The sequence below is a fragment of the Camellia sinensis genome, chromosome 10 (assembly GCF_055761805.1).
Source record: "Camellia sinensis isolate YWXY chromosome 10, ASM5576180v1, whole genome shotgun sequence".
NCBI classification, from domain to species: Eukaryota; Viridiplantae; Streptophyta; class Magnoliopsida; order Ericales; family Theaceae; genus Camellia; species Camellia sinensis.
Window position 1 is genome coordinate 30,489,292 of NC_138970.1, and position 72,089 is coordinate 30,561,380.

General features: G+C 32.9%; 2 protein-coding genes and 1 long non-coding RNA gene across 7 annotated transcripts; 1 reads left to right on the forward strand and 2 right to left on the reverse strand.

The window, feature by feature from the left end:
• The first annotated feature begins 2,498 nt into the window (after positions 1 to 2,498).
• LOC114290036 (uncharacterized) lies at positions 2,499 to 4,240 on the forward strand. The gene is made up of 2 exons (XM_082889932.1): positions 2,499 to 2,828; positions 3,578 to 4,240. Exons 1-2 carry the CDS (start codon positions 2,499 to 2,501, stop codon positions 4,238 to 4,240), a joined length of 993 nt encoding a protein of 330 aa, XP_082746058.1.
• Positions 4,241 to 10,586: 6,346 nt separating this feature from the next.
• LOC114290039 (uncharacterized) lies at positions 10,587 to 17,475 on the reverse strand. Of its 5 annotated transcripts, none has more exons than XR_014341894.1 (5): positions 17,217 to 17,475; positions 17,031 to 17,109; positions 12,055 to 15,462; positions 11,523 to 11,932; positions 10,587 to 10,833 (listed from the first exon to the last, which is right to left on the reverse strand). It is a non-coding gene; the product is annotated as an uncharacterized LOC114290039 (long non-coding RNA). The 5 variants fall into 5 exon arrangements; XR_003638859.2 differs by having other exon boundaries at positions 17,205 to 17,475; XR_003638857.2 differs by having other exon boundaries at positions 17,188 to 17,475.
• Positions 17,476 to 24,541: 7,066 nt separating this feature from the next.
• On the reverse strand, positions 24,542 to 35,016 carry LOC114290040 (uncharacterized). The gene is made up of 3 exons (XM_028233915.2): positions 34,386 to 35,016; positions 32,917 to 34,088; positions 24,542 to 25,776 (listed from the first exon to the last, which is right to left on the reverse strand). Exons 2-3 carry the CDS (start codon positions 32,937 to 32,939, stop codon positions 25,323 to 25,325), a joined length of 477 nt encoding a protein of 158 aa, XP_028089716.1. The 5' UTR covers positions 32,940 to 34,088; positions 34,386 to 35,016; the 3' UTR covers positions 24,542 to 25,322.
• Between the last annotated feature and the right edge of the window lie 37,073 nt (positions 35,017 to 72,089).

Consider the following 72,089-nt stretch of genomic DNA (forward strand, 5'->3'; position numbering starts at 1 on the left):
TTTGTTGCTTTATGTTGTTTTTGTAGAATGATTGTAATATATTTTCCTATAATTTGCTATTATTTGTATGTGTTTTCCAAATTTATTTATTTTTATTTAGCATAGATACATGTGCATTTATAATGTACCATATGAAAAGAATAGGAAAAACGAAACGAAGAAATAAAGACAAACTATGTAATGAAAGAATAAACTAAATAAGATATATTTTTATTTCTTCTTTATTTTTTTTGATAAAAAACAAAATGCATAAAGAAAGAAATAAATACTGATAACATTATTAAAGGTATAAAACAAATAAAATATAAAACAAAATTAAGAGAAACAAAATAAACAAGAAGATATTTCATGTTAAGTACAAAATATTCACATATTTTGCACCAAAGACAAAATATTTTCATTTTAGGCACAAAATGATAATGTAATATCAAAAGCTGCATTGGCCCAACATGCACGACAAGAACATGAAAAAAATGAAAATTCATACTTTCAATGCTCGCAACAAGAACAAGAGGGATTAGAAGAATGTATTCAACCAATACAACTCTTTAGCACCAAATCGTCGCAATCGCGCTTGCCTGGAATGGGAAACAATAACTGAAGATTCTCATTCGGCACAAAAATGAACAATGGTTGCCCATTATTCTACATGTTCGTTTTCTATGCCAAGCACATCTTTACCTCCACAAAGGAATCGGTAAACTACTATGTCTAATCTTGAAATACAGATTCTTACCATTTTGTTTTATAGAATTTTATTTATACACAAATATTCGTAGGTCTACTTCTGTAAATCAATTTCTTCAAGAAGATCTATGTACTGCTGATGAATTAGAAGATATGCCTATGAGTACATCAATTGATGCCCAAGCACACAACAATTCTTGCCGCCATTATCTTGGCAAGATGGATGTATTATGTCCTTATTGTTCAGCCTTACATTGGATGGATGAAAAATTGACCAAATCATCTATAAAGCATCCCTTATTCGAAACTTGCTGTTTGGAAGGGAAGATTAGGCTACCTTTACTTATTACACCTCCTCCATCACTTCAAGCGTTGTATGATGGGAATAATGATCAATCAAAATCCTTTTGAAGTTATACTCGATTGTACAATGCAGCCAATGCTTTTACAAGTCTTGGTGCTACATTGGATCCTAGAGTACTTAGTGGAAGGGTCCTACATCATTAACAATTCATGGGGAATTACGACATCGAACAGGATCACCACAACCACAACCAGGGCAGGATGCGAGTTATACTCAACTGTATATCTATGACCCTGATTCAGCGTTAGAAATTCGTAATCGTAGAAATCCTAATTTGAGAAGGGATGTGCTCAAAACTATTCAGGATAGTTTGTTGCAAGTCAATGCATTTATAGCTACATTTCTCCAGGCTCATGCCATTTTACATCAATTAGACACGGCAGGACACAATCTACATGCTCATCTTCATTACAATTCAACAACTGATCGACATCGGTATAACTTACCAACTGCGAATGAGATTGCGATTGTAATACCAGGTGATGGAACAGAGGTAAGTGGAATGAGAGATATTATCTTACATTTCCAAGGAAATAATGAGTTGATGCAAATTAATAAATGTCACCCAGCATACTTGCCATTACATTATGTTCTATTATTTCCATATGGTGAGCTTGGATGGAAACCTGAGTTGAAATCGTGGAACATTCAATATGATCGACCTTCAACTGATCGACTTACTCAAATGGATTTTTATAGTTATCGTTTGTTTGAACGACCCACAGAGTATTCAACTATTTTGAGAGGTGGGAAACTATTTCAAGAGTTTTTGGTAGATGCTTGGGCCACAACTGAGCAAAATCGATTGACATACTACAAGCTTAATTAAGGAAAACTTCGGGTTGAGCTTTACCAAGAGTTGTCAGATATTGATCCAAATTATGTACGACCTGGTCAAATTGGTCAAAGGTTTGTTTTGCCATCTTCATTTACTAGTAGTCCTAGACATATGTTTGAAATCTTTCAAGACTCAATGGCTATCATGCGATACAACCAACACCCAGATATTTTTCTTACCATGACTGCAAATCCTAATTGGCCAGAAATTACTTCAGCATTATTATCACATCAAAAACCTATTGATCGTCCTGATTTAATTGCCCGTGTTTTTGAGTTGAAGAGAAAATATTTGATGAAGGAGATAAAAACAAATAAAGTGTTTGGAAATAAAGTTGCACATGTTTTTACAATTGAATTTCAAAAATGAGGCCTCCCCCATATGCATGCACTTTTATTTCTTAAGGGTCCAGACAAAATTTGGACATGTGCTCAAGTAGACAAATTGGTCTGTGCAGAATTTTCAGACCAAAAAGATGATCCTATGCTTTTTGAAACTGTCAAATGTTGTATGGTACATGGACCATGTGGTGCTCAAAATCCGCATGTACCATGTATGGAAAATGGTAGATGCAATAAGAGATACACTCGAGCTTTCACAGAAACAACTATGGATAAAAATGGATACTCTATCTATCGTCGTCGCAATAATGGCCAAGTACATACTGTGAGGGGGCAAAAAGTTGATAACAGGGATGTCGTACCATATAATGCATATCTTTTTAAACTTTTCAACTGTCATATAAATGTGGAAGTTTGTGCCAGAATGAGATGTGTCAAGTATATACATAAGTACATTTACAAGGGTTATGATCGTACAATGATGGTGTTGGGATCGATAAATGAGATTCAACAATATCTTGATGCAAGGTATATTGGACCTCTAGAAGCTGCTTGGCGAATATTTGTTCATCCTTTGCATGCAGAGATACCAACAGTTGTACGATTGGCACTTCATTTACCTGGAATACATCGCGTTGTTTTTAACCCAAAGAGTCATTAGAAACAATTCAATCTAAAGCTGGTCAACAAATGTCAACTCTTACTGGCTTCTTTGCATATTGTGCTGCCAGTGAAGATGAATGTCCATTCACTTATTAAGAATTTCCACAGCATTTTGTATGGCTCAAGTCAGAAAAGAGATGGAAATCAAGAGAAAGATGATATGCAATTGGTAAAATGTACTTTGCCAGTCCTAATTGTGGTGAAAGATTTTATCTGCGTTTGTTATTAACTGTTGTCAAAGGACCAAAGTCGTTTCGGTCTTTACGCACGGTCGATAATGTTGTGCATGATACATTTAAATTAGCATGTGTTGCAAGGGGGCTTTTAGAAGATGATGAAGAATGGATACAATGCTTGAAAGAGGCTGCAATTGTGAAAACTGGATACCAATTGAGGAGATTGTTTAGTATTATTCTCACCCAGTGTTCTTCACTAAATCCATGTGCATTATGGAATCAATTCTCAACGCATATATGTGATGATCTTGCACATAAGATTCGTACATTGTTTGCCATTTCTAACCCAACTGAGGCTCAAATTGAAGATTATGGTGTCCATCTTTTGAATCAAATGCTTCATGAATCAGGAAAATGTTTAATTGACTTCCCACCCATGTCATAACCTACTGCAAATTGGAGTGTAGTAGTTGATAATCGATTGATATTCGAACATCAACAACTGCAGAATGAGGCACAACAGGCAGATCCACAAATTACTATCGATTGTCTCAACAATGGACAACGGAATGCTTATAACACAATCACTTCTTCAATTTTTCAAAATAAAGGAATTGTTTTCTTTCTTAATGGGGGTGCTGGAACAGGGAAAACATTTCTGTACAATACGATTGCATTAAAATGTCGCAGCCTTGGGCATATCGTTGTTACTGTGGCTTCATCTGGAATTGCATCATTATTATTGGTAGGAGGTCGCACTACACATTCAATATTTTCCATTCCGTTAGATGTCTTGGAAAATTCACTTTGTGAGTTTACCAAACAATCATTACAAGCTGAGTTGTTTAGAGAAACAAAACTCATAATTTGGGATGAAGTTCCTATGCAATATAGACATTGTGTTGAGGCGGTTGATCGTACATTGAGGGATATTTGTGATAGTGAAAAGCCATTTGGGGGTATTATTGTTGTTCTTGGTGGAGACTTTCAACAAACCTTACTAGTTATACCTAAAGGAATTCGTGAGCAAATTGTGAATGCATCATTAAGACACTCCTTTATATGGAAGCATATACATATCTTAACTTTGGATTTGAATATGCGCTTGAATCATGGAGACCATGAAAATGCTATTTTTGCAAATTTCTTGATGGAGGTAACACTACTTTAACCTTTTTCTTTATTATATAGATTATTTTAAATTAATAAATTGTGTTTACACTCATATTTTTTTAATTAATTTCACTTTTTTTAGATTGGGACTAATCCTTAGGAAATCATCAACCTTCCATCAACAATACACAAATGTCAAGATTTGAATGAATTGCTCTCTACAGCTTACCCACAGTTGAATATGATAGAGACGTCGACCCCAATATTTTTAACTGAACGCACCATTCTATCTACGTGTAACGATGATGTCAGTGACATTAATACTACTGCGTTGAATATCTTTCCAGGGAGATTATATGCTCATTTTGCGGCAGATAAAATGTCTGAAGATAATGAAATTGATCCTACCATTACAAATAGATATCCTAATGAATATTTAAATTCATTGGATCCTCCCGGGCTACCAACTTTTAAGTTAGAGTTGAAAGTGGGTTGTCCTATAATATTGTTAAGAAATATTGCACCGAAAGATGAACTATGTAATGGTACAAGATTGATGGTTACTAGGTGTGACACTCGCATAATTGAAGCTCAAATTTTAATTGGAGAAAAGTTTGGCAATTTGACATTCATACCAAGGATATCTTTGACACCATCTTCTTCAGAAATGCCTTTCCAAATGACAATACGTCAATTTCCAATCTGATTAGCATATGCCTTGACCATTAATAAATCTCAAGGACAATCTGTGAAATTTGTTGGGGTTGATTGCACATACCAGTGTTTAGCCATGGCCAATTATATGTGGCATTGTCCAGATGTACATACTTTGATCGTATAAGTATTCTCCTCCCTAAAGATAGTTTGGATTCTACTACAAATATTGTCTATCCTGAAGTGTTGTTGTAGTGTTTCAAGTTCATTAAATCATGTTTTATCAAAAGGTAATCGTGTAGATTTATTTATATTGATTATATATATATATAGATTTTTTTATAAAATTTCAATCTAATAATAATTGGAAATATGGATTTTTTTAGGATTGGATCGAAAAATTTATGGATCTTAAAAGGAGAAATACAACTAGCTTGCTTCGATGGGGATGTAATAAGGTAATTTCAATCTCAAAGTATTTTGATATGTATATTTCCAACAAATATACCAATCTATATATACATATATATATATATATATATATTTTGTTTTCACAAATTACCAGATTATTGTGCATGTTCCTCATTGGGGATACATACAAGTTGATACAAAGACTTTTTCGAAAGTAATGAGAAGGAAATTTGGGCAAACACATATTTGAAGACATGTTATTAACACATCTTCTGTAAAGCATACATATTCTGGAAAGCTTCAACCCATTTTTTTTATATAAAGTTTTAACTCACTCTTTTGGCGTATGACAATATAATGTTTGTTTTTCTTATGTACTCTGCAACAGTAATACTAACTGGTGTGCATTTTAATTTTAATTTCTTTTAAATTACAGAGTACTGGCTGGTATGCATTATTTGATATTTAATTTTTTTTTATATTTGATTTGTTTGGAATTGTAGAGTGTAGTTTATTAAATATATTTTTATAATTGCATTTTAATCTTAAATTTAAATAGTGTTGCGATTACAATTATATTATAATCCTAACATTATTTACACCGTGCCTTCAGGCACGAGCATACGCTAGTGTATATATAAAACACCTCTTTTTTTATATAACAAATATAAATATATAAATATTTAGATTAATTATATATAATTAAATAATACATTAAATTAATTAAATACCACATTAAATTCTCATGTAGCCACATAATTAATAAAGCCAAAAATAAAATAAAATAAAATAAAATAATAATAATAAATAATAACTTACGAAAAATCAGGGTCGGTACATGGTTGGTCATTTGACCTAACCGATTAGGGCTGAATCATTTTGGGTTTGACCGATTCATTAGTTTAATCGCGGTTTCTCATATTGATTTTATTAATTTTAAACAATAAAAAAAATTTCCATTGGCTAACTTTCATTTAACCATATAAAAATAAAACTCTAATTAATTTATGATTTATTTTATAATCCCACATTGGGAGAAGAAAAAAAAAAGACGCAAAGTTTGTTTCACTATCGATCTATATATTATATAAAGAAAATGGGGTTTTAGGGAGAAGTCTTCTAGGAGCTCCCAATTAAGAAAATTCCCGTTTGCTAGCTTCCATATACCTTTTATTTTACAATTCCACATCGAAAAAAGAAAAGAAAAAAAAAAAAAAAAAAAGAGAGAGAGAGAGAAAAGAAAGTGAATTGTTTCACTTACATAAGTGAATCTTATGCTCTTCTATACTATATATTAAGTAAAAGGGGGTTTTTAACCCCAAGTCTTGTGGGAGCTCCAATCTCCCAATCTAAATTTCTTGATTTTTTTATTTAAAAAAAAAAAAACCTTAGCATTTATTAACTTCTCCCAACCCCCAAGTCTTACCCTCATAATAACACTTTAATGCATTAAGAATAAGCATAAAAAAATTCTTTAAAATCCAACACATATGAATTCCTTGAAAAGTCCCAACAGATATGATTATTATCCCCCATAATAACACTTTAATGCATTAAGAACAAGCATAAAAAAAATTTCTTGAAAAGTCCAACACATATGATTATTATCAAAATATTAAACTTTAATTGAAAAGTCCCACACATATGATTATTATCAAAATAATAAACTTTAATATAATATAAAAAAAAAAGAAATTTAAAAAAAAAGGGAAAAAAATACATTTAAAAATCGCAATTCACATATATAGATAATTGTAAATATATTAAGAAAAATGGAGTTTCTAAACCCCAAGCGTTGTGAGAGCTCAAATCTTTCAATTTTAATTTTCTAAATTTTTTATTTAAAAAAAAAATCAGCGTTTATTGATTTGATCAAAATCCCTTGATCATCATTTATTAACTTTTTCCAATCCACATGCCTGCATTTATTGATTTAGTCAAAATCTTTGATTAGCATTTAAAATCCCCTCATACAAATAATTATAGATACAGCCCGTACATAGTTACTGCAGTAGCCTTTTTAATTTCTCCTGTACACTATGGTTAGTGATAAGATTGTTAAATTATTTTTATAAAAAATTTTAAAAAACATAATTTATATATTAAAAAAAATATAAACATATATAATTATCCCGTGCATAGCACGGGTGATAGGCTAGTATTTATATAAGCAAAAGGAGATTTTTACTGAGAAGCCCTATGATCAATATCTCATACTTATTTTTTTGATTTTCTTAATTTTAAACAATTAAGAAAATCCTCATTGGCTAGCTTCTATTTGACTTTTATTTTGCAATCTCACATAATTTTGATTTTAAAGATAATTTTGTATGAGATTTTGAAACTTTCATAACATTTAACTTTAAATAATTACAATCTCACATCGAGAAAATTTAAAAAAAAAAAAAAGAAAAGAAAAAAAAGGTGAGTTGTTTCACTTATATAAAGAGTTACAATCTCACATCGGGAAAAACAAGAAAAAGTGAGTTGTTTCATTTATATAAAATGAATCTTATAAAGAGAGTTTTATGGGTGAAGCCTTCTAGAAGCTCTAAACCTTCATTATAAAATTATTGAATTTTCTTAATTTTAAACAATTAAGAAAATTCTCATTGGATAGCTTCTATTTACCTTTTATTTTACAATCTCAAATCGGGAGAAAAAAAAAAAAAAGTGAATTATTTCATTTACATAAAGTGAATCTTATGCTCTAATTTATATAAATTATTGAAATTTGTTAATTTTAAACAATTAAAACAATCCACATTGGTTAGCTTCCATTTAACTTTTATTTTACAATCTCACATCGGGAAAAAAAGAACAAAATAAATTGTTTTACCTATATAAAGTGAATCTTATGCTCTCATTTATATAAACAAAGGAAGATTTTTATTGAGAACCCCTATAATCAATACCAATTTTTTTTTTTTTCTTAATTTTAAACAATTAAGAAAATCTCCATTAATTGGTTAGCTTCCATTTAACTTTTATTTTACAATCTCACATAAACATTTTAATTTTAAAAATAATTTTTTATGAGATTTTGAAACTCTCATAATATTTAAATTCCAAATAATTACAATCCCACATCGAGAAAAGAAATAAAAGGTGATTTGTTTCACTTATATATAAATGAATCTTATACTCTCATTTAATATTATAGTATTGTGCATGTTTCAGTTCAAGATAGTTTAAATTTTAAATGTTTTAATTAATTAATTTTGTTGTAAATTGATTAGTCTTTGGACTTAGCCGATTAGGCTGAATCGTTTTCGGTTTGACTGATTCACTAGTTTAACCACAATTTTAGCTGTTTTATCAAAATACATTGCTTAAATTTGTTTGATTTCAAATAAACTAAAATTGTCCTTATTAAAAATTGAACGACTAAGATTGTTTGGTTATAAATGAATTTTCCGTCCAAACAACTGTTAACTTTATTTTACAGTCACACATCAGGAAAATGAGAAAAAAATGAGTTGTTTTACTCTAAAAACCTTATGCTCCCATGTAATATTGTCATGTTGTGTATGTTTCAGTTCAAGACAGTTTAAATTTTAAAATTAAAATAAAATTTAAAAGTTTTAATTAATTAATTTTTAGATAAATTGGTTGGTCCTTTGACCTAGCCGATTGGGTGAATCGTTTTCGGTTTGACTGATTTGCTAGTTCAATTGCGATTTTAGCGGCTTTATTAAAATATATTGGTTAAATTTGTTTTATTCGAAATAAATTAAAGATTGACCTAATTAAAGATTAAACGGCTAAGATTGCTTTATTCGAAATAAACTTCTCACCCAAACAATTGTTAACTTTTAAACAATTAAGAAAATTTTGATTGGCTAGATTTCATCTAACTTTTATTTTATAATCCCACATCGAGAAAAGAAGGAAAAAGTGAATTGTTTCACTTACATAAAGTGAATCTTATACTCACATTTATATAAGCAACATAAGATATTTAGTGAGAAGCTTTATGATCAATATCTCATACTAATTTTTTTGATTTTCTTAATTTTAAACAATTAAGAAAATCCCGATTAGTTAGCTTTCATTTAACTTTTATTTTAAAAAATATAAAAAAATTAAATATAATTATCATATTTTTATTAAATAATATATTATTTTATCCCGTGCATAGCACGGGTGATATGGTAGTCTGATTATATAAGGAAAAGGGGCTTTCTAGTGAAAAGGCTTGTGAGAATTTTAAAGTCTCATCCAAATTTTCTTAATTTATTTAATTTTAAACAATTAAAAAAACTCCATTGGTTAATTTTTATTTGATAATCTCACATCGGAAAAAGAAGAAAAAAATAAGTTGTTTTACTCATACAAAGAAAATTTTATACTCCCATCCCATTTAGCAAGGAGCCTTATGAGAGTTTCAATATCTCATACTAAATTTCTTCATTATCTTAATTTTAAACAATTAAAAAAATAATTAAGAACATCTCCATTGACTAATTTTTATTTGATAATCCCACATCAGGAAAAGAAAAAAAAAATGAGTTGTTTTGCTCATATAGAAGGGAATTTTATACTCCCATCCCATTTAATGAGGAGCCTTGTGAGAGTTTCAATATCTCATACCAATTTTCTTAATTTTAAACAACTAAGAAAATCTCCATCGGCTAACTTTTATTTGATAATCCCATATTAGGGAAAAAAGGGGGAAAATGGTCTTGAATGATGAATTTTTTTGTCTCCAAAGAGCTAATTTCGTCATTATAGATATTTGTGAGGAAATATTTTTCTCACCAGTTTTGTCATTGAATGTTTGTCACTAAAAATTGCCGTGAGGAAAAATAATTTTGTCTCCAATTAAATTACTTTAGCGACGAAATTTTTTGTCGCCAATAAGACAACATTTTATCACCAAAAATCATCATTTTCGTCACCAAATAGTTGCCCAGTACTGTATATATAACTTTAGTTGACAAATAAATTTGTCACACATATTGATCATTAATGAGAAAATAATTTCGTCACAATAACATGCAAAGTTGAAATTTTTCATCTCCAAAAGTCAAACATAGGTGACGAAATATATTTCGTTACAAAAATATATATAAGTGACGAAATTTTTAGTCACGAAATAACAAAATCAATAAAAATTTTCACATATAAGCAACTATAAATTTTATCACAAAAACGACAAATAATCACTTTGTCATAATAACAAGTACATATGATGAAAAAATTCGTCACTAAATTTGTTCCATATTTTATATTTCAATTTAAATTATTATTTTACAAATATCCCTACTCATATCTCAATAACCTTCTTAATGTATTAAGAAATCCACTAGTTATTATACACCACTCCACACAAAAAATTCGCTAAACTATTTATATTATAAACCAAAATATATCCATCAAACAAATTTAATAACGATTCATTAACTATAACAAAGAAGATCACAACAAATCCCAAAATGAACTAAGTATCAGTCCAAAAAAATAAAATCAACACTTGATCTTGAGTTGCAAGTAGAATTAAGTGTCCATCCATAAAATAAATAAAAAAAACTAACACTTGATCTTGATTTGCAAGTATGCTTCCAAAAGTCATCAAAAATCAATCTGCGAAAAAAAAAAAAAAAAAAAAAAAAAAAAAAAAAAAAAAAAAAAAAACTTGACTTTCATATGTACTAAATCACAAATCAACAGCTAATCTAATTGGGGACAAGTTCTTGTAAGTTACATGAACGCCTACGAACCTGCCAATATTGAAAACAATCAAGCAACATGATGACTTTTATTGTCATATAGAATGGTTCAATGAAACTTGGGTCTTTCTTGTACTAACTCCAATTTTTTCCACAAATTTCACTATCTACCATCGGATGTCCCTTTGATACAATTTCACTATCTCACTCACTGTTTCTCCAACTTTGCTTAGAAAGAAATGAGAAATACCGATATGGTTTGATTGTTTTTAATGGGTTTTCAATTTCACAAAATTCGAACTAAGAAAGATCGGCATAAACAATATGAAACTAAGCGTTTCAGTATCTTATGATCATTTTCAACATTTCAATGTTTGTACTAGCAATTTAACAATGTTGCAAAGTTTCTCTTGATTTTAGACCCTTCAGCAAGTGCTGATCTAGCTATGGTGATAATGCAGAAGGGATTGGCACATAGGTTCCTTATTGGTAAAAGGTAGCCTAATTGAGTTCGAAAGTGTAACTTTCTTAAACAGTTGTGCTTTAACTAATATATACTAACCAACATGAGAAAAATGAAAAGATAAAGCAAGATGGACTTACCAAAAAGGCGATCTACGAGTCATGGGATGCCCCCTCCCCTAAATTGTCCGTTGAAACCTTGTTCCTTAAGAAACTCCATGATACTTGACATTATCTCCAAATGCTCCTCACTCAACTCATTCATCTTTGCTATCACATAATTTTGTGCTTGAATTCATGTTTCTATGTTGTAATTTCCTTTTTTTGTGACTGAATTTCCTCCTTTTGCCCTGTATTTTCATCTCCAGACGCCTTACATAGTCACAGTCAGTAGAAGCAGTGGTAGTCCTGACCAAGGATGAAGGCCTCAAACCAAGTCCTTTAACATATCCCGACCTTCACTTGAGCACCTTCACAGATAGCTCCTCTGGAGTAATTGGAACCACACCAGGTTCGGAGCAATGTGCATCCTGGAACTTTATCATATTGTCCTACCATTTTGAAATAAATTGAATAATGAATAAAGATACAACAAAAATTGCAATCATCCCAACACAAAAAGTAAATATAAGTATATAATATTGATTGGTTAGTAAGATGGTACGCAAAACACCTAAGCAACGCCAGCACAAAAGTAGCAGACAGCACAATAGGAGCAGCATAGAAATTGGCAAATAAAGGAGAAGCCTCCAACCTGTTAAAGCACCACATATACAAGCACATGAGGGGCTATTCCTATAAATTACAAGGGTCCAAATACATTATATTTTGTACAATATTTACATAAACTTTTCATCTTCATCATCATGTTTTCTTCAGATGTGCTCTTGGAAGGTAAAAACATTAAGAACTTTCCATCAAGGTGGCAGATGATCTAATTATTTTCATAGAGATTTATCTTCTCTATTAGATTTAACCAAAAAATAGAGGAAACAAAGCTTCTCTTTTAGAATCAAATCTATCATACATTTCATAATATTTTCAACTTTCATTTTTGTTTTTTACAAGTACAACTTTCAGCTGAATCATGTTTTTCCCTTGTGAGAAAGTTGTGCAATATTAAAGCTAGAGAAGTAAAAATAAGAGAAGGATGATTAAGGTCAAATCAACTCTAAGAAAAATAACCAGGTAAATACATCCCTTCTAGACTGAACAGAGATTGGATCAAATCAAATCTGGATCAAGTTTTCAAATAAGAGAAAAATAGAATAAATACTTTATATTTTTTTTAATTAAGTCAGCAATACACATGAGAGAAAAAACAATGATCACTAAAAGCAATTTTGTTCTTGAGCATCACCACCATGCAGCAAAAAACAAGAGCAACAGACATCAAGTTTTTTGGGAGAAACAACATCAAAGAATTTGGAGCTAATTTCTCGTACAAATGCCAATCACCAACCAAAGCTAAACCAAAACCAGATAAGATAAAACCAAAGAATTTGGTGAGTTCGTCATTTTAATCCATTATATCTGCTACCATGTCGTTGAACTTGGTTTCTAAATTTGATCACTTCTCTAAGGCTTACTTGAGCTAGAGCTTTTTCAGTAATTGTTCACGTTGGTTGTTATGCTTCTAGAAGGTATTTAAGGATTTGGAAGCTGGAGTTGTTTATGCTCTGATTTTTTAATAATTATCACTAAATAAGATATATCATATGATGATTCATATAAATAGTAATATAAAAAGATAATGAAAAATTAATAACATATAACATTGCTAAAAAAAAAAAACAACTAAAATACTTTGATGTTTTTTCAAAAAATAGCATACTTCAATGACAAAAAATAAAAAATAAAAAAATGTCATCGTGTCCAAGTTTTCGCCATACATTTTACATAGTAAACATGGCCATTCTCTTGATGTTAATCACTGAATTTCTGTTGATCAACTAATGCAGAGGAAAACTAAAATTACCCAATCTCATAAATTACCTAAATTCGTACATAGCTATAAATTATAAGCACTTGATTCATGTTGTGAGTAGTGATCATGGCTGTGATCTTATGGGTACATAAATGACATCTTCCATGCAATTAATCCAATAGGTGACACCTTAGCCAAAGGAAGAAAGGATGGTCCAGATTTGAGAACTTCAATTGAAAGCTATAGACTCCCTGGCACAGTTCTTTTACCATTTTGAATATTGATTGCCCATATGACCAAGGGACAACCCATCTTGACTATGTCCTATCATGATGTTGCCACATGCCATCCAAAGGGAAATTCCAGCACATTAGTACCTCTCTTGCTCTCTTTCCCTCTGTCTCTAGAAGTGCTTATAAGAGGGAAGGGGACAAACATACCAACAGCACCCAGAAAAAGAATATATACATATAAACAATAAGGCTTTGTTGGATTAGACTACAATAAATAATAAGGATTTTATGTGAGGAACTATGTAAGTGGTCTGGAATCCTAAACAATTCAAGAAAAAAGGGAATTAGATGCCAGAGTTTAAAAATTAGACGACAATCTTCCTTGGCCAAATGACTTGATAGTCACCAATGCCACATAGTCCTAATAATTCAATTAATAATAAGATAATTAGATTTTGTTTGTGTTAAGTATAACATTACTGTAACTAGATGTTGCCTTGACCATATTTTGTTGCATATCCAACATCAATTTATTATGGTTTACAAGAAGAGACTGTTGTATATGATGGAATAAGAAGAGACAGAAAGACATTCCCATGCTACTTGAATCACTCCAAAAGACCAAAACAATCAAAATTGGCATCCCTTATGGAGTCCATAAGAACAACACATTCATGAGATCACGGGTTTTCAGAAAAGAAATTAAGAACCTTCATGGCTTTAATCCAAGCCAACTCACAACTGCAAAGTTCCCACAACACAACAAATTAGGCTTATGGACCATCTTTTTTTTTTTTTTTTTTTTGAGTCTCTACATCATTAAATTCTCTACAATCCTACATACACAGAATTTTTACTAAAAAATTTCAATGTATGGTTCGAATTCATTGCTTCAACATACAAAAGTTAAATTCCAACCGTACATTACTAATTTTGGGAATAAAATTCTGAGCATAAATTCTTGGTGTTTGGCTTTTTTGTTAAATTATGTGGGTGGGGGGTAATGCAGAACACAGTAGCGCATGAGGATGGATTAGCAGGAGGGTAAGCAGTGGTGCTAAGGATATCAGGGACTAAGCTGCATTTTATAACTGCAGTTTTTATGGTGCTCAAGACACCCTTTATGATCACAAGGGCCTTCACTATTTCAATAATTGCTTCATCCAAGGCTCTGTTGATTTCATTTTTGGCTATGGCCAGTCCCTTTATAAGGTCAATCAGTCTTATTCCACTCTCTTTTTTCCATAGGAAACTTGATATGCCTTACCCAAACTTACCTAAAGTCACACATGAAATTGTATCCTAATTGATCATCAAAACAAGTTGAAAATGAAAAATCAAATATTTCTTGCAAATTTGATTTACAAATGGCTTCTACAACTTTTTTATGTTGAAAATGATACACAATAACCTCATTTGAAATGCTATTTCAAATGTATTTCTCAATAGACACAACCATGCTATCATAAATTTTTTGGTCACCCATTCAATTCACAAAAAAATAGCAGAAAATGCCCCCTCTACTATGGTAGTCCTCCTGACAAGTAACAAAGATAGGCACTTCTAAATTACCACTACTTAAACTGTCTAATTGCTCTCAATTACTATATTCAAACTGAAAATATATGCAAAATACAAGATGCCCATAAAGAACCAATAACATGGCAAGCACATGGAAACTAAGAAGAACATAACCTTTAAATACAAAATATAGTCCGAAGAAATCACATATGGGACGCTGCGTGTCTCATTAGTTTCAAAAAATTAGGGAAAATATTAATTCTAAAAATTAGGGAAAACAAAGATAGAAAAATAGAAAAATTGAGTGAGAGAGAGGACCATACCTGAAAATAGAAAAATAGAGGAATCGAATAAACAAAGTGCACCTTCTTGCTCATGCAATATGGAAAGCAATGTGTTTCTTAAGCAAACCAAGTACAAAAGCAAACCGAAAGATCATTAAACATGATAACAACTTCATCAACCATAAGAGATATGGGAACGAATATCATCACTTTCTCCTTTAATAAAGTTAATTAATCCAATGAAAAGTTACTAATAACTACACTCTAATAATTTTCTCTCATGAAATAAGCAAAGAATAAAACATGGAGTGACAAATGATTCTTCTATTACAATATATTGGTTTTCTAATAGCTTGAGATTCTGTAAAGACCTTCAAAATAAGATGTTCGAGCTGCTTAAGCCCACTCCCATCTTCTAAGACAAACTACTACCATTAACTGCAGCTAATCTTCAAGCTTAAACATATTATTATGCTAACCATCAACTAATCCCTTTGTCAGTTTAACCAAAAGGCCATTTCTTAAGGAGAGGATGGTCCAAAAGTCAGAGTAATGGAACACTTGCCTTGGCAAGTCTATACAATTGATATGTTAATGATTATTTTGTTATTCATATGCAAAAATGCATATAATTTTAACTATAGGAGTGGTCAAACTTATGATTAATGGGCTAAACAATGAGTGTACCATATACAGCCCAATTTAGCAAACAAAGAAAAACTAAGCACCAAGCCTACACTCACATCAAAGCTATACAACAGCACTCCACAATAAGCATGCTTCCATTCAAGATGCTATAACCCATCACAATCCTTAATAGATTTCAATCTATACACCAAGTCCATAACAAAGTAATCAACTTTGGTCAACTCACTTAACTCCAATCAATTAAGTTGAGCCTTCCAAGCTCTGCAAGTATGATGGATATTGGATAGACAAACACTTGAAAAAAAAATGTTCAACTAATTAATTTAGTAGCAATTGAAGAAATTCTTCAATGACCATATAAAACACAAATAATGAAATATACAAATTTGTGTACTACTTCATGAAATCAAGCACAAATAAAACTGCTTATTAAAAAAATAATGAAAACATAAAACTATTACAAAACTTTGAAAATGAAAACAATACTATGATATGCAAAATTTTAGGTTATATGCAAGTTACTCTATAAAACCCATTTGTGGGAGTAACAGTTACAATTTGCGTTGTAAACTCATTTGGGGGAGTAATAATTTTAGAATTTTGCAACTAATAATTTCACTTTGATTTTCATTGAGTGACCCAAATTGATCGTAAATCTTCCAAAAAGAAATTTATCAAAAAATTTTTATAATGAAAACAAAATCATGAAACCCCTGAATGAAAAGGGCAAGAGGAAAAAAAAAAACTAGTTCCACAGATATTGGGACAAAAATTTCACAGGAATTAATTGCAATTTTTTTATAATGAAATGATGAAACCCCTAAATCAAAAACATAAAATCACAAATCACCACAAATTGACAAATATGTGTGTGTGTGTATACACAAACAGTAACAGTGAATTCAATCAAGTTTAGTGAATGTAATAAAAGATAAAGAAGAGATGTAGAACAAAAATGAAGGTGAAAAGAAGAAATTAATAGAGTAAATTACGCAAACACATATATAAACCATGAAACAAAGGAGAGATCTTTTACTTGAGGGAGTCGAATTTGGAGATTAAGAGCAAATTTGGAGATCACAGAGGGTCGTCGAGCAAGAGCATCAGATTCAAGCCTTGAAGATCAAAAATAAAAACAAATAAATAAAGTGAGTGAGAGAGAGAGAGAGAGAGAGAGAGAGAGAAGAGAATACATAATGTTAGGGTTTACGCGTTCAACAACTTGCTCAGCAAATTCGAGCTCTCTGGAATCCCTGGTTCCTCATATTATAGTGTGCCTCGACATTGATGCTCTGCAGATTCGTGCTCTTGCCGGTGGAGGAGTCGGAATGGGAGTGAGATGAGTAGTGCGAAGACGGAGAGAGAGAGAGAGAGAGAGATTTGAGTGTGAAAATGAGAGACGAGGGAAAAAGAAATTCTAGGCGCCAAAGGGTTTGAGGAATTTTGGAAAATTTTGTATTTTGGGTCAACTATTTCTGAGAAATTAAAAAAAAAAAAAAAAAAAAAACAACAACAACAACAAGGGATTCATTCAAAATGAAGTAGTACTGACAAATAAATTATTAGTGACCAAAATAATTCGGTTTCCATACATGTAGCCACGTTTTTGCAACTAAATAGTTGTTGTTGCCAAAAAGTTACCTTTGGTGACTAAAATTTTAGTTGCCATATATTAATATCGTCTCAAAAACTTTTCTCATGTTCTCGCGTAAAAATTTCGCCTCGCACCAAACCCAACCACAACCAACCATATTAACTAGTCACCAATTGTTTAGTTTTTGGAGACCAATCAATATATGGTTGCCGATTATGTATATTTAGCAACTAATTTATATTATGTTGCCAAAAATAGTCGCCAAAAATGTTTTTTTTGTTAAAGTGAGCCAACTTGTGTTTTGTTTTCTAGTTAAAAAAAAAAAACAAAACAAAACAAAACAAACTTGTGTTTTGTTTTGAGAGAGAGAGAGAGAGAGAGATTAGGGAAAACTGATAAACACAGAGGGGAATTAGTAGTCAATTTTTTTTTTCATTATCGCCCAATATATCAAAATTCTCCCTCCAAAATTAGTGACAAAATAATTTCCTCACCAAAAGGTCTCAAAATATTAAAAATTATTAGTTCGAAAATATATTTCTCATCAAATGATTTTAAAATATTTAAAATTGTGTTTTTTCATTAAAAAAATTATGTAAAATTATTGGTAACGAAAATATATTCCTCACTAATAATTTTATAATTGGTAACAAATTTTTTTCTCACCAAAAGTCTCAAAATTTTGGCGCCGCCAAAAAAAATTAGTGGGAAAGCCTTCAGTGACAAAACTTAATTTTTCCTCACCTAAAAAGAAATATTTATTGACGAAAATAAATTCCGCCACCTATTATTTTTATTTTTTATTATATGTGACAAAATTTTATAATTCGTCATGGATTATTTTTGTTTAGTGACGAAATTTATTTTCTTTACTACTTTTCGTCACTATAGATTATTTTTGTTGTAGTATCAGATAAAGTGAATCTTATACTCCCATCCCATTTAATATTATAGTATTATGCATGTTTCAATTCAATAGGGTTTAAATTTTAAAACTTTTAATTAATTAATTATGACCTAACCGATTAGGCTAAATCATATTTGATTTGATTGATTTGTTGGTTTAACTGCGATTTTAGAAGTTTTATCAAAATATATTGATTATATTTGTTTGATTCGAAGTAAACTAAAGATTGAGCTGATTAAAGATTGAAAAACTGAGATTACTTGATTAGCAATAAACTTTCCGTTCAAATAATTGTTAACTTTTATTTTATAATCCCACATTGGAAAAATAAAAGAAAAAAAAATGAGTTGTTTCACTTATATAAAGTAAATCTTAATAGTGTAGTATTGTGTATACTTCAATACAAGACAATTTAGATTTTAAAATCAAAATAACATTTAAAAGTTTTAATCAATTAATTTTTGTATAAGTTGGTTAGTCATTTGACCTAACCGATTAGGCTGAACCATTTTGGGTTTGATTGATTCACCAGTTTAATTGTGATTTCTCATATTGATTTTATTAATTTTAAACAATTAAAAAAATTTCCATTGGTTAATTTGCATTTAACCATATAAAAATAAAACTCTAATTAGTTTATGATTTATTTAATAATCCCACATCGGGAGAAGGAAAAAAAAAAAAAAAGAGCAAAGTTTCTTTCACTATCTATCTATCTATAAATTATATAAAGAAAATGATGTTTTTAGGAAAAAGCCTTCTAGGAGCTCCAATCCCTTATTCTAAAATTATTGAATTTTCTTAATTTTAAACAATTAAGAAAATTCATGTTTGCTAGCTTCTATTTACCTTTTATTTTACAATCCCACGTCAGAAAAAGAAAGAAAAAGTGAATTGTTTCACTTATATAAAATAAATCTTATGCTCCTATTTATAAAAGAAAAATGAGATTTTTAGTAAGAAACCCTATGATCAATAGCTCATATTCATTTTTTTTGATTTTCTTAATTTTAAACAATTAAGAAAATCTCTATTGGCTAGTTTCCATTTAACTTTCTTTTTACAATCCCATATAGTTTTGATTTTAAAAATAATTTTGTATGATAATTTGAAACTCTCATAATATTTAACTTTAAAATAATTACAATCTCATATCGAGAAAAGAAAGAAAAAGTGAGTTGTTTCACTTATATAAAGTGTTACAATCCCACATCGAGAAAAGAAAGAAAAAGTGAATTGTTTCACTTATATAAAATGAATGCTATAAAAGGAGTTTTAAGGTAAAAGCCTTCTAGAAGCTTTAAACCTTTATTCTAAAATTATTGAATTTTTTTAATTTTAAATAATTAAGAAAATTCTCATTGGCTAGCTTCCATTCACCTTTTATTTTACAATCCGAAAAAAAAAAAAAAAAAAAAAAAAAAAAAAAAAAAAAAAAAGTGAATTGTTTCATTTACATAAATTGAATCTTATGGTCCAATTTATATAAATTATTGAAATTTTTTAATTTGAAACAATTAAGAAAATCCACATTGGTTAGTTCCCATTTAACTTTTATTTTACAATCTCACATCGGGAAAAGAAAAAAAAAATGAATTGCTTCACTTCTATAAAATGAATCTTATGCTCTCATTTATATAAGCAAAAGAAAATTTTTAGTGAAAAGCCTTGTAATCGATACCAATTTTTTTTCTTCTTAATTTTAAACAATTAAGAAAATCTCCATTGGTTAGCTTCTATTTAACTTTTATTTTACAATCCCACATAGACGTTTTGATTTTAAAAATTATTTTGTATGATATTTTGAAACTCTCATAATATTTAACTTTAAGATAATTACAATTCTACATTGAGAAAGAAATAAAAAGTGAGTTGTTTCACTTATATAAAGTGAATCTTATACTCTCATTTAATATTATATTATTGTGCATGTTTCAGTTCAAGAAAGTTTTAATTTTATAATAAAATTTAAAGGTTTTAATTAATTAATTTTGTTGCAAATTGGTTAGTCTTTTGACTTAGCCGATTAGGCTGAATCATTTTTGGTTTGACTGATTTATTGATTTAACCAGAGTTTTAGCTGTTTTATCAAAATATATTGCTTAGATTTGTTTGATTTCAAATAAACTAAGATTGACCTTATTAAAAATTGAATGACTGAGATTACTTAATTAGAAATGAACTTCCTGTCTAAACAACTGTTAAGTTTTATTTTACAATCTCATATCAAGAAAATGAGGAAAAAATGAGTTTTTTTACTATAAAAACCTTATGCTCCCATTTAATATTGTAATATTGTGTATGTTTTAGCTCAAGACAGTTTATATTTTAAAATTAAAATAAAACTTAAAAGTTTTAATTAATGAATTTTTGTATAAGTTGGTTGGTCGTTTGACCTAGCCGAGTGAACCATTTTCGATTTGACTAATTCGCTGGTTTAATTGCAATTTTAGTGGTTTCATCAAAATATATTGTTTTAATTTGTTTAATTCGAAATAAATTAAAGATTGACCTAATTAAATATTAAACAACTAACATTCCTTGATTTGAAATAAATTTCCTACCCAAACAATTGTTGACTTTTAAACAATTAAGAAAATCTTCGTTGGTTAGCTTTCATTTAACTTTAATTTTATAATCTCATCTCGAGAAAAAAAGGAAAAAGTGAATTGTTTTACTTACATAAAGTAAATCTTTTATACTCCCATTTATATAAGCAAAATGAAATTTTTAGTGAGAAGTCTTATGATCAATGTTTCATACTATTTTTTTTGATTTTCTTAATTTTAAACAATTAAAAAAATTCCGATTGGCTAACTTCCATTTAACTTTTATTTTACAAAATATAAAAAAAATTAAATATAATTATTATATTTTTATTAAATAATATATTATTTTATTTCATTCATAGTACGGGTGATATGCTAGTAGTAAATAAATAAAAGTCTCACACTAGTTAACTTCTTGATTTCAGTATTAAATCATTCTTACCCTCTCATGAGGAATTGATTTAGGAGAAAAATGTTAATTAATTACACCTATTGTTCTTCTGTTCGCAACTAAGAAGGGCGGTGCAACGGAATAATATGGATTTGTTTTCCCAGAAGATACCAATGCTCTGAACACTGTATCAAGGCAAACAAAATGAATTGAAATTTATGAAATAATTTCACGCTTTTCCCTCATTTTCTCGTTATTTTTTCTATGATTTCTTTTTCCCTCCCCTTTTCTTCACAATCCATGATTCAATTTTTCTTCAAGAAAAATGGTATTCTGTCACTGTCATCGTTAATTCTCCTATATGAAGAGAGGCACACAATACAAATGATGTTTATATTGGTCTTGTCCAATTACAACTGGTCCATTTTTCATCTGTCTGATCTAAATTGATATTTGCAATCGACACTCAAATTAATTAGATGAAAACCCGGATAATCCATTTATGAGGGATCAGGGGCTGTTGATTTTGTGATTGGGCAACGAATGCTTCCTATTATCCGCTATGATAAAGAGAAACAAAGAAACTGCGTGAGGTTGAGAAACATCATAACAGAACCATTAGAAAAACATTTACTTTGACATTAGATTGTGTCGGCAACAAAATCATTTACTTATTATGTCTTGAAAATATGTATCAGAGTAATTGGTAATTTCTCCTCTTCTTCCATTACAAATCCTAAAAAGTAGATGATTATAAGATTAAAATTTTACTTTTTTGTTTGCACTTTCTAATCGAATTTGAAGCCTGTGTTGTAATGTACAAAATTTAAAAGGAAAAGAGAATGTATAAAATTTGGAGAAAACACATCAAAAAAAAAGAAGTAGTAGTTATATTTTTTATTAAATTAATGAGTACCAAGAATTTTTTTAATTTGTTTTTAATAAGTAATCCAACATAATTGATAAGGTAGAAATCAAAGATTAACTTCGGCTTATTTTTGCAAGCTGGTTAAAAGTCAAATTTTTGACTTTTTGATTTTTTTTAATTCACATCACATCTCTATTTTTTTTTTAAAAAAAAAAAATCCATAAAATTAATTTTTAGCCTACTTCCCAAAGCACCAAGTATCCCACTAATAAATGTGAAAAATCTAGAAATCTCCTAGATGTTGATTTGTGATTATGTATCAATTTTAAGCAGAATATAGCAATCTCAATCAAACAATCAAGACAAAGAGACACAACGATTTAACGTGGAAAAAACCACAATTGGACACCTCCAACTGTGATCAAAAAACCACGGGCAACAGCCACAAAACAATCCACTAAGAAGATTTAAAGGAATTACACAGGTATACTCTCAATTACCTAGCGAATCCACGCCTAATTGAACCAACCTCTATGTGCCTCTTTCAACCCGTCTTCACCTCGGAATTGTCTTTACGATGAGCCACCCCGGAATCCACCAAAGCTTCAGGCTCGAATTCTTCAGAATCCACCGAAGAACAACTCTCTCTTTTGTAGAACAAAACACAACCTTTGATGTACTCTCTTTAAACCATGAGTTGAATACTCAATAAAACATCAAAGAAACTAGCAAAATATCTCCAGATATAAACCTTAAGATCCAAAAATAAGATCTGGAGAAGTCCCTCTAGTGTTGGGAGAAAACCAACTATTTATAGAAAACCAAAGCAATCCTAGTTTTAGAAGAAAACCAACTTCTTAACAAATCTGGAATCTGGGATCGCGCGGTCCGCTCGAGCATGGGTCTTCCCGCTCGAGCGGAGACTTCAAATTCTGTGATTTCATACAGGCTCCACGCTCGAGCGTCGGTTTTGACGCTCGAGCGTCTAATCACACCATCCAGTACTTTTTCAGGCATAGCAGATATACTGTGAGCTTGTAAACCCCGCTCGAGCGCCCTTTTCCCCGCTCGAACGGGAAGGCCAAAACTGGAAAAATTGGAAAAATATAACATGATCGGACAGGCAACTTTGAATGCATTTTTGCATTTTGCTTCGGGCCGCGAGCTGACCGGGCAGCTCGACCCCCGTAAAAATCAGCGAAGTGGCAAACTTGTATACATTGACATCACAAACTTCTCTGCAAAGCACGATTCGGGTTGGATTCGCCTCTAACAACTCATAGCCTCACTGAAATATAAATGCGAATAAAATTACAACTCAATGAAGTTTTGTCAAACGGGATTGCCAAGAAATAAAACCTAACAAAATGTAATGCCCATATTCAAGTATTATCATTGCATAATTCAAAGCTTTCTATACTCCATCTTTCCTCCCAAAATTGTATTAAAAAAATAATTTGTTCAAATTCAAATGATTATATAAATAAATTAAACTTAAACACATTAAAAACTATTAATTTTGTTTTAAACTACCTTATTGGACTTGCAAATTGCAATGAGACCAAAATGATTGAGATGTCTACAAAGAGAGCTCTAAAGGAACTCTAAATAGGTGGGGCCCACTTGTGATATGATGTGGGTGCCCGTGTGTGTGTTTTTTTTCCCTTGCCACGTGTAAAGCTCTCTTCAGAATTCTATTACAAATTAAGATCAATGAAATATTTTACAAAAAAAAATATTTTTCTTGTAAAATATATATATTACAAAGCTTAAAAGTTAAAAATAATTTACATGTATTCCGTACATTACACAGTCAACTCAACTGCTAATATTATCATACAATTCAATTTATTTTTACATAATTTCCACATTAAATGTCAATAGACTTTATACAAATACTACCCTTAACCAGTGTTCATTTGCGCGGCAGATAAAATTCCTCTAGGAATGAACCAAAGGTTGTTGGGTATTGGGGATTCAAATCCACTCATCTATCACAAACTATTTTGGTTTTGGTTTTCTTGTTCTCTTTCGTTTTAGAATAAATTTTCAAATAGGTGAGCAAAAACATACTCACTCCAAATTATATCCTCATTTTAATTCCGGTGGCGTCCTTCTTCCTCGAGCAGTATCTTGGGACCTCTCTAAATACCAGAAAAACAAGTAGACTACAACATACATAACAAACTACCCCAGGGATGGGATGGGGTGCGCTATTTCTTACAAACATGGTGGAACTTTTTAATGAGTATCTCTATAAAATTGAACCTTAAACACCCAACCTTTGTTCAGCAGAAAAACAAGTACAACATACATGACAAAGTACCCCACGGAGCTATTTCTTATAAACTCAGTGAAACTTAATACTCTTAAAATATTAGTCTCTTATTCTATTTTTCATTGTCCCAAAATATTAGTCCTTCTTCAAAAATCAAGTACAAAAACAATATAAATTTTCTATTTTGCCCTTTTTTTAAATTAATAAACAATATAAAAAGTATAATTATGACATTGATATTCCCAAAAAATGTACTATCAAAAGGATAATTTTGAAAAATCATCTTTTTTCAAATGCAATAATTGTACTACCAAAAAAAGTTAAATTTCCCAAAAGGGACCAATATTTTGGGACGGAGGGAGTAACAGTATCTCTAAGAAATTGAACCCCGAACACCCAACCTTGGTTCAGCGGAAACACAAGTAGAGTACAACATTACCCCAAGGAGCTATTTCTTACAAACATAGTGGAACTTAATAACATTTCTGAAAGAGTACAACAAACATGACAAAGTACTCCAGGGAGCTATTTCAAAGTATCCTAGGGAGCTATTTCTTACGAACACAGAGGAACTTAATAACATTATCTCTAAAATATTGAATCCCAAACACCCAACCTTGGTTCAGCATGAACAAAAATTACACAGGCAGTCAGTGATGCTCATGCTGACTTTCAGCCGGCATTGCCATTCCTCAATTCATCCATTACGCTTCTAAATTTCACAAAAATGTTGATGTAGGCTTACACAGGCAGTCGAAAAGGCTCATCCTGACTTTCATTTGCATTGTCATTCCTCAATTTATTCATTACGCTTCTAAATTCCGCAACAATTTCGACAAAATCATCTCTGATCTCATCATAGAAGCGATATAGAACAATTCCAGAAACACAGACCCATATGCCCAAAGCCAACCACCCAATGACTGGGACAATGATCAATATTGGCAAAATAACAGCAAGTACACCCGAGAACAAACTTAATTTGTTCACTATCATATGATCTCTTCCGGTGGTTCGGAGAAATAATTCAGCCAACAATGATGAAAAATAGATCACAATAGTAACAACGAATGCTACCGCCTTTGGATAATGTGTTTCAAATGGTTGATACATTGTTTGGAGGATGCTACCCAACAATGTAATGAAAACCCAAAAAATTTTGTGGAATTCATCATAAGAATTAGCTGCCACCTCCCTACAAACCATCACAAGAGAATGAAATGAGCATTAGAATACAAAATTAAGGGTTAAGTGCAATACAACTGAATTCACAGGGGTGGCACCCAATGGACACAGAAAAGGGCAAACAAGATAGTAGGTAAGGTAAAGGGGTGGCAAATGCAATGCCAATTCAGACACAGGAACCCAACCAAATCTGCTACCAGTTAGTGGTTTAGGTTTGGTTTACCTATTTTTACATGCAACTCGTATTTGGGAAACTTGATGCTTAAAAGGAGGTCTGTGTGCAGTCCTAGCCAGCATGGGGCAACAAATAGATTCAAAAGAAATAAATAAAAATTAATTTATTAATTAATTAACACTTAGGCAAATTAAGGCTTGAAGTTAAAAGAAGATACTTTATCACTCGAGTCTCCTAAGGGGGCACCCCAACAGCTTAGGATACATTTTCCCAATAAAACACTCAATTTTGAGTCTACATGAATTACACATCAAAAAAGATACTTAAACCACTCGACCAATAAGCACATGATGTTAATTTAAGCATATGAGTTTATTTTACATCATGTAAATTTAAGCATATACACATTTATTTCACATATATAAATATATCCTCCATATATTATTAAATATATAAACTTACATACATATCATGTATAAACATAATGTATGGGCCACAATCAACTATACTTGATATAGAGTTTTTAGTCTTACATCCATTCATAACATCTTAGTGGATCTAAACTTCACAAACTACGATTTAAGTATTTCTTCCATAGAAACTGCACGTGAAAATTTCAAGTTGAACAGAAATAGATAGAGCTCTCATCTACAAAGAGTTGTATTATGTGAAGAAATGCGGACATAACTATAAGATAGCTATTAAATTCTTAATCTTTTTTTTTTTTTTTTGATAAATAAGATAGCTCTTAAATTCTTAATCCTTGACAGGCTAGAAATTTAAAATATGGTTATATATTATGGCTATGAAAAGAGTATAAAATTCAACAGTCAATTTTTGAGAAAAGCAAATCTAACGAAAAGGATGTGAAAGAGTTATAACATAATTTTACACACACATTTCTACATATACACATTCATGGAGGTACACTGACATTCCTTTTAGCTAAGTTGAGTTTTTTCTTTTAGTTTCCTCTTCTCTTTTCTTACTTTCTTTCCTTTTTATTTGTTTTCTTTGAATATTTATATAGGCAACGCTCAACTATGACCCATTTAACTAACACAAATTATATTACCTGATGGTCCCTTAAACTCAGATCCTGTGCCCCTTTGATAGTCTACCGCAAAATTGAGCATATGCAAGTCACATGCAAATTTATAAACTGAATTGACAATCTTATCCATCCATCTCTCTTCCTCTTCTAAATATACAGTTTGTTTTCTAAATATTTTTTTGTATTTGATAGAGAGGAATGCATGCATGTATCTACATATTCACATGTATAACACAAATTGAGATAGTGAACGACCGGAAGTCATACAAACATGTAACACCCCTATATATTTTGCGGTTTAATCAAGGTTTCAAAAAACAATTGTGGTCGCCGTAACAATTGCGGTGGCGCGATATAAATGCCGCAACATAACGGTTACAGTAACCGAAACTGTGATTTTTTTTATTTTTCGCACAATTTAAAGAAAACTTACTGTTGCACATTTTTTTTTTCTTTTTAGAATCACATTTATTAAGATTTTAAATAGATTTTGATCAATTTTTGTTAATTTTTAAATATGATCCAATATATTCATATTTTCACATCAATATAAAAAAGAGCTTTTTACATTTTATTTTAATAGTTAATGATTTATTTTAATAGTTAATGACTTTAAGAATAACTGATTTTAAATGTCTACAAATTATTTTTGACCAATACATGAACTAATTGAATAAAAAATATTCACAATTATTAAATAAAATGATTATAAAAATAAAAATTATGCCATAAACAAAAATTATTTTTGAGGCATTTTTTTAGACAACACTTTATAAGTAACTAAATAAAATTATTTACAATTAAGTATTGAATGAAATGATTATAAAAATAAAATTTGTGCCATAAACAAAAAATATTTTTGAGTCTTTTAAAGACATTTTTTAGATAACACATTACAGTAACAAAATAATAAATATATTTATAATTAAATATTAAGGCCATTTTTGGGATAATCTAAAAAAGCCAAAAAAGTCACTATCCTATTTAAGTCACATCACCTCTCTACCGCATCACTTCAAACCCAATCCATATCTAATTCATATTTCATAAAAAGTCAAAAAGTGCACTTATTTAGATCATCCCAAACCACCCATAAATAAAATGAATATAAAAATAATACAAAACTATTGATTATATATTTTTTATTTTACATGCTAATGTAATGAAAAAAAAATTATAAAGAAAATAAATTCATATAAAAGAAATTTCTTTGGACATGGATTATTTGAGTATTCGTTCTTCTTTTGTAAGCTTTTATTTATTTTATTTTATTGGGAAATGATGTTATTCAGAATATTATAAAAAGGTGTAGCAGTGTGTAAAGGACCGTTACGGCCATTACGATACCGTTACGCAACACCGAAACAATTGTTACACATGAATTTCCGCCACACCGTTGTAGTGGCTGTAATAAGTGACGGCAACCACCACAACCACTACGTAACAATGTTACATAACGATTGCAATCACTTTTAAAACCTTGGGTATAATTGATTAGGCGGTAGAAAGCTTGATTATCCCAAAAACATCCATTTAGAACAAATTGCATAAATAAATGAAATGAAACATTCATTACCATTTACTATGCCTTCCCATACCTTCCCAGCCTCAAACATAAAGAGTACAAGATAATATAGAGAAGAGAACAAACTTGTTCTTTCCAAAGCTGAACGTGTACAAAGATTGTGTACAAGATAATATAGAGAAGAGAGCAAACTTGTTCTTTCCAAAGCTGAACGTGTACAAAGATCTCAAAAATCTAGCCCTTCCATTTAACATCCAGGCATACAAGCTTCTATATATTTGTATGCCTCTATATATAGATACACACATAGCTTTAAACACAAAATCATCATGTTTCATATCACTGGCACCTAAATTTATAGGGAAGAGATAATAAGCCAACCCCCAATAAACAAAGATATAGCAAAGCTATTCTAGGGCAAGGATATCTCCAATTTGAATAATCGTAAGTCTACGAAAATCTTAGAAGCTTAATTTGCATTTTAAGCATAACATATTTACTGCATTTCAATTGCCAAACATAGTGATAAGTCCCATCCGGAAAGTGCGTATCATAACATATCAAAACATGACCATGTTGACTAAGATTTTGTTAGAACCACAAACTAGTGGTGGTAGATCCCATCATAACAAATTAGTATATTTTGCATCCCCTAATAGCCACTAGGACCATTGTTGTCAAATCAGGATACGAATTGTGTATCATTTTTTTATCTTCACATGGCATATTGTGAGTGTTTTGGAAATACGATTGAAAGCTGACTTTTTATCTTTTTTTCACTGTTTCATGTGAGAGGTGATGTAACTCATATGAGTTAAAAGCTTACTTTTGGCTTTTTGGCTTAAGCTTTCTCAAATTAAAGTTATAAAGCATGGATATTTAGACAAACATATCATACCCATCCTGGGTCCTGGGCATAGTACTTTTGCATATGCATCTAGGAATGGCAATGGGGGGTAATGGGGGTGGATATTAATTCTCCATCCCCATTCCCCTATAATAATTTTTTCCCATTCTCCATTCCCCATGGGTACCACCCTTTCCATTTTTTAATGGGTATGAATTTTTCCCAACCCACTTTAATCCCCATTTTTATTTTTTATATTTAATGTCAACAACCACTTTTTTTTTTTTTTTTTAAAGGTTTACAACAAAAACTAAATATACCTTCAATCTTTTTTCTTTCTTTTTTAATATATTTAATGTTAACAATTTTTTTTTTTAAGGTTCATAACAAAAGTTAAATATACCTTCAATCTTTTTTCTTTCTATTTTAATATATTTAATGTCAACAAAATTTTTTTTTTTAAGGTTCGCAACAAAAATTAAATATACCTTCAATCTTTTTTCTTTTTTTTTTAATATATTTAATGTTAACAAATTTTTTTTTTTAAGGTTCATAACAAAAATTAAATATACCTTCAATCTTTTTTCTTTCTATTTTAATATATTTAATGTCAACAATTTTTTTTTTTTTAAGGTTCGCAACAAAAATTAAATGTACCTTCAATCTTTTTTCTTTCTTTTTTAATATATTTAATGTTAACAAATTTTTTTTTTTTTTTAAGCTTCACAACGAAAGTTAAATATACCTTCAATCTTTTTTCTTTCTTTTTTAGTATATTTAATATTAACAAAATTTTTTTTTTCAGGTTCACAGCAAAAACTAAATATACCTTCAATCTTTTTTCTTTCTTTTTTAATATATTTAATGTCAACAAATTTTTTATTATTTTTTTTTTAAGGTTCATAACAAAAGTTAAAAATACCTTCAATCTTTTTCCTTTCTTTTTTAATATATTTAATGTTAACAATATTTATTTTTTTATTTTTTTTTTTAAGATTCACAACAAAAGTTAAATATACCTTCAATCTTTTTTTGTTTCTTTTTTAATATATTTAATGTTAACAACCTTCTTTTTTTTTCTTTTTCTTTGGGAAAAGTTTTAGCTAAATATACCTTCAATCTTTTTTCTTTTTTTTTAATATATTTAATGTTAACAACTTATTTATTTATTTATTTTTTATTTTTTTAAGGTTCATAACAAAAATATACATTCAATCTTATTTTATTTTATTTGGTTCAACAACAAAATCAAATACACATTTATTAATTAATTAAAAAGTTTGTTTTATAATAATCAAATATATAATTTTGAGACAATCAAAAAGTTTGTTTGAAGAAAGTATAATAAGACTCATATTAAATTGCATCAGGGCATAAATAAGGAATTGTTTGTTGATCTCTTAGCCACGGACATTTTAGACATTAAACCATCTTTCTCTTAGCAAATTTAAATCATTCATTTTAATTTATCCAAAATCTAATTATACCTTTAACAAATCTGAACCACTCATTTTAAGATATCTATGCATTACCACACCCAATCCACCCTCCATCTTCTTCCTTTAGTCCCCCAACGAATTTTGTTATTTGTTACTTTTAAAAAACAAAAAATATTTTTTCAATTAAATTTTTACTAATTTCACAACACCATCACCACTATTCTCACTTTCACTATCACACTACCATCACCATAGCCACTACCATCATCACTGCCGCCATCACCCCACCACTATGTAACAATCTCTAATTTCACCTTCGTTCCATCACCACCACCACCAAATATAAAAAAATATATTTTTAATTTTTTTTATAAAAAAAATTTTTTATTAAAAAATATTTTCTATCTAAATAAATGAAGCATAACATTGAGAAACAAGCTGATTTCAGTTAAATCTGTTCATAACTAAGAAAAATTCTTTTAATTTAAAAAAATTATTTGGTAAGACTTTGTATCCCCTTTTTGTTTTTCTAGCAAATAAATCTTTGTACACATCATTTCTAATCAATCACGACTCATGCTTGTTTTGATTCTCTACAATTTCTTTATTTTCAAATACATTTATATATATATATATATATATGTTGTATAAATTATGTGATAACATAAAACAAATAGATTCATACTCGTTAATTGAAATTTCAGAACAAGCAAACCATTCTGAAAATTACAATATGAAAATTACAATACACAACATAATAAAATAACATAGAAAAGCAAACCGAAACCTACACTAGACAGCATCCTTAATTTTTTTAAATAAAATTAAAAAAATTTAGATATGCATAAAATTTGACAAGAATAATGTGACAATGTTAATTACTGTGTATTTAATTTTATTGTTGAGCAAAATAAAATAAAATAAGATTGAGGCCTCGTTTGGCAAGAGGCTATTTTAGCCAATTAGTCAAAAAGTTACTAAATTAGCCAAAAAGTCAACAACCCATACCAAAAAGTTAAAGATTCTCTTTTCTCTCTACTTTTTGCACATCTTTTCGTAATTAGCCAAAAAGTCATCCCAAACATACACGTTTTTTTACCTACCTTTTTAGCCAAATAGCCAAAAAGTTATTAAATTAACCTGTTCCCAAACGAGGCCTGAATGTATATTTAGTTTTGGTTGTGAATAAAAATAAAAAAAATAAAAAAAAAAATTGATTGTGAACCTTAAAAAAAAATTTTAAAAAAAAGAAATGAAAAAAAACTAAATGTATATTTAGCTTTAATTGTGAATCTTACAAATAAAAAAATAAAAAAAAAAATTGGTTGTAAACCTTAAAAAAAAATTAAATGTATATTTAACTTTGGTTGTGAATCTTAAAAATAAAAAATAAAAAATAAAAAAAAAATTGGTTGTGAACCTTAAAAAAAAGAAAAGAAAAAAAATTAAATGTATATTTAGTTTTGGTTGTGAATCTTAAAAATTAAAAAAAAAATGATTGTGAACCTTAAAAATAAAAAATAAAAAAAGATTGGAAATATATTTAGCTTTGGTTGTAGATCTTAAAAAAAATAAATAAATAAATAAATAAATAAAATAAAATTGGTTGTGAACTTGAAAAAATAAATAAACAAATAAAAGGAAAAAAATTGAATGTATATTTAGTTTTGGTTGTGAATCTTAAAAAAAAAAAATAAATAAATAAATTAGTAAGTACTCATCCCCAACCCATCTTCTGTGGATATTTAAAGAATATCACTTATCCTACCCAATGAAAAAAATCCGTATTTGAGTTAGATCTCCGTGGATACTCACAGGATAGATTATCCATTACCATCCCTACATGCATCATACCCCAGAAGTACCTAGTGCACTAGAGTGGTGTGGTAGCCAGTAGCCATGAGCTAGTGGACCAGTGGTGACGTGCTTGGTATAGCAGTGCAGTGGTCATATATGGTAGTATGGCTTGGTGCCATTCAAGGCATCGATAGCTAGAGAGGGATGGAAATTCTCAAAAGTTATGGAAATTGATTTTCTGTAAATTAGTAATTACAATTAGAATCCAAAATTAGCTATGTGAATCGTACTTAAGAGAGTTGATTGAACTAACCTTTGATCCTGGGCGTTCGGCATTTTCAATCCGCCCAAAATTCAACGATCGTCCCAGAGACCAGAGATATGCAACCAGATTCACAGTCCCAGAGGGGAGAGATCACAGATCTTAAAACACAATTCCCAGAACCAAAGTCCCAGAGAGGCGAGATCACAGGTCTGAACCAAAACGTACCATGTTGGGGTACCAAAATGTACCATGATGTTGGGGTTGGGGGAGAACTGTATTTGTACCCAAAAACAAAAATAATATCCTATTAAATTATTTACAATTATAATTTATTCTCAATACACTCTGTCCCACACTCTATACCGTATGTTTTTCTTACCTCACTATACATACACTCTACCCCACACTCTACACCGTATGTTTTTCTTAAATTACCTTTCTAAATACATCCAAATAATAAACAAATCAAATACTTTAAATTATAACTTCAAAAAATCTTTTTAAAAATTCTCAGATAGATTTCTCACAACTATTTCTTTTATACACACAGATTTCTCTATCAATTAAACCCAACTCTAATTTTTTTTGAAAAACATATATAAAACAGTTATTTTATTGATATGTGAAAATGATTTTTTTAAAAGTGTCACCATGCCAAGTACCCATTTGAGAAGATCATTGATGAGTTGCCCAATTCTCTCTCTCTTTTTTTCTGAATGATGCCTAGTTCCTCTCGTCTCTCAAATCTCTCCTTATATATTTCAGTACAATATCTATAGCTAAGTTTCTTATAATTTTGGTTTATCTTAGCCTCGAATCCTTATTTTAATTTTTCCCATCCAAATGCAATTTTTGAAGATTTTTTTTCTTTTATCAAAATAATACCCTAACCACAAAAATTAATAATTATAATTTGATATTTATGTGAATGCTTATATCATCTTTGATGGGTTATTTCAAAAAATAATTTTGATTATTATTCTTATTCAATTCTTTTTGTTTTTTATTTGCAATTTATTTGCAAGTAACAACACAATTTGACCATTCTACACCATGCCCAGAAGGATCTTCAATACTGAGCCAGCTCACACAGCGGCACGCGTGTGAAACTTCCCACACACCAAACACCATCAAATCATTCCGGTGAGAAAAAGAAACTACACCGGAAAAAAATTCAAAAGGACAACAAGGGCTTCCTGTTTTAGCAAACTTGGGAGTCCCTGCAAATTCAATAACATATCATCAAGTACAATCCACAAAAACTGCAGATTGGATATAACAGATTTAATCACGTTGAGTCTCCGCAAATTCCATAGAGAGCATATATATCATCAAACACAAGCCATAAAAACAAACAGATTTTAATAATACAAATTTCTATCAAATAAAAACCTAATTTTAGAGGTCAGACAGCAGATTCAACTCAGATCTGAAATGTTTCCGAGAGATTAGAGAGATCTGGAAATGTTTTAGAGAGAGACTATATAGAGAGAGAGGGAAAGAGCGAGAATCATCACCATCATATGCAGATCTGAGATGCTTTGGTGAGATTAGTGAGAGAAAAGACATGTTCAACACAATCGCCAGCGGCGGCCGAAGAGGGATGAGATCCTGCTCGGTAAGAGAGGGAAAGAGCAAGAATCATCACCATCATATGTAGATCTGAGATGTTTCGGTGAGAGAAAAGCCAGATTCAACACAATCGCCAGCGCCGGCAGAAGACGGATGAGATCGGCGGTGTTTCTGACAAGTGCCATCGGAAACCGGCGGCGGTGAGCCATCGTCATCAACACAAACAGCTCAGAGCATAGAAAAGATGGATGCGGGTTGGTTTTGGCTTTTCTGTGGGCTGGTTGGTTTTGGTTTTTCTGTGGGAGAAAAGCCATATTCAACACAATCGCCAGCGCCGGCAGAAGACGGATGAGATCGGCGGTGTTTCTGACAAGTGCCATCGGAAACCGGCGGCGGTGAGCCATCGTCATCAACACAAACAGCTCAGAGCATAGAAAAGATGGATGCGGGTTGGTTTTGGCTTTTCTGTGGGCTGGTTGGTTTTGGTTTTTCTGTGGGCGGAGTTTGAGTTTTGGTTTTGGTTTTTCTTTTTCTGTGAGCAAAGTCTGGTTTTTCTTTTTCTATGAGCAAAGTTTTGGCTTTGGTTGGTTTTCTATCTCAATATATAGCGTTTGAAAAAAAAAATTTAAAAATTTTATTTAATTCATATTTTTTTAAAAAAAATTTAAAATTATTTTCACTCTTTTACATATTAATCAATAACTTTTTATCTTTTCTCTTTTCTTCTCATTTACTTTTTCTTTCACATAAATTTACTTAACTATAACAACATATCAAATCATTACAAACTCCCAAATTCCAAAATTATTTTCAAAATATACAACTAAGGCCCCGTTTGGCAAGAGGCTATTTTAGTCAATTAGCCAAAAAGTTACTAAATTAGCCAAAAAGTCAACAACCCATACCAAAAAGTCAAAGATTCTCTTTTCTCTCTACTTTTTGCACATCTTTTCGTAATTAGCCAAAAAGTCATCCCAAACATACAAGTTTTTTTTACCTACCTTTTTAGCTAAATAGCCAAAAAGTTACTAAATTAGCCTGTTCCCAAACGAGGCCTAAGAGTTAGTTTGGGAAGTGGGTTGGCTTTTTGGCTTTTTTAACTATTTTAGCCTGAGCTAAAAAGTTTGGTTTGGGAAGGGTTTTTGACTTTTTGACTTTTTTGACTTTTTTTGTAAGAGAAGAGTGTAATGACTATGGGTTGGATGTGATGTTTTGTTTTTTGTGACTAAAATAGCCTATTCTGTCTTTTGTGGCTAAAATAGCCAAAAAAGCCCCTAACCCAACTTGCCAAACGGAGGCTAAACAAATCAAAAAAATTCTAAACTCTATCCTCAAAAAAAATTAAAAAATTTATCTCAAAACAGAAACCAAATACACCCTTAGCCTCCGTTTGGGAAGTGGGTTGACTTTTTGACTTTTTGGCTTCTTTGGCTATTTGAGCCTGGGCTCAAAAGCTTGGTTTGGGAAGGGCTTTGTGGCTTTTTGGTTTTTTTGACTTTTTTTGTGAGAGAAGAGTATAATGATTATAGATTGGATGTGATGTTTTGTCTGTTGTAGCTCAAATAGCCTATTCTGTCTTTTGTGGCTCAAAGAGCCAAAAGAGCCAAAATGAGCTCTTCCCAAACGACACCTTAGTTGTTTTATGAGCAAAGTCTTGGGTTGTGTTTGATTCTCTTTTACAATTATGATTTCAATCAAAAAAAATTGAAATTTATAGTTAAACACATAATTCAAAATTAGGGATATCCGCGGTTTAGATTTGGATGGTTTGCGTATCGGTTTTGGACCCGCCCGCATTTATAAGGTTTGGAAAAAAAAAGTTAACCCACAACTACTCGCAGTGCGGTTTGTGCAGATAGGGTTTGCAGATGTACAAACGGTTTACGAATTGGACTTTTTCTTTAAAAATTTATTTTTGAGCCTTTTTTTTCAATCAAACAAAAACTGCAATGAAAGTTCATGTGGACAGGGTTCATAGAAAGCAAACAGAAACTCCAGTGAAAGTTCATGCCAATCAAGGGCAAAAAAAACACTAACTTCATACATATTACATAAACAAGTACAGAGAAATTTCATCACTTGACTCATAGATAAAGAAAGTGACAGAGATATTTGTGTTGTAAATAATATAATATTTCTCAAAAAGAAGAAAATAAAAAAAGAAAGAAGACTATTACATAGAAATTTCTTCCAAGTCAACCAAGATTAAGACTTGTGTTTGGATTTGTAATAGATGTGAGATGCTTATATGCACACAAAAATGGTCCATACATGATATGCATTTTATAATGAAAAATGCTATGGATTTCAAATAAATTATTAAATTTTTTACTAAACCTCTCACATGGGTATGAGACTCACACAAATCAACATGTATGTGGGTCCGACACCCATATGAGAGGTTTGATAGAAATTTTGATAATTCATTTAGGATCCCTAGCATAACTCTTTTATAACATCATCTTCACAAAGCATGTCTAACAAAGCATCATATTCATGAAACAATATTTCTTTTAAATACAAGAATACCCAAGAGCATGTCTCAACCCAAAAAAGGAGCTAAAGATCGATTCAAACTTACATGGCCAATGTTGATTGTTGAAGGTCACCGAGAGAGAGAGAGAAAGAGAGAGAGAGAGAGAGAGAGAAGGTCTTAGGTCAATCTTGCCAAAGAAGGTCACCAATCTTGCGAAGGTCATCGATCGTCGAAGGTCGATCAGTTGGCTTGCCACAGAGAGAAAGAGAGAGAGAGAGAGAGAGAGAGAGAGAGAGAGATGGAAGAGAGGCTGCGCAGATTAGGGTTTGGTGTTTTGTTTTGGGAAAAAAATCTAGATGGGATATAGGAATGAAATCAGCGGTTACAATTAAAAAAAAAAAAAGTCTAGGCGAGTTCTTGTGGGTGCGAGTTAAACCCACAACCAGTCCACAACCGGCATACATGTCATATTCCAAACCGCATCTGCTCGCATTGTGTCTGCGAAACCGCTTATTTGTATGCGGGTTGGACGAGTTTTGTGAGTCGAATAAATCATTGTCCACCCCTACTCAAAACTCAATTTAAAAATTATTTTCAAAACTCATAATCAAGCACACAACTTGAGACTCTTTTCAAAATTCAAAATCAAACTCTTTTTAAAACTCTATTTTTCAAAAAAATATTTTTTATTTTGTTTTCAAAATTATTTTTAGAATCTTGATTTGAATGTGGAATCGTGTTTTGAGTTATGAGTTTTGAGTTGAGTTTTGAAAAGATAAATTTGTTTGATTATAAGTTTTGAAAACAGTTTTGAGTTGTATTTTGAAATTTTTGATTTTTTTAACATTTAAAATATTTCTTAATTTTATTTTTTTAGGGTAAATATTTTATATTTTAAATATTTATTTTTTTATTTTAATATGTACTATATTTCCTACATTTGTGTGTTGTATTTTTTTTTCCATAAATATTTTAAATATTTGTATTTTAGATATTTTATTTTATAAATATATTTTTAAATATTTTCATTTTTTTGTTATGTGTTTGGTTACGATTTGATTGTGAAGTTTTGAAAGTAATGTGAAGTTTCGAGTTATGTATTTGGTTATGAATATTTAAAATAGTTTTTAAATTGAGTTTTGAATTATGCGTTTGGTTACGATTTGGGTGTGGAGTTCTATTTTGAGTTTAAAATATAAAAATTAAAAAAATTAAAATATTTACAAAATGAAATAAAATATTTAAAATATAAAAATAAAAATTATTTAAATAAAAATTATATATTTAAAATATAAAAATAAAATTTTCTTAAACATTTTTTAATATTTTAAAAAATAAATCCAAAAAAATTTAAAATATAACTCAAAATTCAAAAAATTACAAATCAAAATACAACTCAAAACTCTTTTTAAAATTCAAAAGCTCTTTTCAAAATATTTTTCAAAACTCATAACCAAACAAATTTTCTCTTTTCAAAACTTAACTCATAATTTCATACTCAAATCACAACTCCACACTCAAATAATAATTTCAAAACTAAACCAAACGTAGCATTGGTTTTTCTTTTACTTTTTAGCCATCAAATATCACATACATTGCTGAAAAATTTTCATACATCATTCGTTTGGGTATTTCATTGATAAAGGGTTGTTTTGGAAAGATGGTTAAAAGTTGACTTTTTTTGACTTTTTTTGAAAAAAACGTGTAAAAGTTGTGAGAGATGATATAACCTAAAATGAGTTAAAAGTTAAAAGATGACTTTTAACCATCTTTTCAAAACAGCCCAAAAATTTCACATATGTCATTCGTTCTAACGAGGTGTTTTTGGTATTTCATTGATAAAAATATCAAAAAAGAAAGGACAATTCTACTTAAGTTACATATTTATCTCCTTACATCTTATTTCTTATTACACCACCTTCCAACTCATTACACTTTCCATAATTCCAAACATATTCTCATCCCTATCAATTCATCCTCTTTTTACAACCATTTACATTTGAAACTCTAACTTCATCCCACCACCTTCTGCCACCGCCATCATCACTAGCATTTACTGCCGCCACTCAATCCCTCACTGCAATACCACGTCACTCCTCTTTCTCCATAAGTAACTTCATCTTCTCAAAACACAATTGAACTCTTCTATTCAAAATCTATTATTACCGTGAGGACCCCGCCGTACATATTATTTTATTGAGCATATTTGTATAATTATGTATTTAAATTGTGTTTATCTGTTTGTTTATGGAATACCTATTAGAATACCGACTTTGAATTCAAAATTGAAAGCCCAAACGGATTCAGAAACCAAAATTGACTAGTTCAATAGGTTAATTGAAATAATTCAATAGGTCAATTGGAATATTTAGAATCATATAGTAAGTTTGATTAAAATTTAATTCAGATCAAAATAATTAGAATAAATCAATTAGAATTGATTATGATTAATTAAACTTAAGCTAGATTAATTAGCCTTAATCCCACTTGATTGGTCTAATTTAAACAACCCTATATACATGTAATACAAGCTTAGAGAACTCATATTTCTACAACATTTGAGTTGAAAATTTGTAGAAAGAGTTGAGAGCTCAACTTCTAGAGAGAGTAAGAAGGAAAATTGAGGAGAATTGAGGAGATTAAGCAAAATTATAATCAAATTCAAGCTCTGGGTATGAAATTTAACTACAATCCTTGTAAATAACCTATGTAGGTGTTGAATTCATGAAAGTTTGTAGGATCATTTGTATGAATTTGATAAGAAAATGCTAGAATCACTTTGAATTTGGTAAACATGAGTTAAATTGAGACATGCATGCATCAATTCTAGGGATGACAATGGATAACCTACCTTGTGGGTATCCATGGAGACCCAACCCAAATACATGGGTTTCCCCTTTTTTTCTTATCCATTGGGTAGGGTAAGTGATATTCTTTAAATATCCATAGGGGATGGGTTGGGGATGGGTACCCACTAATTTCCCCATATGTTTTTTTTTTTTTTTTTTTTTTTTTTTTTTTTTTTTTTTTTTTTTTTAAGATTCACAACAAAAACTAAATATACATTCAATCTTTTTTCTTTTATTTATTTATTTATTTTTTCAGGTTCACAACTATTTTTTTTTTAAGATCCACAACCAAAGCTAAATATACATCTAATTTTTTTTATTTTTTTTATTTTTAAGGTTCACAACCATTTTTTTTTATTTATTTTTAAGATTCACAACCAAAACTAAATATACATTCAACCTTTTTTCTTTTGTTTTGCTTTTAATTTTTTTTTTTTTTAAGGTTTAAGGTTCACAACCATTTTTTTTTTAAAGATTCACAACCAAAGCTAAATATACATTCAATCTTATTTTATTTTATTTGGCTCAACAATAAAATCAAATACACATTAATTAATATTGTCACATTATTCTTGTCAAATTTTATGCATATTTAGAATTTTTTAAATTTATTTAAAAAAATTAAGGACACTGTCTAGTGCAGGTTTCGGTTTGTTTTTCTATGTTATTTTATTTTGTTATGTATTGTAATTTTCAGAATGGTTTGCTTGTTCTGAAATTTCAATTAACGAGTATGAATCTATTTGTTTTATGTTATCACACAATTTATACAATATATATATATATATATATATATGAATGTATTTGAAAATAAGGAAATTGTAGAGAATCAAAACAAGCATGAGTCGTGATTGGTTAGAAAGAATGGGTACAAAAATTTATTTGCTGGAAAAATAAAAAGGGGATACAAAGTCTTACTAAATAATTTTTTTTAAAATAAAAGAATTTTTCTTAGTTATGAACAGATTTAACTGAAATCAGCTTGTTTCCCAATGTTATGCTTCATTTATTTAGATAGAAAATATTTTTTAATGAAAAATATTTTTTATAAAAAAAATTAAAAAAATATTTTTTTATATTTGGTGGTGGTGGTGATGGAACGAAGGTGAAAGTAGAGATTGTGACATAATGGTGGGGTGATGGCGGCAGTGATGATGGTAGTGGCTATGGTGATAGTAGTGTGACAGTGAAGGTGAGAATAGTGGTGATGGTGTTGTGAAATTAGTACAAATTTAATTGAAAAAACATTTTTTGTTTTTTAAAAGTAACAAACAACAAACTTCCTGGGGGACTAAAGGAAGAAGATGGAGGATGGATTGGGTGTGGTAAGGCATAGATATCTTAAAATGAGTGGTTCAGATTTGTTAAAGGTATAATTAGATTTTGGATAAACTAAGATGAATGGTTCAAATTTGGTAAGAGAAAGATGGTTTAATGTCTAAAATATCCGTGTCTAAGAGATCAACAAACAATTCTTTATTTATGCCCTGATGCAATTTAATATGGGTCTTATAACACTTTCTTAAAACAGGTTGTTTTACATTTTATTTTTTCAAACAGGCTCTTATAACATTGTAATCAGGTTCTTGTAACATGTAAGGGAGAGAGTAAGAGTGAGAGTGAGAGTGAGAGTGAGAGAGAGAGAGATGGTTGTAATTTTTTTTTAATCTTCCACGTTCTTCCACATTTTTTTTTTCAATTACTAAAACTTATTTGATTGTCTCAAAATTATATATTTGATTATTATAAAACAAACTTTTTAATTAATTAATTAATGTGTATTTGATTTTGTTGTTGAACCAAATAAAATAAAATAAGATTGAATGTATATTTAGTTTTTGTTGTGAACCTTAAAAAAAATAATAAATAAATAAATAAATAAATAAGTTGTTAACATTAAATATATTAAAAAAGAAAGAAAAAAGATTGAAGGTATATTTTGCTAAAACCTTTATAAAAAAAAAAGAAAAAGAAAAAAGAGAAGGTTGTTAACATTAAATATATTAAAAAAGAAAGAAAAAATATTGAAGTTATATTTAACTTTTGTTGTGAACCTTAAAAAAAAAATGTTCACATTAAATATATTAAAAAAGAAAGAAAAAAAGATTGAAGGTATATTTAGTTTTTGTTGTGAACCTTAAAAAAATAAAAAAAAATAAAAAAATGGTTGTTAACATTAAATATAAAAAATAAAAATGGGGATTAAAGTGGGTGGGGGAAAATCCATACCCATTAAGAAATGGGGAGGGTGGTACCCATGGGGAATGGGTAATGGGGAAAATTTATTATAGGGGAATGGGGATGGGGAATTAATATCCACCCCATTGCCCCCATTGCCATCCCTAATCAATTCCTCATTTTTGAGTTTGATTTTCAAACGTTTATACATGCATGAAGCTATACTTACCATCTTTCTTCATAATTTTCACATTCATTATCTCATATATTAATGTTTTGAAAAGAAAAAGAATGGAATTCATTACATGCATAGCAAGATTGAAGAGTTTTGGGTCTTATTTTGGAAAAATTGAAGGAGGTTTTGGGAGGGTTTGAAAATAATCATATATTTATGAGTTATGAAGTGTTTTTACATATCTCTACCAGCCATGCAAGCTTTGGATATGAAAGTTATGTTTTTGAACTCCTAATGCAATTCTAGAAAACCTAAAATTCAACCACTTCGCTGGAGTGATGAAGTCCTCGCTTAAGCGCACTTTGCATGCTCCCAGTATTTTTTCAAACCTTTGCAGTTGGCTCGAGCGACCAAATGTGCACTCGAGCGAACTCAACTTTGCATTGCACTTGGCTCGATGGGCCAAGTGATGGCTCGAGCCCACTTTAACATCATCCAGTACTTTTGTAGATAGACCACACCATTCGAGCGGCCAAAGGTGTGCTCAAGCGAACTTCCCTGTTTTTAGCATTTTTGAAATACACTCTCATGTGCATGCTTTTATCCTCATGCTCTTATAGACATTCTTAAACATTGTTTAGACATTATTAATAAGGAAATGAATTAGAAACACATAAAAAGAGAATTGGAATAAGATGGAACATTCGTCTAAGTCGTGCGTTCAATGTGTGCTTTATTATGTGTAATCGTGGCATCCTTTAGTGAGACCCTCACCTAGGGGAAACAACACCATGGTCCATTGGATTAATTGAAACACATAGATCTCTGATGTTAGACCCTAGTCGTCTATATTGAATTATGAATTATTGATTGACTGACTGTGGTCCTATTGGATTGACCCTAGTGGTCCTATTGGCTTTGGCACATTGTTACATTGTTACTCTATTAGATGTACCGCGTATAATGATTTGAATGGTTATCGTTAATGCAATGTATTAATATGATTGGTCTGTGAGATCCACCACGGGTCTTGTTTTGATAATTCAAACCTTTCAATACGTAGAGCTCATCGAGTATTTTATACCTGCAAAAAATCACGTTGATCAAATATCGGTAGCCTTTTGATCGGAACACATTTTTGTCAATGGTAAATATAATTTTTAAAATAAATTATTAACAAAAATGTGTTCTGATCAAGAGGTTACTGATATCCAATCAACGTGATTTTTTGCAGGTATAAAGTACTCAAGGAGTTCTACATATTGAACTGCTCGAATTATCAAAACGAGACCCGTGGTGGACCCTACAAACCCAACAATATATTCTATTCCACTATGTGGACCAAAAAGAAGCCATCTCCTAAAATAAGTGACTCTCTCCATTTAAATGTAAGTACAATTCAACTAACTAATTATAAAAAATATAAAAAATATAAAAAAATAAAGAAAACATGTGAAGTTTGGGCGATTTTCGGCGAGATCTCCAGCGACTTCTAAGAAGTACCAAAACCACTCCTTACTTATTTTCATCTGCTCTCATCTTTCTCCGAGGAGGAGGAGTTGTAAAGGTATCATTTATCTATCGACTGTGCTATGAGTCGTATTTGACCTCCTTTTCCAACGGAGAACTAGTCTTCCTCTTCCCTATTCTCAGTTCAGATTTAGTCCTAGTTTATGCTTTGGTTTTCTTGAAATCTCTGTTAGCTTGCAATATTTAGGAAGTTTGTGGGTCGTGGTTCTTCTCTGCACTTAGGGTTCTATTTGTTTGGTGTTTTTTAAGTTTTTGTGGTGTAGTTTCTTTACTATTTGAGGTCTCTTTGGTGTAACGCCCCGACCCTTTACACATCATCGATATTGTCCGCTTTGGGTCACGCCTGCACAGATTTGTTCTTTCTAGTGGGTCACCCATCCTAGAACTATTCCAGCCTAAGCACGCTTAACTGGGGAGTTCTAATAAGGATTTCACCACTTGGGAAAAGGCCTCGATGCTATATAAGGGTCCAGGTTTTTACTTTTATAGCCCAGGAACTCCCCCTCCATTCCCGATGTGGGACACCGGGGCCTTACAATCCACCCCCCATAAAGCTGCACGTCCCCGTGCAGTAGCCTGCCAGCTCGTAAGCCTGCCCACATGCACCGAGAGATGCCAGGGGCCCACACTCGGTACTCCGGAGAGTCGGCTCTGATACCATTTGTAACGCCCCGACCCTTTACACATCATCGATATTGTCCGCTTTGGGTCACGCCCGCACGGATTTGTTCTTCCCAGTGGGTCACCTATCCTAGAACTACTCCAGCCTAAGCACGCTTAACTCGGGAGTTCTAATAAGGATTTCACCACTTGGGAAAAGGTCTCGATGCTATATAAGGGTCCAGGTTTTTACTTTTATAGCCCAGGAACTCCCCCTCCATTCCTGATCCGACGGCATGCAAAAAGAGATGGAACAAGGAGTGTGAGTAGTGAACCAAAAACTAGGCCGTGAGGTGAATCCAATGACAGAAAAGTAAGATAAAATGGAATTACGATGAAGAAGATACAAGTATTTGAACTGGGGACATTGAAACTAAATTTTTGGGTCTCTCTGTCGTGCATGCTGTTGCTGTTGGTGAAGATGGACTAAATTTTATCCAGTGTTTCTCGGCTCATGGTGCTACGGTGCATCCTAGCACATTTAGGTTAATCGAGTGGTCCTATGACCTTGGGGATGACCACCCTTAGGTTTTTCGACGTGTAGAATCCATTTTTGGGGTTAGATCTTGCAAATTCTGAGTCTAAGATGATGATCAACAACTAAAAGTTCTAAGAGAATCCAATGGCAGATCAACGGTGAGATCGCGTCCGATTGATATGAAATTTCAGCAAGACGATCATGGAGCCAGGACGATCATATCTTACGATCAGAATCATAAATCAAATTCGAACGATAAATCGTTAACAACCTAACATAGTAAGAAAACTCTCATAACTGTCTCATTCTTTTTAATTGTTAAATTTTTAGATTTGTGTTCATATGTTAACATAGCTAAAACTTTAGATAAAATTTTGTTTATAGTTGTATGTAAATTTGTGATTGGTATGTTAAATATTTGAAGGTCATTTCTTTATTAGTAGCCTTAAAATCATGATATAATATTGGATGTAGACTTGCATGTGTAGTTTGTGCCATTAAAGAGATGATTAAAGATTTTATTTGGTTTGATTATATAACTCTTCAATCTGCCAGAAACTTGTACGAATTTTTAGACAATTTTATGCTCAAAATTTTGAAATGATTTCTTCTACAAAGTTGTTGAGAATGATGTCTAGTTCATCCAGGAATTTTCTTAACAATTATTGAGCTTGGTACGAATTTATACAAATTTATAATTAAATCTGCTACTATAAGACAGATTTTAGTATATGTTTAAAAGCTTATTAAAAATTCTATATTAAGCCAAATCTGGTAATTTCTAACTAAAATATGAAATTTGAGAAGTCTAATTTCATACTAAATTTTTAGATTATGGATCTGATTTATAAATTTAAGTATGGAATTAATTTAAGAAAATGTGATAAATCTGTGTCATAAAATTTCTGGGAATTTTACAGAATTATTTATAACTTATTTTTGGGAATTTATTTCTGAAAAATGACCCAAACATATTTATTGAATATTCTGTACATTTTCACGAATTTTAGAACTGTATAAATAATTTATTTATAATTTTTATTACCTAAGGTATAACCTGAAAATTTCTAGACAGGTTTAAGATCATGACTTCAATTATTTATTCGGATAAAAATCAGTTATTGTGTTGGTCCAATTCATCAAATATAGTAAATTAGTAATCCATGTATGGGTGTATTGTGGTTTATTTAATATTGTGGTAGTCTAATCTTGTAAATTAAAGATCCATGCACGTGTGTGACTTTGGTTTATTTTCTCTATATCTAAATTATTATTTCATACCATGGTTTAAATAAATTGTTTATTTAAATGCTGTACATTTATTTATTATTGTGTGACATGTGTAATATTTTATGTTGGGAATTTTAATGAGTTGATATAACATCAATTGTGATTAAAATTTGGAATTATTTGTGAGTAATATCAAAATTAACTGAAATGATTAACGGCATATACAAAGTTAACAATTGACGGTTAATGCCAGTTGTTCAGAGTGAGTCTTGGTTTTAAAGAGTGTACGAAATTAAGGGTTGACGGTTAATACCGGTTGTTCAAGGTGAGTCCTGATTTTAAAGAGTGTATGAAATCAAGGGATTGACGGTTAATACCGGTTGTTCAGGGTGAGCCCTGGTTTTGAGAATTCTCACGTAAATTGTGTTGCAAAACTCTAAGATGGCATGAGACTTATTTGAACCCTTTTCGGTATTTGGTTTTGGAATAAGGGTGGATGTGCCGGTGGCACACAGGGAGGTTACGTACCCCTGGCAGACCGTTTCCTTGGGGCAGACCACGGATGCTACTACTTGGGTATATAACTTCGGACGTAGGCATCCCTGGTAGTTACTGTTGGTAACACTAAAATATTCGACCAAGGGAGGGTTTCCAATTAACCGTTGCCATGCTTAGTGGTTGGTAAGTTCAATCTCTTTGGTGAGATTTCGAGTGTCACCTAATTTATTAAAATTATTGAAATTATTTTAATGCTTGTAATTCATGTTTACAATTATATTATTATCTCGTGTTTATAATCTCATTATTTTTCTCTTAAAAAGAATGGTAGGTTGGTTATGTTTTCTCACTATGTTGCAAAACTCATGGCATATATTTTTGTTGCCCTGGCGTTTTATGCCAGGTCTTGGCGAGAAAATAATTGAAGCTGAGATGGAGTCGACGCTAACGTAGAGCCTTGGCTGACCTGAAACCCCGAGTAGAGCCGAATAAATTATATTATTTTATATAATAGCTATTAAGGACTTTATAATTTCATTTAATGTTGTATTTGGATAATTTTAAGTTTTTATCTATTGTTATTTGGACGTTTGGTTATGTATGAGAGTTGGATTACCCTATTAAGATGTCAACTTTTTAGTTTATTAAGTTATTTTATTTATTTAATTTCCCTTGATGTTCCAAAAATTTGGGGCGTCACAACATGGTATCAGAGCTCTAGGTTAGAATACCTAAGGACGGTGGGAAGAGGTTTAACCTCAATTGAGGAGTAGTATCATGTGTTAGAAGGAATAGAATTATGTAACTCATAGTTTAGGAGAGCTTTATGCTAATCATAGTAACTATCTTTGTTTGATCCTAACTAGCTTGACGCCAAATTTGTCGGATGTAAAATCATCATTTCTCTATCTTCATTAAACCTTTCCAATTCGACAAAGTATTGCCTTAAGATGATCAATTGGCAATTTTTGACCCATGTTTATTGTATCTTGTATGTTGTTCTCTTGAAAACCGGTTGCACTCTTTCAATCCTTACAGGGTGAAGAATCTTAGGTGTTTGGTTTGAAATGTGTATGGCCAAACACAATTTCAATTCAAATATCTAGTTTGGTCACCAGCTCCATAATCTTAACCCTATTAAAAGTTCAAAACCATCATGTCATCCGATTGTACCGTCTGTTCAAATTCCATTTGAATTCTTATGCTAGTTATGCTATTGTCGTAGCCACGTCATACTCTTTCTTCTCTACTATAATTGTGTGAATCTTGGGATTAGAGCTTGAACGATTAGAAACACCTATGAGTGTAGCTTCACTGCTAGAAGGTCAAACTCGAGTAGATCTCGTATGCAAATCATGTGAACTAGGAGTCTCTAGTTTGCGTTTAACTTGTCTGCGACTCTATCTGAGACTGTTGGTTCAAGTTTTCCTTACCAAAAAAAAAAAAGTTTTGAGGAGTCTGTTGTAAAAGTGATGATTGGTGCAGTCACTCTAACTTTTTCGCACCTGAGCACATTAGTATAGAATCCTTAAGGATTATCTGAAGAGGATTAATCTGAATTTGAGTTAAGCGTCCCGCTTAAGAGAATAAACTTATGTGATCTACATTATCCACGTGTTTCGACCTACAGTTAGAAATAACTTTGCCCCGACTAGGTTATATTATGATAATACTATCTGTTTTGCTAATTAAAAGACATCTAAAATGAACTTTTCTTCGCCAACCTTAGGACGTTATTCGAATTTTTGGCATAATAACATTGACTCGAGAGAACATGTTTCAGATTCATAATCATTGCGTTATGCGTTTCAACTCCAAATGATTTAACGATCACCTATGTAGGGGAGTGGGTTTAATCCTGAATGAGAAGTATTGCGCATTAGATATATATACTTATATATATATATATATATAAAGGGAGGGTCACTATTATTCTTACAAGTTTTGTGTTGATCTTCATTTTCCTATCTCATATGTATAACCTTTGGTTGATGTCGTTCATATTCAAGATTAAGTCATTACCATCTTATTTTCAATTCCACTATCGTTAAAATTGACAACCTTTTTGCCTTGATTATCCTATCTAGTACTAGAATTTTGTAAACAGTCGCAATTTCTTTACTCAGTAACAAATCTTGGATATTTATTTTGACACACGTAGGGCCAACGTAGTCTTAGGTTAGATATCTAGTTTAGTCACTTCCTCCATGATCTTGATCACATGAAAGTCCAAACCTATAATGTCATTCATTCTATTGTATTGTTCATCCGTATTCCATCTGATCCTTACGTTAATTGATATTGTTGTTATAACCACTTTGTATTCTGTTTTTTTTACTTCTGTATCAACCTTGGGCTTAGAGTTTCCAGTTAGAACTCTTTTGTTGTGACTCGTTTGTAATTAAAACCTACACGATGTAAATTTCTATCAAACCAATCTTAAAACTCTTATATGTTTTCATCATATTCCTTCACATTTGTCACGCGTGTAAGATCACTAAAATTGGTATGCAGACCCTTACGAATTGTTGGCATACTTGAATTCTCGAACCTCTAGACATGAAGATGTTCGACACCGACATCATCTTGGACACAGATTGATTGTCCATACACTAAGCCGCAATTAGTGGCCACCATAAGAAGGAAATGACTTATGCATTCCATGGAACGCCGTAATTGTTTAAGGAGGATAGACTAGACTTCTGACCACAACGAGTTGACGAATGACACCAACAACCTACAGGACAGTCAACAAGACTAATCCTTAGCAAGTATGCGAATGTTTTCTCGAGCAGAGGGCTTCACATTGAAGCAATGGGGTCATTATGACGAGCAGTTTGAAAGTTTTGCGAATCACAAGATCTTGATACAACCATGTGTGCCAGAGGACCTAAACATGAGGCAAAAGCATTGAATCGAAGATGGAAGAGGATGTGAACGAGTTAAGACTGGAAACTAATAACATAATAGTAGAGCTGGAAACTAATAACTTAATAATAGAGTTTGCCCATTTATACCCACAACTTTTCAAAACCCAAGGACAACTTAAATTTCGAGGACGAAATTTTTTTTAGGGGGATAGATTGTGAAACCCCATATTTTTATATAATAAAAATAATATATATTTTTAATTTTCTTAAATAATTATTCACAATATTTTGAATTTAATAGTCTGTATATTTTTATACTGAACATTTATTCAAAATAAAATAAAATAAAATATTTTTTTTGACTTTATATTATTACTCAATATTAATTTCTGAATCTTATGATATTTTTATTATTTTTTTCTCTATATTTTTTTGTAATCAAATTATACTGGAACGTAATATTTTCTGTACAAAAATCCAATCAAAAACCATGGGTTTGCTCCCCATGTTTTCTCACCTCCTACCTTCCACGTGCTATCATTCTCTATAACAAAAGAAAGCGTGGTGAACATGCTATTTCATACCACCATGTGTTCAATTTCTCATTTTTTTTTATTTCTTTTCATCTTCCTCATTTTGCCCATAAATTGAGCCCAAGTCTTCCTCACCTCTCTTCACTTCCAGTTTCATCTCTCTCGGTTCCCTCTCCCTCCACCTCTCATTCTCAAAACTCTCTTTCTCCTTCTTTATCTATGTTTTTCCTCCTCTCTCCGACCTCCATAGCCATGGCCTCAACCCATACTATCATCATCCGAAACACCAACCCGCAAACTTCACCACCATTGGCGCACCGTCGGACCGCCACCACCACCATCACCTATTTCTATTATCATCTAGAACCACCATCCACAAAGTGTTGTAGGTGAAGAAAGAGAAGAAGAAAGAAGATGGAGGAGAAAGAAACAAAGTTAGAGAAATTATTTTGAAGTTCAAAAGATGGTTTTCGGCTTACTTTCGGCATGCCAAAACCATCCATTCTGGGAAGAACAAATCCGTGCGGGCGTGGCCCAAAGCGGACAATATCGATGACGTGTAAAGGGTCGGGGCGTTACATTTGGCTAGTTGGTTTTTGGGTCTTTCTTGGTGCTCTTAGAAGGTTTGTCACTATGGTGAAAAAAAGATTTTTGCTCAAGTCTATTCCGGTCATTAAGAGACCATCAAGGATAGAAAATGTAAAGGTATTGCGATAGAAAGTGACTCAAATCACGACAATTCACAATATTCGTTGCAAGATGATATGGTTTCGTTTTTGGACCCCTTTGAAATTGCACTTATCAATGATACGCTAGATGATGATTTCTGTTTTGATTGGGAAAATGCTGAGTGGACTTTTTAGAATAGGGATTTTGCAGCTATGGATGAAGATATTGGTATGAATAGCAGTGCATTTTCTAAATTCCCTCCTAGGTTCCCATCAGATTTTCCAATTAATTGTGGCATAGGAGTTGATTCTAGTCAAGGGGGTCCATCAGGAAGCACACGTCCATATGAACACAATGGTAGCAGGGTAGGAGGGGGCACAAGTGGAGCCATTCTGAAAAAGCATATCAACCAAAAGAAAAAGGTGATCTTGGGTAGAAATGTTCTTTTTATTGATCGTAGTCTACGTCACAACCTTAATGATGGTGGTACATTCGGATTCTTTCATTGCCAGAGCTTGCCAATTGTCCAAGTGCAAACAAAAGAGTCGTCCCTATTCGATGTACCAATTAACATGGTTGAAGATCCTAATGTTGAAGTGCAACCTAATGAACATCACTCGAGTGTCCTTGAGCCACAATCACAACAGGTTAACGATATTTCTTTGACAGAACAACAAGCCCCGTCTCAACGGTACATGAAGCACAACTAGATCCGATCTCAGAACAAGTTGAGATTTTTCATGTAGGAGGCCCTAAAAAAATTCGAGTACCAAGACTTCAGTTGCTAGCACCAATTCTTTAGCACGTTGGGAATTTCCATGAAGGAGGCCCAAAGAGAATTCAAGCACCAAGACTTCAGCTGTATGATTTTGATCTTGGCAAGCACCAAAGAGAGCCATGCATTGAAGACAATGTCAGCAACCCTAGTGTTTTTCGACCTCCTTGGCGTAGAGCTATCTAATCTAGTAATTTGTTCTTGTTCTTATACTTATGTGTTTGTTAGATGTGTTCTGATATATTTGCAAGGATTCGTTGCTGAGGTTTGCAGTATGAAGTTGCTGGAAAAGAATTATTGATCTTCGTTTGGACATGATAAAGATATTGGCTCTTGCATTTTTAGAATTAGTTTTTGATGTTTTTCTATGTTTGTTCAATTCTCTGTATGAGGGCTATCTATGTTCTTCTATCTTTATATATATGCAGTTTTAATTGTTCTAAAAAAAAAATGTAAGTACAATTCAACACAACTCAATGAGTACATTTGGATAATGAGGCTCACTATGATTACATAATAGTTTATTATTAAATAGTGATATTACATGTTAATAATGATATAATGAGCCCAAGGCACAGATGGTGGAATGAACCCAACAAAAATTGCTAAGAAAATAGAGTGATGCTATATATCATCTAAATTTTTATATTTTATATGAATTCTTATATTGTATGATAAGTTCTACCATTTTTTTAAAGAAGTAAAGAGATAAATTAAATGCATCATTAAAAAAAAGGACAGTCGGTCAAAAAATTCAATTTTGAATTTTCTTTACCCAAAGAATTCACACTCTAAAACACTTTATTTATAAGAACAAGCAGACATAAAATGGCTAAGCTACATTATATATGACATACGGATGGTGAAACATTCAAACCAAACCAAACTCTTCTCTCTCTCCCTACAATTTTTTTAAGAAGTAAAGAGATAAATTAAATGCACCATTAAAAAAATGAATTAAACGTGGAAATAAAAAAAACGAGGATTGTTAGGATGTGCACGTGATTAAATTGTGCACATCATATACACCTTACTCTTAAATCATTAGATATATAAATTAATCTGAACTATTAAATAATTTTGTTAGTAAGTCGAATATCTTTTCAACCTTTTTTTTTTCCTCTTTACTGCTTGTTGGCATCCCACAAAGACTCACGTTGTTTTGGTTCGAAACCCTCATTTTTTCAGACAAAACTCTGGCAATCTTCTCTGCCCTAGAAGGTCATCCCTCAAAGTGCAACTTCGGTGATCTTCTTTGCCCTAGAAGACCATCCTGCGAAGTGCAACTCTAGCGATTTTCTCTGCCTCTATTTTCCTGATTGTTCCATCTATCTTTTTCGCATCTAAAAACTTAAGCATAACCCATGAATAAAAATATTGTAACTATATGCATAAGGAAGTAGTCCACGCTTCAACATCATATAAAAGAAAGATTTTGTGACATCCACGTAGCCCATTTTAGAGAACCTTGACATGAGGGTATTGAATACAGCAACACAGAGCCCAAAATGCTTTCCTTTATTTTCTCACAGGAATGCTACTGCTTCTTGTAGCAATGACTGTCTGCATAGACCATATGCTATAATTGAATTGGCGTGTTCACTTCGAAGAGTCCCACTAGCTTTGATTTTATTATATACATCCCACATGATACCAATGTGCCTTAAGTTGTACAACAAACTGTTGTAGGTCAAGATTGAAGCTTGGATTTTCAAGTCTTCTATCTTGGCAAGAACAAAGAGAACATCATGGATCATCTCTAACCTTGAATAAAGCCAACATGTCCCATACCACACCACTTGATTCCTAGGCCCTAAATCTATTTCGTAGCACCCAGATGGAGGATTATGATCGGGTGACAAATCCTTCATCTTCTTTATCAGGTTTGATTAGTATCTCGGCATAGTCCTGTTTTGCCTCTCTTGTTTTTCTAATTTTTTCTAATAAAAAAAATGTTATGGTTATGATTCATTAGTAAAAGTTATGATTTTTCATATGAATCATAATAAAAAATGTTACGATTCAAATGTTATGATAATTTGTTAAAAATAACTACATTTGTTAGGAGTCGTTGTCATATTGTTATGATTGACACCACAGTGTATATTATGACATTGTTATGATTTATTGTAATATTGTTATGATATTTGAAAAAAATTATGATTCTTTCATGTAACCTATTGGATGACCGATTTTGCAGGTCACTCTTTATGATGTGGCATGATATGGACCATACAATAAGTGCATATCATATGCTTTTTTATAAGGTTCACATTGTAGATTTTCCCTAAAAAAACATTACTTTTAAGGGGGGAAAAAACACATAATTTATGTGAGACCATTAAAGACGTTATGCGCTTGATAATTTTTTTATAAAAATAATAGGACCATAGATTAATTAGCGTAACGTATGGATTAGGTATTACATTTGAGAATGGACCTGTTGTGCTCAATGTAGGATCCATCGAGCTTGTCTTTAAGGTTAGATTTTTCTCAAGTTTACATTTCAGAAAATTTAAAGGGCTTGTGGGACCTATCACATATCTCATTTTAATAATTTGAACCGTTCATTTTTGTAAGGCTCTCATTGTATATCATTCATGAAAAAAATTAGTTCGATCCGATAATCATAGCATTTTCATTTTGTCGTATGTCTTTGAAAAAATGAACGGTAAATACATTTTAAAAAATAGATCATTCATTTTCTTAGAGATAAATACAATAAAATAAAAATCTTACAATTATCAAAATAGCCTAATTTTTTCATGAATGATATATATTGAGGGCTTTACGAAATGTAGAGTTCAAGTTATCAAAATGGAACTCGTGGTGGACCCTAACAGCCCCTCAAATTCTTATATGTTGATATGTGAACATGAGAGAAACTCAATCTTATCTTTATGATCTAAACTATTAATTTTGTAAGATTTATCGAATAAATTCTACATACTTTACAGAGTGCAACAGCTACACAATTAAACTTAAGTGCTCACAGCTTACTCGTACGATGTTTACTTACACCTAATGGGAGAATTTAGGAACAATGCTACAATCCCATAAGTAAATACCCAGAAGATACTTAGAATTCAAAGTCAATGGTCTAGATTTATTGAAGATATGGACCAACAACAATAACATCAAATATGAACCATAGATCAGATATTCTGATTTATTTTCTGATTTTATATTCTGGGGGTAGTAGATGCTTTTTTATCATCCGCTGTGATGGAGAGAGACAAAGAAATTGCATGAGGTTGAGGAACACTAGAACAGACCATTAGAAAAATGTTTACTTTGACATTAGATTGTTTTGGCAACAAAACCATTTGCTTATTATGTCTTGAAAATATGTATTAGAGTAATTGGTAATTTCTCCTCTTCTTTCATTACAAATCCTAAAATGCAAATGATTATAAGATTAAATTTTACTTTTATGTTTGCACTTTCTGATCGACTTTGAAGTCTGTGTTGTAATGTACATAATTTAGAAGGAAAAGAGAATGTATAAAATTTGAAAAAAAGAAAAGAAAAGGAAAAAAGTATTAGTTATATTTTTTTGTTAAATTAATGAGTACCAAGAATTTTTTTTATATTTATTTTTAATAAGTAATCTAACATGATTGATAAGGTAGAGATTAAAGATTAACTTTGGCTTTTGGAAAGCTAGTTAAAATTTAATTTTTTTTGACTTTTTGACTTTTTAAAATCATATTACATCTTTATTTTTTTACACATTTAAAAAAAAAAACTAAAAAAAAGAACTTTTAATCTACTTCCCAAAGCACCAACAATCCCGCTATTAAATGTAATGTCCATATTCAAGTATTATCATTGCATAATTCAGAGCTTTCTATACCCTTTTTCTTCCTTCCAAAATTGTGTTAAAAAAATAATTTGTTCAAATTCAAATGATTAAATAAATAAGTTAAACTTAAACACATTAAAAACTATTCAACTTGTTTGGTTTCAGTTTTTTTAATTCACTTTTTAGAAAATCAAAACTTTTGTTTTCCATATTTTTTTCTTTTCACTGAATTTTTGAAATATTTTAAGCATTTTTTTTAATTTTTAGATATAACTAACATAAATACACTTAAAAAGTATAATATTTGTGGAAAAAAAATCAATAAAAAATTTACTAAATATTAAAAATGCAAAAAAATATGAAAATTTAGTATATTTTTCATATTCTTGTGTATTTATTGATTTTTTAAAATGTTATTTTATAAATATTTTAGTTTTTAGATACATTTAAGTAAGATGTATGTAAAATAGTAAAAAAATTACTTAAAATTTTAAAACTAAAAACCAAAGAACACAAAAAACTAAAATACTCAATTTTTAAAAAATTAAATTCAAAAAATTAAAACCAAACACAATGATTAATTTTGTTTTAATTGGACTTGCAAATTGCAATGAGACCAATTCACAATCATTTAAACACGGCTTGCAATGACTACTTTTTTTGCTTTCACCTTTGCTGGAATTTTTGTAAGGATTTGCTGTCAAATATTAAAAATTAGGATCAATGAATTATTTTACCAAAAAAATATTTTTCTTGCAAAATATATATTACAAATCTTAAAAGTTAAAAATAATTTATATTTATTCCGTACATTACACAAAGTCAACTCAACTGCTAATGTTATCATACAATTCAATTTATTTTTACATAACTTTCACAAATTAAATTTCAATTGACTTTATACAAGTACTACCCTTAACCAGTGTTGATTTGCGCGATGGATAGAATTCCTCTAAAAATGAACCAAAGGTTGTTGGGTATTGGTGATTCAAATCCACTCATCTATCACAAACTATTTTGGTTTTGGTTTTCTTGTTCTCTTTCGTTCAGAATAAGATTTCAAATAGATAAGCAAAAAGATACATACTTCAAATTATATCCACATTTTAATTCCAGTGGCATCCTTCTACCTCTAGCAGTATCTAGGGACCTCTTTAAATACCAGAAAAACAAGTAGAGTACAACATACATAACAAACTACCCCAGGGATGGGATGAGCTATTTCGTACAAATACAGTGCAACTTAATAACAGTGTCTCTAAAAAATTGAACCCCAAACACCCAACCTTGGTTCAGCAGAAAAACAAGAGTGAGTACGACATACATAACAATCTACCCCAGGGAGCTATTTCTTACAAACACAGTCGAACTTAATAACAGTATATCCAAAAAATTGAACCCCAAACACCCAACATTGGTTCAACAGAAAAACAAGTAGAGTACAACATACATAATAAACTACCCCAGGGGGTTATTTCTTACAAACACAATGGAACTTAATAACGTATCTCTAAAAAATTGAACCCCAAACACCCGACCTTGGTTCAGCAGCAAAACTAGCAGAGTACAACATACATAATAAACTACCCCAGGGAGTTATTTCTTACAAACACAGTGGAACTTAATAACAGTATCTCTAAAAAATTGAACCCCAAACACCCAACCTTGGTTCAGCATGAACAAAAATTACATAGGCAGTTCAGCATGCTCATGCTGATTTTCAACCAGCATTCCATTAGGTTGTTGCTCATTTGCATTGCCATTCCTGAATTTATCCATTAATTCCTCATAAGTGTTGACAAAATCATGTCTGATCTAAACATGCGAGCAACATATAACAATTCCAGAAACATAGACATATATGCCCAAAGCCAACCCACCCAATGGCTGGGACAATGATCAATATTGGCAAAATAATAGCAAGTACACCCGAGAACAGACTTAATTTGTTCACTATCACATGATTTATGCCATAGGTTCGGAGTACAAATTCAGCCAACAATGTTGCAAAATGGATCAGAATAATGACAATGAATGCTACTGCCTTTGGATAACGTGTTTCAAATGGTTGATACATTGTTTGGAGGATGCTAGCCAACACTGCAATGAAAACCCAACAAATTTTGTAGAATTCTTCAAAAGAATTAGCTGCCGCCGGCTCCCTACAACCATCACAAGAGAATGAAATGAGCATTAGAATACAAAATAAAGGGTTAAGTGCAGTACAATTGAATTTACAGGGCTGGCACCCAATGGACACAAAGAAAAGGACAAACAAGGTAGTAGGTATGGTAAAGGGGTGGCAAAGGCAATGCCAATTTAGACACAGGAACCCAGCCAGATCTGCTACCAGTTAGTGGTTTAGGTTTACTTATTTTTACGTGCAAGTCGTATTTGGGAAACTTGATGCTTAATAGGAGGTCTGTATGCAGTCCTAGCAACATGGGGCAACAAATAGATTCAAAAGAAATAAATAAAAATTAATTTATTAATTAATTAACACTTGGGCAAATTAAGGCTTGAAGTTAAAAGAAGATACTTTATCACTTGAGTCTCCTAAGGGGGCACCCCAATAGCTTAGGACACATTTCCCCAATAAAACACTCAATTTTGAGTCTACATAAATTACACATCAAAAAAGATACTTAAACCACTTGACCAATTAGCACATGATGTTAATCTAAACATACATGATATTTCTCCTCCTTCAGGTTAGTGGGTTTGCATTTGAGTGCTTTTTTCCTTGCATATGAGTTTATTTTATATCATGTAAATTTAAGCATAGACACATTTATTTCACATATATAAATATACCATCCATATATTATTAAATATATAAACTTACATACATATCACATATAAACATAATGTATGGGACATAATCAACAATACTTGATAGAGTTTTTAGTCTTACATCCATTCATAACTTCTTATTGGATCTTAACTCCACAAACTACGATTTAATTATTTCTTCCATACAAATTGCACATGAAAATTTCAAGTTGATCAGAAATAGATAGAGCTCTCATCTACAAAGCCCTCCTATCAGAGTTGTATTATGTGAAGAAATGAGGACATAACTATGAGATGCTCTTAAATTCTTAATCTTTGACGGGTTGGAAATTTGGTAATATGGTATCTATTATGGCTATGAAAAGAGGATAAAATCCAACAGTCAATTTTTGAGAAAAACAAATATGACAAAAAGGTTCTGAGAGTTATAACACAATTTTACATGCACACATTTCTATGTACACACATTCATGGAGGTACATTTACATTCCTTTTAGCTAAGTTGAGTTTTTTCTTTTAGTTTCTCTTCTCTTTTCTTACTTTCTTTCCTTTTTATTTGTTTTCTTTGAATATTTATATAGGCAACCCTCAACTACGACCCATTTTAACTCACACCCCCTAAATTATATTACCTGATGGGTACACCCCTTAAACTCAGATCCTTTGCCCCTTTCATAGTCTACCGCAAAATTGAACATATGCAAGTCACATGCAAATTTATAAACTGAAATGGCAATCTTACCCATCCATCTCTCTTCCTCTTCTAAATATACCGTTTGTTTTCTAAATATTTGTTATATTTGATAGAGAGGAATGCATGCATATATTCACATATTCACATATATAACACAAATTGAATGCTTCCAAAAAATCGAGGTTACAACTTACATATACATACTGATTTATGTGTGCTTGTGTACGTCAAGAAATACACTCACACACACATATGTATCCATTGCAGATTGTGCATCACGACCCTATCCAATTCCAAACTGAGAGAGTAGTGAACGACCAGTAGTCATACAAACATGTAACATCACTATATATTTTGAGGTATAATTGATTAGGCGGTGGAAACATTTTAATTTCCTTAGCTTGATCATCCCAAAAACATCCATTTAGAACAATTGCATAAATAAATGAAATGAAACATTCATTACCATTTATTATACCTTCCCAGCCTCAAACACAGGTGTACCAAGATTTTATAAAGAGAAGAGAGAACAAACTTGTTCTTTCCAAAGCTGAATGTGCACAAAGATCTCAAACATCTAGCCCTTCCATTCAACATCTAGGCATACAAGCATCTATATATAGATATGCACATAGCTTTAAACACAAAATCATCATGTTTTATATCACTATCACCTAAATTTATTGGGAAAAGAGGTGAGCCAAAGCCCAATAAACAATGATAGTATAACAGAGCTATTTTAGGATAAGGATATCTTGAATTTAAATAATCATAAGTCTACGAAAATTTTAGAAGCTTAATTTTTATTTTAAGCATAACATGTTTAATGCATTTCTATTTCCAAACATAGTGATAAGGCCCATCCGGAGAGTGCGTATCATAACATATCAGAACATGACCTTGTCAACAAAGATTTTGTTAGAACCACAAACTAGTGATGGTAGATCCCATCATAACAAATTGGTATATTTTGCATCCCCTAATAGCAACTAGGACCATTGTCGTCAAATCGGGATACGAATTGCATATCATTTTTTTTTATCTTTCTAAATCACATAGCATATCGTATAGTGTATCACAAGACTTTTTAACGTCTTTAAATATAGACAGGAAAAAAAATAGTAATAGAAAATACAAATATTTTGAGTGAACAATACATCAAAAAATCTATAATTCTTAAAATTACAAAAGTAAGGTTTCTTAAATTAAAGTTATTATAAAGCACGGATACTTCGACAAATATGTCATACCCGTACTCGACATAGGACTTTTGCATATGCGTCATACCCCAGAAGTACCTAGTGCACTAGAGTGGTGTGGTAGCCAGTAGCCATGAGCTGGTGGACCGGTGGTGACGTGCTTGGTATCGCAGTGCAGCGGTCATATATGGTAGTATGGCATTGCTATGCTGCAATGGAGGTGGAAATGTGGTGGAAGGGGTAATGTGTGGCGTAGGAGGAATGAATAATGGTGGTATTTGGTGCCATTCAAGACATCAATAGTTAGAGAGAGATGGAAAAAAAAAGATTGAAAAAGAGAGGATAAATAGAAGGAAGGCAGTACATAGAGGAGAAAATGTTTTAAATATTTATCTAAAAAGGATAAATTGCTACTTAAAAAAAAAATGCAAGGTTTGATCATTGTAACAATTTATACCCTAACTTCTTAATTATTACAGTATAAACTCTAAAATTTTAAATTGAGTACAATTTAAACAATCCATCCTTCGTCTGTTAAGAATGTTAAACTATACGGCACTCGTGGCAATGTTTCATTGGCTTTTTTTTGCACCCCTCACACATCACTTATCCTTAATTACTCTCCATCCTTCTCTCATCTACCTATCTTTCTCTTTCTCATTTTTTCCTCTTCATTCTGTCAACTACACCACCGCAGTCAACCTCCATCTCTACCAAAGCACAACTAACTTTGCTATTTCCTTTGGCAATCCGCCTTTGTTTACTACCCACAATTTGATCCACCATCAATCAAACTCTCTGAAGTTATGGACTTTTTTTTCTCTAATAAAATTAATAATTACAATTACAATCCAAGATTAGCTATGTAAATCAGACTGAGAGAGTTGATTGAACTAACCTTTCATACTCGGGGTTCTGCATTTTCAATTCGCCCCAAATTCCACGATTGTTCCAGAGACCAGAGATAGGCGGCAACCAGATTCAGAGGGTGTGTTTGGTTTGTGTTTTAAAACATGTTTTTTTAGGAAAATTTTCAAAAACATATTTGGTTACAAAATTTCTTTAAAAAATTTTAAAATTATTTCTCTCTTTATTATACATCAATCACTTTTTTTCTCACACACATTTAATCAATTATAACAAAATATCAAATTTTCTCAAACTTCCAAACTCTAAAACTATTTTCAAAATATATAATCAAACAAATCAAAAAAATTTCTAAATTCTCTTTCCAATTTTTTTTTTTTTTAAATTTATTTCAAAACACAAACCAAACACACCCAAATCTTCCCAAAACCACTGACGACATGTGAAGTGTAAAATAAAAAATGTAATTATTTTTTTTTTTTTGGGGGGGGGGGGGTCGGGCTTTTACAATCAACATTTGGACATGAGGCAAATGGTGAGGCATTTTGCCCATTCTCATTTTGGCTCTCCACAGCTAGCCAGCCTGCATTGTTAGGCAAAGTGTGTTTCCGCCAACTCAAGTGACTCTCTTTCTCTCTCTTTCTTCCTTTCCCGTTCTTCCCCATCAACGATCTTCCTTTCCTGTTAGCTCCTAAATTTTTTCATAGATGGTACAAGTAGAAGCCATTGCTGCTTCTCAGAAGCAGCTTCTACAAAAGCCAACATGCATTTGGATCAGATGGGTATAAAACCATCTTCTTCTTCTACTAGTTCTCTCGGCACAAGTAGTCCTTGGTGGCCAGATTGTCAAGTATTTACCTGGTTTTGATGGTGAACTTCCCTTCAAACTTGAAACAGGGCAAATATTTTTCTTTTTTTTTTGGGTTTTCCCCCAAATTTTTTCAGTGATTTGTGGGTACAAATTGGTATTTTGTTTGAGTTGAAATCTGATGATGGGTTTGTTGTTGATTTTGACAGATATATCAGCGTTGATGATTCGGACTTGTTCTATTATTTCATTGAATCAGAAGGGAACCCTCAAGATGACCCACTTTTTCTTTGGCTCACTGGTGGACCTAGCTGCACTTCTTTCAGTGGACTCCTTTATGAAGTTGGTATATATCTATATCTATAGATATAGCTATATATTTCTTTTCTATATTCTTCTTTATTTTTCAGTATCAGAATGAAAAAATTGCTCCCTTGTTTGCTCTTTAATATTTGGGTTGAGTTCACTCTCTTATCGTAGCTGAGATGGTCAGAGACCCAATTATATTTTTTTGGGGGGAAATAATAATAATAATAATAATAATAATAAAACTAGAGTTTTACATAAATTTCAAATTAAAACTTGGGTATTGAATTTTGCGAATTAAAGCCCAGTACTTTTCAAAAAGATTATTTATTTATTTATTTATTAATGTTTATAATAGTTTTTTTTTTTAAAATTGATTAAGTTAGTTTGATTGGTTAACTAAAATAAAGTGTATGATTAGAGTGTACACTAGCTAAACTAGGTAGTTTTCTGTGTACTTTGAGGATGCAATTTAGAGAGTATGGTTGGAGATGCTCTAAGAGATTAGAGAGATTTGGAAATGTTTCAAAGAGAAAGACTATATATATATATATATAGAGAGAGAGAGAGAGAGGAAGAGCAAGAATCATCACCATCATATGCAGATCTGAGATGCTTAGGTGAGATTAGTGAGAGAAAAGTCATATTCAACACAATCGCCAGCGGCGGCCGAAGAGGGATGAGATCTTGATCGGTAAGAGAGGGAAAGAGCGAGAATCATTACCATCATATGTAGGTCTGAGATTTTCGGTGAGAGAAAACCAGATTCAATACAATTGCCAGCGGCGGTAGAAGACGGATGAGATCGGCGGTGTTTCTAACAAGTGCCATCGGAAATCGGCGGTGGAGAGCTTGCTGCAGCAAAGGTGTTTTAGCCATCGTCGTCAACACAAACAAACCTTAGAGCATAGAAAAGATAGATGGGCGTGGTTGTAGTTATGGTATATTGTCCATGTGCGTGGTGAGTCCGGATTGTCTCTAGCTAGTGTCTCCAGCTTTTCCTCCGGGTGACGGCCCAGATTGGGCCACGTCACCCCACTCAAAATAAATGGCTCAGATCAACTTAAAAAAAAAAAAAAATAGAGACAAATTTCCTCTCTCAATCTTCCATGGATGCTCTGCTTTTGATCTTCTTCCTTTCTCCATCTCTCTCTTCTTAATTTTACATTTGATACATACATACATATATACATATATACTACCTTCTTCCTTTTTCCAAACCCTTCGGCGACCCTCACGCACCACCGCGACCGCCAACACCCGCTGAACTCCTCTCCCCTACCCTTACCAACTTCGGCCGATCCAACATCACCTTCCCTCATTCTTCTTCCAAATCAATAACTCTCCAAAAATAATATAAAGAAAGAAATGAAAAAATCAAAGAAAAGAAAGAAATTGAAGCAACCAGAATTAGAGTGTTGAATTTGGATGATTTATGTGGCTTGAATTTTAGAAAGAGAAAGTGGGCTTGCTTCAAATTTGCGGCTTGAATTTTAGAGAGAGAAAGTAGGTTTTGCTTTAGATTTTGATGATTTTAACATTTGTGGCTTGATGATTTGTTGGGTGATCTTCTAAATCTCTGAAACTTTGGTGGTAAATTTGCATATTCCATCAATGGCGGTGGGCTCCCGGAGGTAGAAAAAAATTTGCAGAGAAGGAAATTATGAGTTGGGTTTTTTTTAACCAAATCTCAAAATGTGTAAACTTTGACTCTCTCTTTGATTTGGGACACTACATTAAATTAAGAGTTGGGTTTTTTTAAGAGTTTGAAGCCAAGAAAGAAAGAAGAAGAAACAAAGAAGAACAAACTCAACTCTGTTTTTGAAATTTGGTATTTTTTTTAAAGCTGATCTGAGCCGTATATTTTAAGTGGGGTTATGTGCCCCAATCTAGGCCGTTACCCAGAGGAAAGGCTGGAGACACTAGCTAGAGAGGATCTGGACTCGTGTGTAGTTGTAGTGTGGTTTGTTTTTGGGTGAAAAGGACTGGGATAACCAAGGATAAACTATGGTTATTGTAGACACCCCATTTTTGACCGTCCTCAAGACTTGGACGTCACCGTTGGAACACTCGGTGATTATCCATGTTTGTGTTCGTTTGGAGTTCCCCGAGGTTTTGGCCTGCGCGCCCTACCTCAGAATCTCCGAACTTGACCGTTTAGTGTCTGGTTTACACCAAACACTTTTGTTTTGCCTTGGAAGGGCAGGGTAGGGCTTGTAGACCATCCCCACCCACCACCGGCATTGGCTAGAGGCCACCGGCTGGCTTTTGCTGCCACCGGCAATATAGTTTGCCGGCCGGCACTCTTTGTTGCCGGTCAGCACTATTTAGTGCCGGCCGGCACTCTTTTTGGCCAAGATGGCATTTTTGGCCGGCCGATTTCTGTTCATCTGCTTTTGTAGATATTTTTAGACAGCTGTCTTGCTTTTGCATCCCTCCATACACGTGTATAGAGGGATCTCCCTCTTGTAAAGCTTGTCTTGTAAGCTTTACAAGACAATATAGAGAGGAGCTCTCTCTTGGGAGAAGAAAAGAGACTTAGGTTAGAGACTTAGGATATTTTGAGAGCTTAGACAGCCATTGTTGAGCTCTAGTTCTAGGGTTTGAGTTACATACATTTTCTATCTCTCTTTCCCTCTCATTTGCACTCTAGGTGTTTTGTGTCTTACTATTGCACACAAACACCTAGTGTTTCACCTTCCTCTTGGAGCTGAGGTTCTAAAGGGTTTGTTTTGAGGTTTTGGTGCTGATTTCAAGCTAAAGGAAGCCATTGGAGCACCATTTGTGAAGGGGTCTTCAAGGGTGAGATTCTAGTCCCTTTATTCCCCATTTTTGCATTGATTTTCTACCTATCTTAGAGCTGTTTTTGTGCTTATTGTATAACATAAAAAAGTTCTGTTTTTAGACCCTCTTTATTGTTTATTAAGATTGTTTTGTTGCTTGAGGGTTGTTGACCCCTCTTAGGCCTTGAAAGGCCTCATTTTGAGCCATTTTGTGCTAGCTCCGGGATTTTGGTGTTGGGGTCTCTTCACCACTGAAATCTTGAGGGATTTCAGTGGTGAAGATGATGCCTTGAAGTCCCAAGAAGGAGAGGGCCACCCCCTCTCCTTGTTGTCCTTGAAAAGGACATATTTTGGCCTCTTGTGAGAGCATTATGCTTGAGTGTGTGTTGAGCATGTTTAGGTTGTTTTTCATGCTTATATATCCATAATATAACATGATTTCAAGTTGGTTTTGGTACTCCATGCATGCTTAGCATAGTTGCCTTGTAATGCCTTATTTATGCCTTAACATGTTTTAGGTTGTTAGCCTTTGTTGGAGCATGTTTTTGGCTTAGTCTTGTGAAGATTATGTGCATATTTTACCATGTTTTAGGTCTGTCCATAAGTGTTTGGGTTGATTTTGGCATGCTTGATATAGCTCCTTTGTATTTAGGCTTGTTGGCCTTGAGCATGTGCATGTGTAGCATGCCATCTTTACATTGTTTTGGTGATTTGGGATCATTCTACATGCCATTTCAGTCCCATTTCCATGCTTGTTTGATTGCCTTGCATGCCTCTTTAATGCTTTGGAAGCTTGTGTAGCAATGCTCCATGTTTTGGTGTTTACGCATGCCTTTGTTTTTGAGTCACTTAGATGCCATCTAAGTGGTCCTTTAGCTTCGTTTTAACATGCTAAACCTCTGATTTTGGTCCTTCCTTTCATGCCATGTTTGGTCTTGTTAAGTGTAGTTCAATGCCTCATTGATTCGCTTTGAACACTTAGGCCATTTGGTGCATGCTTGGCTTGATTTGTTGCTTGGTTTGGCACCATGTATTAGCATGATTTTAGAGCTTATAATGCATGCTAATTGTTCATGTTTGTCCCTTTCAAGTGTGCTTGAATGTTGCTTGATTTGTGCTTAAGTGTTGGTCCTTATGTGCATGTGTGTGTGTATGCCATTTAGCCCTCACTTTTTAGCACTATGGCTACTGTTTTAGGCCTATTTAGAGTTGCCTAATTCATACATAAGTCCATCTTTGCATTCATTTGCATGCCCCTATGTTTGCTTGTATGCTTGCATAAGCTAGTCACCATGCCATGTTGCATCCCTAGCTTGTATGCTTAGGTTGCATTGCATCTTGCATGCATACCTTGTTCCTTGACTTGGTGATAGGAATTGGGCCTTGTTTGTTTGATTGGTTTGCATAGCATTTGAAATCAAAGTTGCATACTTGGTTCTTTGGGCCATCATGCATGGAAATGCGTGATTGGTGGTCCGAGAATCGAGGCACATGCCCCTTTGAGTCAATACAATGATAAGGGACATGGTTGGTGCATATATGCCTTGAAATATGCTACCATGCTTTGCCTTGTCCTCTGTTGCTGTCATTTGCAGGTTCTGCAGGAATACACTGCCGACCGGCATTGTAATGTGCCGACCGGCAACAATTTCTCTGCCGATAGCTCTATTTTGTGCCGGTGGCCATACCACACTGCCGGTGGAAATTTCATTCGGCCGATGGTGATCCCCTCTGTCCAAGGGAGTAGTCCTGAGGTTTTGGCAACCTCCAGAGGAGTAAAGGAAGGAAAACAGAGGCAGCCCATGCATGGTGGCACGCTTCCCGAGGCGATTTACTGTTTTCCTAGATTAGTTAATTTGTTAATTAATTAATTTGTAATATTTAATTAGCTTGCGTAGTTAATTAATTTGTAATATTTATTCGGTCCCTCCGAGTGAGGGCAAATCTGTAATAAGTGTGCGTGGGTGGTGTGTATGTCTCCCAATCCCCACTTCTTCCTTCCCTTTTACTTACCTACTTACGATGGTAGATTAGGGCACGTTTAATTTAGCATACCTTATGCTATACATGTGTGCATCCATGCATTTGTATTACATGCATTAGGCTCGGTACATCACGCTAACTACATTTGTACTTCAAATTCTAAACTGAATATATGATAATTGTGCATTTTCACATGACATGTCTAGGTTAGCCGAGCCTATTCTAGCAACACTTTGTATGCGATGCATTAGGCACTTAACATGGACTTGGATCATGCATGTTTGCTAACGAGTTCTTTGTTTTGGCACGGAGTACGATGTAAGTATTTCTGCTTTAGCATATCGCATGAGTGTGAATGTTGCCATGACAGCATGCTTAACATGTGGCTAGATGCTTATGTGTTATAAACTGTTTGAATGCCTGTGGGTGAAGGCTGGATTGTTTGAGTTGGAAAGACTCGTTGAAATCCGCATTTTAGCCTACTTGCGAGTAGCAAATTCCAAAGCATTTTCAAACCAAACGGATATGCAATGTTTATTTCCAAATTAGGCAATCTAGTCTATACTTGTTTGTTGCACGCATAACATAGTAATTCTAGGCTAATAAATGGAATAAGAACACATAGCGTTTTCAAAATGAGATATCACGGTTAGTAGAGGTCGGTCTTCGGACCGGGCGAAAGGGGGTGCTCATAGCTGACCTTCCCCGATCGTACCCAAGCTCCCGAGCCGAGACAACTCCGGTGATGACGGACATGTGGCCTTTGGCACCGAGTCAGGGTTTCCTAAATTTCCCCATTTTAAAAAAATATTTAGGTGGCGACTCTGTATCTGGCAAAGCAGTCCATGTTTGGCACTACTTTTTCAAAAATCTGTTTCTCAAAACGATTTGCCAGATTTGGACTCTTTGGTTCAAGATTAAGAACCGAGACACAAATCGAGTCCGAACTGTAGCATGAGGCCCACGCGGGCGCTGTTACAGTTTCTGGCGACTCTGCTGGGGACTTTTAGAGAGTTTGACTCGAACTCGTGATATCCCATTTTGATTTCATTTATGTGTCTCTTTGCATTGCATGTGCATTGGTGCGCCTAGGAACACGGTGTTTGCTATCTGCCATTCCTGAACGGTTTGCCGGAGGCTTGTCTTGTCAAGGCATGTCCATAAGGCTGACCGGCTATGGGCTCTGACAGCATGGGAACACAAACCCCGATTTACCGGGGCACCCTTTTGACCATTCGACCTAGTGCATATTCGGAATCCATAGTGACCATTCCAAACTAGGACAGGTTGCTTACCCGATAGGTTGTTTGAAACCGCTGTGTGCGTAGTGAAACCCTAGCTCCTGACAAAATAGGACAGGGAAACCCTACCCCAACATAGGGGTGTTTTGGCTCTCACTTACTTGCTATGTGCTTTTAGAGTGTATCTCTACAGGAACGCATATACCAGTTTGCGAGTTTGAGTATCGGGCCCAAGGGCACCATAATCAGTATTGTTGAGAATCAGTTATCAGGAATCAGTTATCCGCGGGTATCAGATTCAGTGTTTTGGGAACAGAAATCTGGGAACAGTGATCAGCAGTAGGGTACAGTTGTTTGGTTACACCCGTGTTTGATCAGTTTGGGCTGAAAAGCTGTCTGTTTTTCTTTCAGTTCAGAGAGTTGCAGAGCTGATACAGAATAGCCAGTGTCTCCCCCTTGCCGAGGCAGGATTTATGGCGGCACAAAGTTCAGAAGAAATTGTGGTTATGACGGCTGCATTGGAACAGGGAACCGCTCCGCAGAGTGAGGCCGGCATCAGTATGTCACACCCACCCAGATTGCCCGTTGTGCACCAGGTCTGGGCTCCCCAGTTATATCAGGCTCGTGAGCCCACCACCTTTGAATTGATGGGAATGATAGGTGATCTCCAAAGGTCTGTGGCAGACATCGCCTATGGAATGTCGGCTCCACCGCCAGCGGCGCCACATGTCGGGAATTTCGTACCACAGGAACCTCCGCTGCTGGGGCGGATTGTGATAGAGCTCAGCCAGCCAGAGGTGGCTTCCGGCTACAGCCGTGACATGCCAGCATCAACCCCGACCCTTGAACAGGCTGAGGCCAAAGGAAAAGATAAGGCAAAGGTAGACGCCGATCCTATTGAACAACTGCTGTGGGCAGTCGAGGCTCTGAAAGTCAGAGGGATGAACAAGCAACAAACATCCGCAATCGTGACCAAAGCTGTAGATGATGCTTTCCCCGCTCCAATCAAAGGCAGTTCAAGCCAGACAGAAAACCGGGATGGGCCCCGTCATGCCCAGACAATTCCTGTAGTTCCCAACCCTGTATCGGGAAAGGTTCAAAAAGCCAAGGCAGCGCCAGCCGACCCTTTTGCTAGCGCATCTGGCAAGAATCCCTAAGCTTCAAAGTACCTGCCCCGAGGGCGCAGAGTCTTTCACGACCTCCACATGCCTTTGTCTAGGGCATTACTAATATTGGCGAAGAATGGGCATCTCAAACCTTTGGAGCCTCGGCCACTCCCAAAGAATCTCCCCGCCACTCATGATGCTACCTTGTACTGCGCGTACCATCAACAGTCCGGTCACAGTACCGATGGATGTTCCCGCCTTCGTCATGAAGTGCAGGATTTGATCGACAACAAGGTTATCCTCCCACCTACCTCGGGCAAGCCCGTCGCCACTTAGTTGTTAGATTTCGAGGGCTCAAATACTGCGAGTATGTAGAGCGAATTGCCTGCGGGCGACATTTGGTTTGTTTTGGACGAAGCGTCTGGCACGCATTTTTGAGCATCGGTGAAACCGAGTTTTGTAAATCCTGGCTCGGGTATCGAGTCAGTCTTTTGTTTTGAGTCTGTCTCTTTGTCTTGAGTCAGTCTTTTTTGCTTAAGGGTCTGTCTTGTTGTATCGAGTCAGTCCCCGTTGTATATAATACTAGGTGATTCTGGGGTTGTTGCCTCGAACACCATTTTGTTTTGTAATTATTTGTTTTTGTTTCGAGTCTGTTTCTGCCGAGGGGCCAGTTGCACCAACAAAGCCGGATGAAACAGCTGTTGCTATCTCAACTTCATGCTTGCTTTCAGCATAAGTGCCAGAGAATTCGTTCGGGCTGACAGTACATCTTGCCTGCTCTCCTGTGCGCCAAACTCATTGCATTAACCTAAGTTTTTCAAAAACAAACCCTTTTGAACACTGCGATGATGAAAACGAAGAGGAAGAAATTCCTCGGGTTTTGCCAAAATTTTGATCATTTTGAGAGAAAGAAAGGCGTGCTAAGCCTTTTATGAATGAAATCATGCTTGTCGGCGTGAGTACTGGGAAGGACCCTGGCTTGATCCAGATTGGTTCCACACTATCTTCGGCGTGAGCGAGTTGTCGCTTTCTTAAAAACTTTCAAAAGCAAATGTTTTACGCGGCCCTGTGAAGACTTGTGTGGAATCCCTCTTGAGGTCGCGCAGCCTAGGATCGCTCTCAGCCTCAAGATTCAACCTATTTGTTTTCTGACTTTGAACCCGTTTAGAACGTTCAGAAAGTTCAACGGACAAACGCCATGAAAGGCCCGTGTGTCCAGTTTTGAGGTAACCTTCGATCAAGAAGCATCAAAGCCGAATTAGAAGGAGTAGATCTCGCCGGAAGAAGCTCGTGGAGTAACCGGGATGGATTCTTCCGCAAATCGTTGCAACGACCGTTCTCCTAGACACAGAGAGGCTTCAATTCAAAAAAACCATTTGGCATGGACTTGCTACACTTTTACCCTTTGAGAGGCTCGCTGGGCTGAAAACCCGGAAGGGCGACCCAGGCAAAAGTTAGAGCAAGAGAAAAATACAAAAAAGGCAAAAAGCAAAAAATACAAAAAAGAAGAGAAAAAAAAGAAATGAAAAGAAGCTCGCAAGGTCGAAAACCCGCATCGGGCGCCTTGGCAAAAGTAAGAGCCAAACAAAGCGAAGGTTAAAATACCCGAGTGTACCTTAACCGGAACTACGTAAGGCTTGATTCCCATGTTTGGGATACGTAGGCAACTTCATCATGAAGTCCAGCCCCCAACGCTTTCATAGTGTCTCAATCTATGCAATGGTTTCGATTTCATCCCGAGGTCCAGTCGCCAACGCTTCCAAGGCGACTGTGTCCATATATTTGTTGTGACTGTCGTCGTCATCTCTGTGTCCAAGAGCTCGACCACCGCCAACGAAGACTGTCTGCGGACTGCTGCGGCACCATCCAAACAAGGGGCAACTTTCCGTTACCACAAGCCGTCGTGAGACGCCATTCAAACTAGGGGCAACTTTCCGTTGCCTCTCCTACCTCCCTTCAAACCAGGGGCAATTTTCCAATTGCCTCCGATCCGAGGTTGCGCATCTCAAAGAGTAAGTTCCATGCTCGTTGAGCATCAGCTATTTGAAAAATAGTTTTTGAAAATTTTTACTGAGGTTGACTATTTTCTCGAAAACTATTCCATTTTCCAAAACTGGACCATTGTCTTGGACCCAAAAAAGGAAAACTTTCAGTGCTTACAGCTTGACTTGCACGCTTTTCAAATCAAAAATCGAACGAGTACGTTAATCCGACTCTCATTTTGATCAAACTTGTTTTAGTAGAAAACCAAAACGAAAAGAATGGTTAAAATGATGAACTAGGGGCACAGTTGAGCGAGGCATTCTGTCTTTCCCCCGTCATCGACGTACTTGCCAGGAGGGCACTCTACCCGCCAGAAGAAATAGCCGTGAGCTAACGATGTTGAGCTTGAACCCGCAACTTCCTATTTATCCATTAATCACCCCGGGGAGGGATGAAAAATGAGAAAATGAAGAATAGAGAGGTGTGAGTTGAGAGAAAAGCGAGGAAAAGGGTTTTGAGAGAAAATCCGAGCTTGAGAGTCGAGTGATGTGAGAATCACAAATCAGAAAGGGGGTGGGAAACAAAACCCAGAGAAACTGGCTCCTCGTGGTCCGAGGTCCCCCGTTTTCGTTAACGCGTCTGTGTGTCGTGTCTTTTGGTTTTGTTTATCTCAACCTTTGTTTTAGGTCTTTTTTTTCGAGCGTGTCTCGTTATGTTTAGGTCGTGTACCTTTGTTGAGTCTTTTTCTGCTGTGTTCAGTTGTAGGCTCGATACCCCGGTTTGGAAAACCCTCATTCGATTTCAAAAATCATTTACACTCGGAATGCTGTGCCATTCTCTACATCGGAGCATGCTTCAACTTCGACCGGTTCCGTCTTTGAGCTCCGTCTTGTCAGATTGAGCTGTTTTGCTGTGTGCAGAATGAATCGAATGCTGGGTTATGGGCTGTATGCAGATTAATCCCCAGTAGAGCAAGGGCTGTGTGTCCAGAATCAGGCAGTGGGTTGCTTAGGTGTATTTTGCTATGGGCTGTTTAGTTATCTAATTATTGCAGTGCAAGTGTTCAATTTTCAGACAACCAATCAATTTCATTTACATTGAGGTGTAACATGATGGGATGCGATGCAATACATAAGATATGTAAATGTAACACTTTTTAA

Excerpts from the sequence above, each read along its gene's own strand:
- LOC114290040 (XM_028233915.2), bottom strand. The coding sequence starts at position 32,939 with ATGCCGAACGCCCAGGATCAAAG. Across the intron at positions 25,777-32,916 it reads CCGAACGCCCAGGATCAAAG|GGAGGTGGCAGCTAATTCTT; the intron begins GTTAGTTCAATC and ends GATGGTTTGTAG.
- LOC114290036 (XM_082889932.1), top strand. The coding sequence starts at position 2,499 with ATGGATAAAAATGGATACTCTATCTATCGTCGTCGCAATAATGGCCAA. Across the intron at positions 2,829-3,577 it reads ATGCAGAGATACCAACAGTT|AATGAGGCACAACAGGCAGA; the intron begins GTACGATTGGCA and ends CAACAACTGCAG.